This window comes from Protopterus annectens, chromosome 1.part1, assembly GCF_019279795.1.
Source record: "Protopterus annectens isolate FY-2018-M chromosome 1.part1, PAN1.0, whole genome shotgun sequence".
Classification (NCBI taxonomy): Eukaryota; Metazoa; Chordata; order Ceratodontiformes; family Protopteridae; genus Protopterus; species Protopterus annectens.
In genome coordinates, this window is record NC_056726.1 from 834,979,558 (window position 1) to 835,051,646 (window position 72,089).

The 72,089-nt window shown below is 38.5% G+C and overlaps 1 pseudogene; it reads right to left on the bottom strand.

The window, feature by feature from the left end:
* Positions 1–27,226: 27,226 nt before the first annotated feature.
* Positions 27,227–53,830, bottom strand: LOC122815125 (annotated as a pseudogene).
* Positions 53,831–72,089: the final 18,259 nt, after the last annotated feature.

Below are 72,089 nucleotides of genomic sequence, written 5' to 3' on the forward strand. Positions count from 1 at the left end.
ACTTTGGACTCTATTTTGTGGAGGTCAAAACCAATGTTAAAGGGCTCTGGCTGACCAAGTTCACAGATTATTTCAAATAGGGAGCAGTCATTTAATCCCCACAAGATGAGAATAACCTTCAGGAAGGTCTAACAGAGACAAACGCGTAGTGCCAAAGCCATGGCTTAAATCTCATTACCAAGAAATGCATTATAGTACCTTTTGGAAAGTTGTCCACCCTGGATAACTAAGTCATCAATAAAACACCCTTAAAAGTTGATTCACTAGTCAGGGATCTGGAAAGTCATGTAGATAGTAACCTAGCATTTGACCAACATGTGTCCACCGTAGTAAGAAAATCCTTCTGTGTTGCTGAACTTATAAGTAAGGGCATGGCATCCAGGTCAGAGAGGTCATCATACCACTGTACTCAGCCTTCATCAGACCCATCATAGAGTATAATGCCTCCTTTTGTATGTACCTGATCAGACACATGCAGCAACTGCAATGTCCAGAAAGTAAACATAATTCCCTATGCTGATCACCTCAAAGCTCTCTCTTTACTCGATGCAATGTCTTTTCGTCTTTTCCCGGTTAGGGGTCGCCACAGCGGATCACCAGTCCGCTAATGATTGGCAGTTGATTTTTACGGTGCTGAAATGCCAGCCCGACACCCAACCTTCATGGAAGGCACACCCACATGCACCTACCTGCATGTCTTTATCGTTTACGCAGCCGCAGGGAGGACATGCAGACTCCGCACAGAAGGAACTCCGGGTGAGAATCGAACCAAAGAACCTCTTGCTGTGAGGCAGCAACACTAACCTCTGCACCACTATGGCCTCTCTCTTTACTCGATATCATGCAGATTTCTGAGAGGTGATCTTTGCCTAGTGTACCCTTTTGCACATCCACAAAACAGATAGCATTAGACCTACCAGATCAAAGGATGTAAATTTTGCTTACAACATAAACAGGATATGTTGGAGAGACAGATATGTTTCTCAGAGAATTCCCATTCAATGGTACAAATTCCCCATCCATGTAAAGCAGAGTTTCTCCCTAACCCTTTTTAAGTGCAACCTGGACCATTTCATGTGTAGTCAGAAATTTTCCCCTGGTCTGGCACCCATGTGTCTGATGGACAGGGGCAATCAGTAACTCACCTCCTATATAACTCATATTTGAAGGTCACATTTGTGTTGCATGGCTAGGCTTATAAGGGCCTTACCCAACACACCCAATGAATCTCCATCTTTATAGGTTCATAGGTTCATAGGTAGGTACTAGGCTATCTGCCCAAAGGCATTTATAAGCCTAGCCAGAATGTGTTGGCCTTCGCCGCCCAATTAGATTAGTTGCCTGTGCCTCTGTCCAGCAGAGCCATTGAAGTGATCCCCAAGGTAAATTTTCTGTTTCCCATCCACTCGTCAAGGTTTCTTTTGAAGAGTGTTAGCGAGGAGCTCTGCCTAATGTAGATTGGGATCTTGTTCCAAAGCATGGGAAGTCTCTGTGACAGGAATCTATCCCTCCAGCACGTCCTATTTATTGTTGTGGTGAGGTTTAGATCCCTAGAGCATGTGGCTCGAGGGGAAAAGCTTTTCTTTAGGTGGAGCATATCCATCAGTTCTGGGTTGGACATGGCCTTGCATGTCAGGCAGAGATCACCTCTGAGTAGGCAGTATGCAACTGAGTACAGCTGGAGTTTCTTCAATCGACCTGCATAGGGCATCTGTTTGAGGCCAGTGATCCTCTTGGTGAGGTACTTCTGTGATCTTTCCAGCTGTTGCAGGTGTCTTGTAAGATACATCCCAAATGGGGTACTGTACTCTATGATGGGTCTGATGAGCAATGAGTAGATGGGCACAGTGACCTCTTTTGATCTGGATGCGAACCCTTTTGTGATAAAGGTGGGCCACGTAGAAGGATTTTCTAACCACTTTGGCAATGTGATTATCAAAGGAAAGTTTACTATCTACTTGGGTCCCCAGATCCCTTATTACATCTTCCGTATTTAGGGGACTACCACCTATGTGGCAGTTTGTGGGTACTTTGTTTTTTCCAAGGGGGATGACTATGCACTTTTTGGCATTTAGCTTGAGGCCATGATTTTGACACCAGGTATCCGTCTCAGTGAGACCCTTTTGGAGGATGACTGTGTTAGCCGGAGAGTCAATTATAGACCCTAGTTTGCAGTCATCTGTGAACTTGGTCAGCCATAGTCCTCCTGTGCTTGCCTGTACCTCTGAGAAGTATATGCCAAACAGGAGGGGTCCTAGGACTGAGCCCTGGGGAACGCCACTTGTAACCGGTTTAGAGTCAGACCTAGATCCCGCAACTCTTACCATGTGGGTTCTGTCCATGAGCCAGTTGGCAACCCAGCTTGTGACGTAGGGGTTTATGTTCAGGCTGGTGAGCTTGTCTATAATACCAGAATGGGGAAGGGTGTCAAAGGCATTTGCGAGGTCTAGGTAGGCTGTGTGTACCACCTTTCCCTCGTCTATAGCCTTGGTAACTGTCTCAAAGAAGTCCACCAAGTTTAGGAGGCATGATCTGCCCTTAAAAAAGCCGAACTGGGTAGGGTCCAGTGTCTAACGTTTCCCAATGTCTCTGTTAATGAGTTCCATGATGATGCACTCCATAGCCTTGCAGACCAAGCTAGTCAGGCTTATAGGCGATAGTTCCCGGGGTCTGTTGTGGCTCCACCTTTGTGGAGAGGAATAACCGTTGCTGTGCACCACTCTATGGGTACATAACCTGTGGAGAGGCTGGGTTTGAGCAGTGTGTTTAGGTGAGGTGTAAGTTCGTCTTTGAGCTCATGTAGGACGCAACCTGGGACAACGTCCAGTCCCATTGATGCTGTGTTTTTGACTTTGGAGAGGGCTGTTTTAACCTGAGTATCTGCGATTTTAGGAGCTCTACATTCTTCTGGTATGGTTATGGGCCCTTTTGGGGGTTAGAGGGGGATGACGTTTGCGCTAAACCTGTCTGCCAGGATGTTGGCAATATCAGTTGGTTCAGTGTATTTTGTACTATTCTGCACTAACTCTGAGCAGATCTGAGCATTGCTCCTTAGATTCTTGACATAGCTAAAGTATGCCTTGTGGTTATCTTTGGAGTCCTTGGCAATTTTTCTTTTGAAACTCGCCTTGGATGATTTTATGAGGGATCGTAGTTTCTTGCTGATACTGATCAGGGATGTCTTTCCTTCTTGGGATTTGACTGTTTTCTGTACTAGTTTACTCCTTCTGTTGTATAGCTTGTTTATGGCAGGAGTCCACCAGACTGGTTTCCTTTTCTTGGAGGAGTGAGTCTTCATTTTGCTTGGGATAGCACAATCCATGCATTCTTGTAGGTGCCCATAGAATGCATTAGTAAAGGATTTTGCAGCTTGGATAATGTTATCCTTTAGCATGGGGGCTTTGAAACTTTCCACCTCGGTCTTAAGTAACGTGAAGTTTGCTTTTGAAATGTTTTTCACGGTGGTTTCCTTGTCCGGGGGTGTGGGTGGAATGTGGATATCCAAAGTGATTTTTTATGGTCAGATCTAACCAGTGAGGGGTTGACCTCCGGTGTGGAGGACCGGTCGCCCATGTTGGTGATGACCAGGTCCAATAAGTTGTCACCTCTGGTGAGAGTGTTGACCAGTTGATCCAGGGCATTCGAGTTTATAAATTCTAGGAAATGTTGGGCAAAGGAGTTAGTACTTGAGTAGTTCTCCCAATTAATGTTTGGGTAATTGAAATCACCCAATATTAGGGTGTTTGGTAGGACCTTTATATTTTCCCAGTGTTTCCAGAAATGCGGAATGGGGGTCCTGGGACATGGTGGGTGATCTGTAGCAAGCTACAATTTGAATTGCAGTTTTGCCCATTGTTAGTTGTACGTGGATGATCTCTGAAGCATCATGCTGTGTCACTAACCTGGAGGTGTGAGTATCCTTAATGAATATGGATACACCCCCACCTTTTGTATTTCGGTCTAGGTTCTGTGGCCGAAATGTATGGTATGAGTTGTAGCCTGGTAGTGCTGGGGTACTCTGTGGAGCCTTAAACCAGGTTTCTGTTACTGAACATATATCGATTTTCTCCATACTGAGGAGTGCCTCGAGTGCATGCATTTTGAGGTTTAGACTTCTGGCATTGAGTAGCATTACCCTCAGTTTATTGTTACTTGTGCTATTTATGGTGGTGGGTTTGTCTTTTGAGCTTTGCCTAAAAAAGGCACTATGGGGGTGGCAAGAGCCTTGGCCAGTATTCGAAAGCCTAAGGGTGACAAGTGCAAGCCATCTCTAGCGAAGCAGCATGGCTTGTCAAGCATGTCATCCCAGGTGGACAGACACTGGATCCCCTTTGAATGACACCAGAAGCTTAGCCAATTGTTGAAATTGATAATTTTTTCTTTATACTGTGGTATCATTCTTGGTGAGGGCAGGATGCTACTCAGGGTCAGGGTCATACCGGCCTGGGCTACAAGATCAGAGAGCTGTTCCATGTCTCTTTTCATGTAGTCCAGGGAGGTACAGCTCAGGTCATTCACACCAACATGGACAATGACAGAGTCGTATTTCTACTTGTTCTGGAATGACCTGAGTGCTTGTGTTATGTGGTGGATCCTGGCACACAACAGGCAGCTATTAGTAACCTTCTCTTTATTCAGCCTAGTGAGTGGGACATCAAATGTCCCACTGATATCACATCAAACTATGAATTGTGAGTGAATCTCACTAGCCTTTTGAGTTTTTGAAAAGATTCATTTTAAATAAATGTAATCAACAATTAGCATGTCGAATAAGATATTCATTTCCTGCATTCCAGAAAGAGTAAAGTGTCATACATATTGCATAACTGTTGCACAGAGAAGATAGACAATGTGTTTGATGGTACTACAAAACATATTCCATATGCAGTTCCTATCCTAAGCCTGATTTTTGCAGCATTGTTTCCTAATATCGATCACATAGTAAAAGAAGGTCTCCAGTGTTGAAACTGGGTTAAACAGTAATGGCTGAGCTGAGTAATCTGAGGGTGAATAAATGGGTCTATATTAGATGAACAAAAGTTCATCTTAGCGAACGCTCACATGAGCGAAAAACCAGGAACTCGAAACTGCAATTGTGGGGGCTGCGCCACCCACACCCTCCGCTAAATATATATTCCTACTTCGAGATCGTACTACAGTGAGGAAAGGGCAAATATTCCCATCCTCACTGTACTGCGATCTCACAATTGCGGTTTTGAGTTCTGCAATTTTCTCTCATGTGAGCATCCATTAAGATGAACTTTCGTTCATCTAATATAGACACGAATAAACTTATTATTTTATTTAATATCCCTGGCATTTGTGAAAACATCCTGTGAGATGTGCCATTTGGCCATCTGTTTAGACTGCTTTGTTAAAGCAAGGACAAAAAAATTAAGGACAATTGGCTGTCTTTCTGTTGCTATTCTGTACTGCTTTTAGTTTAGTTACCACTAAGTGCAGACATTTGGATACATCTAGAAATATGGGCTTTTGTCCCACTGTTGTGGCTACTGCTTACTTAATTTATGAATTTGTTTTGTTTCTCTTTTGACTGCTGTTTTGCTTGCTGTTTTAAATACATTACCTGTAATACATTACCTGGAATAGATATCCCTGATTTGTATAGTTTCTGTCATGGTTGATTGCTTCACAAATTTCTTTCTGTCTGCGCTGATGCATTCTATATTTGCTTGTAAGATTTATGATACTTATGACATCTTTTTCCACTTGTGTTTAACTCACCTTGTGCATGTATTTGTGTATGTAACTATTTTTGTTAAACAATTGATTACTGGGAAGTTCCAGAAGAATCTATTTTCAGTGGAAGCCTGAGAGAATAATCCGTGTATAGAAAAGCAAAAAGCAGAAATCCAGACGTGTGAGTCTCTAACAGCAAGGGTATCATTAACATAACATAAATATAACATAAATATATGCAGTTTAAACATTTAAACAAATTCAGTTAACACAGATTATTTTAGTTTTAGAACAATAAATATACACAGGCAACACTTTAGTAATGTAAGTACAAGAGAAAATAAAAGCAAGTTGTGATGTTCAACGTGTCACAATCACTAGACTGCCATTGTATATACAGTATTTGTAAGAAGCTTAAGAGAGAAAGGAGTAGAGTGAGAAGAAGAGGGTAACAAGGTATAAACAGAACAGGAATAATTAAAGTAGAAGAAGTGATAGGGAAGATTGTGAGGGTAAGGGAGAAGCATGAAGAAAATATCAGGGATGGCGGCAGGAGTGATAAGGTAGGTAAGGAAGGATAAGGCATACAAGGATAAGGGTGTACACAAGAAGAGTGTATCTCAGTGAGGATATTTACTTGCTGATTAGGGATCATGAGATATATGGGGAGTTTATAAGCACCTAGCATGTCTAAAAACAGGGAAGCAGGATAGTAGTAAAGATAAACTATAATTTGGTGATTGATCTGGAAAAGGATCATTTATATAGTCAAAGAGAATGTCACAGAGAATGTTGCAGAGAACTTTTACAGGGATAGAGGACTAGGGGATGTATAGGGGATGTAAATGTCTGGAGAATGTTGAAGGGTTGTAGCAAACAGTATACTTTCTCAATGCTGCAGTGTAAATAGAGAAGTATAATGGATTGGTTATGGTAGATAGGCTATTGGTGGGGTGTAGAGAGGGAAGACATTGAAAATATGTGTATTTTGGGTCATGACAATGTTTAGAGGAATAGGGCAGAAGGGAGACAGGAGAATTGAGATGGATGTGGAACCCACACAAATGGAGTAGGCTTGGAGAGGGCAATTGACTAACAGTTTGGCTGGGGATGTAGGGCAGCAGACTGTACTCATTATGCTGACAGGGTGTCAGTGGGATGTAGAGAAGAAAGGCATCAAAAAGATGTGTATATTGAATTATGATAATGTTTAGATGAGATGGGTAGAGGTGAAACAGAAGAAATGAGATGGATATGGAACCCATGGAAATAGAGTAGGCTTGGAGAGGGGAATTGACTAAGGGTTTTGTTGAGGGATGTATATAAGATTATATGTGTGGAGGAAAGATAAACCCTACAGTAGTGATGTCAATGCTATTTTTTTCTGCTTCAATTTTCCATGCACTCTCAGGGAAATAGGCTTATGTTACTAGAGTTGGAAGCTACTATAAGCTGCATGGGGGAACACATTAAAAAAAAGATTATGGGGCTAACCACCTGGTGATGTAAACCTTTGCTCTAGTTGATTGTCACTGTTGAAGTGACACTGCCTCCATGCACAAAAATGGGAAAAAGGAAATGTGGATGGATGGATGGATGGATGCTGCAAAGATAAGTTAAACACTTTTTAAAGTAAAAATGTTTTTAGCAAAGGCCAAGCAGGTAAACTGGCAGCAGCTCAGCAGCTCCAAATCCCCAGCTGGGGTTGAGTAGTTGGCAAAATCCCCCAGGTGACCCAAGTTTGATTAATGTCTCAGGTGCTTAATGGAGCTGACAGAAGAGGATGCATATACCCGTCCTATGGGGGAAGGATGGGAGTAAAGCATACTGCCATAGTCCAGGAGATGGGCAACATTGCATAGGCATCAGGGGGTGGTAGTCCTCATTAACAAAAGCCTAGCTGCATTTGATCATGCAGTGATGTTGTTTTGGGTCCCCACAGTAATAAGAGTAGCTCATCTTCCACCCAGGAGATGGAGTTAAACTATTCAAAAAATTTCTCATAGCCAGAATGCCAGCAATGACACAAGCAATCCTTATCGCTACCTAAATGATAACCCTGCCATACAGCTCTCACCTATGTGGTTCTGGGAAGTACTAGCACAGGCGAAAGAATGGGTTGAGTCCGGTTAAACGGACATTAGTCACACAAGAAAAAGGATATAAAAGGACCACTAACCACTTCTGGCTACATCTCTCCTTAAACTATGAGAGCTGACAAACCACCCTCTTGATAACCAAAAACTGAACAACTTAGCATTCTTGCCTCTTCCAAATAGATTTACTGTAACCTTACAAATGCAGTTAAAAACGTTTTAATGTATGCTATAATTTGAGGCTGCTTCATCTGGTTTGTCAATCCATTTGCACTCTAAAATAAGATGAATATTACTATCCTTTGTGTGATGCCTGTTTACTAGCCCAGTAATCAAGAAGCCTCAGTCCTCACCACTAGCACCAGTGAGGGGCGTCCACACTGGGAGGATAACAAGTACACACACAGTAAAGTACAATTTCCCTTAAGAGCACACAGAGATCACAGTCAGTCTGAGGCTGATTTCTCCCTTTCTCTCCAGATTCCCAATAAGAGTCCCCACTGGCACAACTATATGGTTCAGATCTCATCCGAGTGGTCAAACCAAAACCTCCAGCACTGTCTCTGTCCAACCAGTGCTTTGTGTCCCTGCCAAAGTAGCTGACACACACACACATTGAGATTTGAGTTATATACAAACACACAGTCACTCCTGGGGAAGGCTGGCACAGGTTCACTAGATGTGCCCCCTTCAGCCCAGACTATAAGGTAGTACTGACTGCCAACCACTACTTATCAGCTGCTATAAAGGCCCTTACCAAAGTGTGTCCAGTTCTACTGTGTAATGTTACTGTTGTCCAAATAGTAAGTGTAACCCAGGGCTAAGGCTATTGGAGTGGCTTATACAGTATTCCCAAATATTTGCAAGTACACTAAGAGCTTAAATTATCTCTACACAAAACAGCCACAGTTGAAAGGTTTAAAATATTTAGGGACAGCACCCCACAGTACTTTCACAGACAAGCCAGCAGGTCTGACATGAAATTGGCACCTCTGTCAGTCAGTATTTTGTTTGGGAAACCTACCCTGCTGAAAATCTCTAACAAAGCATTTGCCACCTTTTCTACCTCAATGGAGGACAAAGCCACGGTGCCAGGATATCTCATAGCATAATCTACTACCACTAGGATATACTTTTTCCTTGTGGAGCTTGGGGTACTCAGAGGTCCCACAATATCCATAGCTACCCTCTGAAATGGCTCATCAATCACAGGCAAAGGCATCAAAGGAGCTTTCCCCTTGTCCCCTGCTTTGCCTACCTTTTGGCACTGCTCACAGGTCCTGTAGTTCCCTGTTACATCTCTGAAAATCCCAGGCCAATAAATGTTATGCATAATACATCTCTTTGTACATGTTATGGGCATATGACTTGCAAAGGGAATATCATGGGCTATGGCTAGAAATGACAGATGGTAGGCTCTAGGCACTATCAACTGCTGTATCCTCTCACCTTCTAGCCCTCCCTCTGGGGTCCACTCTCTATACAGTAACCCTTTGTCCCAGTATACAGATTCCCCCTTCCCTTGAGAATCAGGTCCCTCATTAGCTACCTGTCTCAGGCTTTGTAATGTAGGGTCTGAGAGCTGAGCCTGTCTCAACTCCCTCTTTGTAACCCTTCCCAGCTCCCCTTCCACAGGATGTCTGGCATCCTCTGACAGCAGTGCCTCACTGTCAGCCTGGTTACTACTACTCACCTCTACCTTTGCAGTCACTCTGTCCAAGGGAACATCAGTACCCACAAGCAGCTGGGGCTCACCTTCAGTCTCACTGCTACAGGGTAGCTCCCTTTCTGAAGTAACCACCTCACCAGTCCTGGCTGCAAGTATGCGGTCTGTCTGGGTCTCCCCCTGGCTACCAGACCCATATGCTTGTCTCCAAGCCTGACTGAGTGTAACTGCATAAACACATGGTACTGCCTCAATAAAATCCTTCCCTATCAGGACATCTGTAGGATGGTAGTCTGGTACCCTGTTGTCTCAAGACAACCTACTACTGGCATTTTGTTTTTCCTACATACTGGCTCTCCCACCTTTTGTTCCCCATCTTGCCTCCATGGACATCTATATGCCACATGGCCCTACTGGTTGCATTCAAAACACTTAACCCTAGGTCCTGGATGTGTACCTGGACTAGTGTCTTCCCCTGCTACTGGCAGATTCTGTTGGGGCAGTCTTGGCTGCCCACCATGGGTTCCCTTAGACCCATGAGCAGCACTGGGGGTCCCTTTCCTGTGCAGGGATGTCCTGCTTGCTAAGTATAGTCTCCTTTCTTTTCCAAATCATCTACAGTAGAGCATGTTCTATCAGCTAACCAGATCCTCATGTCCACAGGCAAAGTGCTTAGGGCTTGTTCCCTCATCAAAAGTCTGCCAGCCCTTCAAAAGTGGTGATCTGACTTCCACTCACCCACCTATGAAAATAAGTGCTCAGTTCAAGAACATATTCACACACACTTTCATCTGCCTTGTGTCTATAGTCACAAAGCTTTTTCCTATAAGCTTCAGGTGTTAGCTTAAAAAATTCTAGCAAACAATTCTTGACAGCATTATCATTTTAAGAAATCATGGTCAGACAGTTTGGATAGAATATTTACAGCTTTACCATGGGGGTCAGAAACCATACCCAGAGCCCTTGGTCAACATCATACTGTTACATATCCTTTCAAACATATGAATGAAACTGTCAAGATTATCCCCCTCTGTAAACTGTGGAAGGACTTTACTGACCTTTTGTGCTTCTGGAGTCCAGTTACTCCTTTCCCCATTACCTCCATGACTCTGATGAAGAGTCAGCATCTCCTTTTCATACTGCCTCTGCCTCTCCTTAGCTTACAGGTGTAGCAGTTTCTCATTCTCCTCAGCCTGCAGACATCGCAGTTTCAAATTTTCCTCACTCTCTAGATGCCTCAGATTCTCTGCTGCTTCTATTTCCAAACGCTTGGCCACCAGCTCAAGTCTCTTTAGCTCCAGATGGATTTTTAAGTCCTCTGTAGAAAGGTTGAGCTGTCCATTCTCTGAGTGTTGTACATCTCCATGGCCAGTCTGATCGTACTCCTGGTTGCTATTTTCTGATGCAGCTGTGACCAAAGTTGCAATTGTGTCTGCCTTAGTCAGGTTTCCATGCACCAGTCCTTTAGCCTGGCACATCTCAGCCAACTGGCTCCTTGTGAGCTTGCCATACTCCTCTGCTGACATGCTGGGTTCCTTTCACGTTGTCAAACATTTAGATCGTGGAACGCCTAAATGTCAACACCTAAATGTTGACCGCTGAAAACCATGAATGGCCAATTATGCAAATTTTTTCCCAAGGAAAAAAATTATCTTGGCCATCATTGGGGATTTGCCCTTTTCCCCAAAGCAGAGTGATCTCAGAGTTGGTATATTTAGTTAGGGGGAATGTGGGGACACAGCCTCCCATGTCGGGGGTATGGGGTGTGAAGCCCCTCACTTGGTTAGGGTTTTAAAGGGTTTTTTTTTGCCAGGCAAATTTTTTCATGAGGAAAAAATTTGCATAATTGGCCATTCGCGGTTTTCAGCATTCGACATTTAGGTGTCGACGTTTAGGCGTTTGACAATCTAAATGTTCAACGCTGTAATATAGACACAACATGCTTGCCTGCTCTCCCTGACTAACTAAGCTAACAAAAGAAATAAAACAATTGTGATCGGAACTCTGAATGTTCACTGCATGGCTGATTTATAGTAAAAAAACACCTTCAGTGATCACTGTACACAAGCTACAGAAATACACTCTCCATACCACTACAAGTCAATTAGTATGTGGTGTGGCTAACTCACCACTATCAAACAATTAGTATTTGGTGTGGATATCTCACCACTGCCAAACAATTAATATGTGACACATGTGCACTGGCCCCGTAATCAAGGAGCCTCAATCATCACCACTAGCACCAGTGAGGGGTGTCCACACTGGGAGGATAACAAGTACACACACACAGTAAAGTACAATTTCCCTTAAGAGCACACAGAGATCACAGTCAGCCTGGGGCTGGTTTCTCTCTTTCTCTCCAGATTCCCAATAAGACTCCCCACTGGCACAGCTATAGGGTTCAGATATCAGCTGAGTGGTCAAACCAAAACCTCCAGCATCCTCTCTGTCCAACCAGTGCTTCTTGTCCCTGCCCAAGTAGCTGACACACACACACACACACACACATACACACACACACACACACACACACACACACACACACACACACACACACACACACACACACACACACACACACACTTTGAGATTTGAGTTATATACAAACACACAGACACTCCTGGGGACGGGTGGGACATGTTCACTAGCTATGCCCCCTTTGGCCCAGACTATAAGGTAGTACTGATTGCCACCAAAAACTACTTATCAGCTACTATAAAGGACCTTACCAAAGGGTGTCCAATTCTACTGTGTAATGATACTGTTGTCCAAATAGTAAGTGTAACCCAGGGCTAAGGCTATTGGAATGGCTCATAGAGTATCCCCAAATACATGAAAATACTTTAAGAGCTTAAATTATCTCTACACAAAACAGCCACAGTTAAAAGGTTTAAAATATTTAATAATAAATAATAAAAACACAAGACAATACTCATCAATTCACCACAGTGATAAGAGAAAGTTCAGAAATCACAGGAAAATACTTTAAAACAATATTGTAAGATAGTCTGACATAAATATAGAAAAAAGCTAGACTAATCTTATTATTTCTATCTACCTCTAAGAGAAATCACTGTTCTAACTATCTTACTTACAGAGCAAGCAAATGTAGATGAGAAGTGCTGGTGAGTTGTTGTCAGCTCCAGGACAAAATACAAAATGCTAAATCTTTCTCTCTGAGAAAGTCTTAAATTGTTAATACACATTACTGCTGAGTCATTTCGGATTACATCATTTTTGACACTTCTCTGATTTACTTCCCATGCTAACAGAACTCAAAATTTTAACATTTATTTTGTAATCTCCACCTGCCAGGAAGCCACAGAAATAAAAAAAACACTTTACATGTAAAATCTAGTAATTATCTCTGTCTTAGAAAAATGTAAAGAATTTTCTAGCCCAGATATTCTGTCTCCTAGCTTAAGATTAAACAGTCATAAAATCGTTTGCTTATCAGCTTTCTTCCAGCAGGGTGCACCGTGGTTACATTTTTGGAAGCTCAGAACATAACACAGTTTTCTTACATTAGTTACACAAGCCTGTGGATCATATTAATATTCACAATGACATAGAATTATGTACAAAATTCTATCTAGATGGGTTGGCAACCCCTCAGTTTTTCACACTTTGCTTGACCTAGAAATGCAGAGTAAAGCAACTAACAATAATCAAGTTACCCTTCAAGGCTCTCCAAGTGACCAAACATAGACCAAATTTAAAGTATCAAAGAACTAAAAACTTGCTGTCAAAACACACAAAGAATTTGCCAGACAGTGATGTAACATTGCTGCAAAGATAGGAAAAAGAGGCAAGCTGTTTAAAACACATTTGCTTGTTTTCTATGGGAATCACTCAGAGAAGCATATTACACATGCTTGTTTTATTTACAGATCACAAAGAAATTTGATTGAACTAAGTATGTGGACTTTAGCTGCTTTGAAAAAGACAAAAGCCTTGTGATGGTCATCCTAGTTATCGAAAGACACAGTATTAATTTTATTTTGTATGAATTAGCACACTTTAAGACACAACCAGAATAAGCTGTTTGATGCATTAAGTGTTTTATGGCATAAAGAACTAACGGATATTCATATATTAGTTATGGCAGGAGTTCTGCAGTCAGTCTCAGCCATCAGGTGATAAGTAATAATCCTAATTTCACTCCTACAGCTCAGATGTTGGCTGTTTGGCAGGCTGAATGATCAAATTGTAGTGGCAAAGTAGAGATACTAATATATAGTGCTAGCAGATTATTTTCCAGGAGTAGGCAACAGTGTATAGATAGGAAATTTGGATGAACCTGAACTTTGAGGGCTATGTGATAAGTACATCTGCATGCCTTAACCACTAAAAGTATGGACAGTGGAAAAATATTTCAGGAAGCTAAGATCCTTCCAGAAAGTGACATGATTTAACACAGTAAATGCATTATTACAAATAATTATTTAGGTACATTTCAGAACAAGGGATGACAAAGGGGTGACCTGTGGCTAACACTAATTTCTGTAAAAAGTAAACAGCAATACCACTAGCACACAAATGAACTTGAGCAAAAGAACAAATAAAGTCAGCATAAAATCAATAAAACATCAGCTCAAGTTCAAACCAGGCACAATACTGATTTACAAGTTCACTCGCTGGATCGCTGGTAGGCAATGCTAGTGTGTAAAAGAAGCAGCCAAAGCTATAAATCCAAAGCAAAGTTCCACATTGAGTAAGATGTTTAAAGTCTTTGCAGACCAAAGAATAGTTTATAAATGTAAAATGCTGACAGTCTCTTCAAGCAAACTGGAAACAGACTTGGAAGTTAGAAGCTTTCAATAATTCCAAAACCTTTATTCAAGTATAAAGGGGTAAGCGCTTTAAGCCAAGCGGCTTTTTCAAACCATCAAAACCATTGCATTGAACTGACACACCTTATATACAGAGCTCTTAATTAATGGGTGTTCCTTACAGAGTCAAACATTTAAAGGTGTATGCCACATAAAATCAAAACAACATCAACTAAGAATACAAATAAATATTTACACATAAATATATAAAAAACTTATATATAATAAAAACTATTTATATATATATATATATATATATATATATATATATATATATATATATATATATCAACTTACATAGCATAGCAGCGTACAACTGTGCAATAGTTAAATAAGATAAAATAAATATGAGATAAAAAACTGAAATAAAAATGCATGAATTCATTAAACATTAAATCTTCTACTTTTAAGTGCTGGTTTGAGGGGGATCCTGTCATTAAGTCCAGGATAGACATGCGCTTGTAATCTAATAATCCACCCATTTTCCATTTGTTCAGTGTAATTTTTGATGTCCCCACCTCTAATATTGGGTACATTAGTATGTATGACAAAAAACTTAAATGCATGTGCAATATCATTCTCTAAAACATGTTTCGATAGAGCATTAATTGTGGATCTAATGCGTATCTGATAAATATGCTCCCTTATTCTATCCTTCAATTTTCTGTCGGTCTTGCCGACATAGAAGGCAGTGCAGGAAGTGCACTTCGCAATATAGACCACATGTTCAGTCTCACAATTCGCATTAACTTTAAAATTAAAAACTCTTGTGGTAATTGGATGTATAAACATGCTGGTAGTACTAATACTAGAACAAAAATTACATCTATTGCACGGTTGTGTACCTGTGTAGCTCATAGAAGTAGGATGACATTCATGGCTTGGAAAGCACAAAAGTCTGTGCAGATTCTTTTTATTTCTGAAAAGGAATTGTGGGTGATCCCCAACAATTTCCTTAATAGCTGGGTCCAGAGTTAAGATGTCCCAGTGTTTGTGAAGAATCTGCTTAGTTTGGTGGACATTTTGCGTAAAGTGCAATGATACTTTCTGCTTTTTATTATGACTTACAGATGCTCTCAATCCATCCTCATTATGAAATGCACTGCCTTCTTCGGAGAAAATGGGACAGGCCCTACCTGTTCTAAGCCTTTCAGTATGTTGAAAGGCTTCATGGATTTCTTTCATTCTGTATCTCCTATTTATTAGTCTATTATGCAATTCATCTAATTCGGTCATATAATTGATCTGTAGAGGATTCAACCTCGAAGCACGTATAGCTTGCCCTTTTACTATATTGGTAAAAATATAACTAGGGTGCATACTATCCCTGTGCAAAAGGGTATTTTTAAAGCATGCTTTCCTATGCACTCCTGTATTGAGTTTGCCATTTCTTAAACATTGGATAGAAACATCCAAGAATGTTATACTTTCAGGAGAGACTGTCACAGTAAATTTTAAAAAAGATGATAGTAAATTAACTTGCTGAAAAAATATATCTAATTCTATTGCATTACCAGCCCAGAGAAAAACAAGTCATCAACAAAACGTCTGTAAAAGAAGACATGCTTTTTATACAGATCCATTTGGAATAGTTTATGTTCTTCCCAATGAGCCATCACTAGGTTGGCGTAACTATTGGAACATGGTGTGCCCATAGCCACCAAAAAATACACGTAAATCTGGAGAAACCACTTTATAAGAACACAGCAAAGCTTTCAGGCATTAAAAACCCTTCCTCAGTGCATTACAATATAAATGTACAAAACATACTGAATTTATACAGCATCATAGTCACATGACCAGCAGCCCAATGGTCATGTGACACACAAATAACTATAAAAAAGTTTTTACCATATAGAAAATATTCCAATATAAAACATTCTAAAAATTAATACAATGACAATATCATTTCAATTGAATATATATTTTTAAAAAAACAATATTTAAATAATGTGATTATGAGAACCTCAAATTTATTCTGCTGTTAACCTACAACAATATCAGTGTTATTTCAGTTTAGTATGTTGTAGATATTTTAGGACAGGTTTTAAAGTGATGAAGTCATTAAGTCCTGGTGCATGGTCTGCTGCTAGCCTAGTTATCCATTCGTATTCCTTTAGTTCAAGTAAATTGTTAATATCACCTCCACGTGGTGTGGGTTTGACCATATGGATAACCCTAAATAGAAATCTATGATGAGCACCATTTTCGGCTATGTGTTTATCTAGTGCATTTGTCGCCACTGCTCTCCTTATTTCTGACTTGTGCTCTACTATTCTATCTTTTAATTTTCTTATAGTTTTTCCTATATAGAACGATGAGCATTGGGAGCATGTGGCCATATAAACAACAGATATAGTGGTACAAAAAGCTTTTAAATTAAAGGAGTACAACTTATTAGTTACTGGGTGTCTAAAACTATCACTATCTTGGTCTATAATATCTGGGCAGCATGAACAATTAAAACATTTATACGTACCAGGATTAGCAATTACAGCAGTAGGATGAAAATTAAAATCTTTATAGCAAAGTTTTTGTTTTATGGTTTTCATATTTCTATATGAGAAATATGGTCTATCATCTAGAACTTTCTTGACATTCATACAAGCCATAAGAATCAGCCAGTTCTTATGTATAACTTGTTTAATCAAATGTGTTTTAGCACTAAAAGATGTAACAAATCTAACTTTGGTGTTCTGTCGCTTATTCTCAATCCTACTAGTTCCTTCTAAGTAGATAGGTTTTAGGGTAGTATCCCTTTCAGCTATAATCTTATTTTTTGCATCTATTAGCAACCTGTTATCATAACCACTAGATTTAAAGTCCATATACATATTTTCAAGCTGTAAATTAAAATTTGAATTCTCTGTATTTAACTTACTCACTCTAGAGAACTGAGAAGTAACTATGCTCCTAAAAACATGTGGTGCATGCATGCTATTGTAGTGCAAATAACATCCCGAGTGGACTTGCTTCTGGTGAATAGTAGTATGAAACAAACTTTCTGACCTATATAGCATTAGATCTAAAAACACTATTTTCTCTTCTGAATAGTTTATGTTCTCCCCAATGAGCCATCACTAGGTTGGCATAGCTATTGGCACATGGTGTGCCCATAGCCACGCCATCCCTTTGTAAAAATAGGCTCTGGTTGAACACAAACAAGTTGTTTTCCAATACTACCTCTAGTAGAAGACAAAATCTATCCTGCTTGGTAGCATATCTGTGTGCTCCATCAAATAATGTTGTATGCTGTTAATACCTACTAAGTTGGGAATGTTAGTAAAAAGGGACTTAACATCCATGGTCACCATTAAAAAAGGGTGATTATCTGGTAGTATCCTTATTCCCTCATATAGGTCCAAGAGAAATTGCTTGGAATGTCTCAGAATAAATGGATTTATATCTACAACTGGTCGTAACGTTTTTTCTATTAAAATAGATAAGGGTTCTGTGACCCACCCTCGTCCCGAAACTATTGGTCTCATTGGTGGGTTTAATGGATCCTTATGTACTTTTGGTAAACCCTGTATAACAGGAATGGTTGGGTTCTCCACAAATAGAAAATTATAGAGTTCCTCTGTTACTAGACCTATTTTAAGTAAGTCTTCTAAACTATTATATACTTGTGCTATATGTATTCCAATGTCTGGGAGAGTAATAGAGACATAAAAGTTATTATCACCTAACATTTCTTCCATATTAATATTGTAACTGGTCTTATCTAGGACTACAATTGGGCTGCCCTTGTCAGCTGGTCTAATTGAAATATTTCTATCATTTTTCAAATTGTTCAATGCCTTTCTTTGTCTAAACATCAAGTTATCCCTCTTCCTTATCTCAGTGGCTCCATCGGCCATTGTGTAAAAATCTTTTTCATCAATTTTGCTGTAAGCATCCAACAATGGATGCAACATAGGTACATAGGTACTAGGTTTTCGATATACTGGCTTCTGAGTCTCAGTAGAGGCATCATTGAAAAGCAATTTTAGTTGTATGTTCCTCACAAATAATTTAATATCTAAAACAGTGTCTACTATGTCACTTTTCTTAGAAGGTATGAAAGACAAGACTTCAGTTTCATACCTATCTAAAGGTCTATGTGAGAGATTCCAAACTAAGTCATTCTTTCCCACATCTTCTTCAGTGTGGGTTCCCTCATTTCCCCCCCTGCAGCCTTCCTTTTCTGCCTCCCCCTGCTCATGGAGCGACTTCTGCCCCTGTTGTAAGCACCTGAAATGGGGAAAGGGCTGCATGTCTCGTTTGAATTAAACCCATTGTTCATTAAATGTGTTTTTCTGCGAACCACTAAATCATTTGTTGTCAAAATGCCAGTGTTAACATGATTTGGACTGTTGTTACTAATAGTAGCAGAATCAGTTGACTGCTGTTCTTGTCTAGTAACAACATTGCTATGATGTATAACAGGTTGTATATCATTATTGCTATTACTAACGTTAATTCCAGAAGTAACATCATTATTATGTATTAGTTGCACATCACCCACAGTATGATCATGTTCTGAACTGTTAGTCCCAATCACTGAGGACACTAACTTCAGGAATGGTGGCATTAAAAGAAGCAGTTAACACATCACTGTTGGCTTTCCCAGAAACTTTGTTGTTAGTAAAAATGTTCTGATTAACTTGTGTAACATTCTGTCTATTGGAACTACCATTGCTGTTCCTGGGCCAAGTAAAGACTATTGGAGCAAAAGAAGCATAAACTGTCTAGGGACACCTACGATTTTTTACACGGCCAAGTCTTTACTTGGCCCAGGAACAGCAATGGTAGTTCCAATAGATAGAATGTTACACAAGTTAATCAGAACATTTTTACTAACAACAAAGTTTCTGGGAAAGCCAACAGTGATGTGTTAACTGCTTCTTTTAATGCCACCATTCCTGAAGTTAGTGTCCCCAGTGATTGGGACTAACAGTTCAGAACATGATCATACTGTGGGTGATGTGCAACTAATACATAATAATGATGTTACTTCTGGAATTAACGTTAGTAATAGTAATAATGATATACAACCTGTTATACATCATAGCAATGTTGTTACTAGACAAGAACAGCAGTCAACTGATTCTGCTACTATTAGTAACAACAGTCCAAATCATGTTAACACTGGCATTTTGACAACAAATGATTTAGTGGTTCGCAGAAAAACACATTTAATGAACAATGGGTTTAATTCAAACGAGACATGCAGCCCTTTCCCCATTTCAGGCACTTACAACAGGGGCAGAAGTCGCTCCATGAGCAGGGGGAGGCAGAAAAGGAAGGCTGCAGGGGGGGAAATGAGGGAACCCACACTGAAGAAGATGTGGGAAAGAATGACTTAGTTTGGAATCTCTCACATAGACCTTTAGATAGGTATGAAACTGAAGTCTTGTCTTTCATACCTTCTAAGAAAAGTGACATAGTAGACACTGTTTTAGATATTAAATTATTTGTGAGGAATATACAACTAAAATTGCTTTTCAATGATGCCTCTACTGAGACTCAGAAGCCAGTATATCGAAAACCTAGTACCTATGTACCTATGTTGCATCCATTGTTGGATGCTTACAGCAAAATTGTGGAAAAAGATTTATACACAATGGCCGATGGAGCCACTGAGATAAGGAAGAGGGATAACTTGATGTTTAGACAAAGAAAGGCATTGAACAATTTGAAAAATGATAGAAATATTTCAATTAGACCAGCTGACAAGGGCAGCCCAATTGTAGTCCTAGATAAGACCAGTTACAATATTAATATGGAAGAAATGTTAGGTGATAATAACTTTTATGTCTCTATTACTCTCCCAGACATTGGAATACATATAGCACAAGTATATAATAGTTTAGAAGACTTACTTAAAATAGGTCTAGTAACAGATGAACTCTATAATTTTCTATTTGTGGAGAACCCAACCATTCCTGTTATACAGGGTTTACCAAAAGTACATAAGGATCCATTAAACCCGCCAATGAGACCAATAGTTTCGGGACGAGGGTGGGTCACAGAACCCTTATCTATTTTAATAGAAAAAATGTTACGACCAGTTGTAGATATAAATCCATTTATTCTGAGACATTCCAAGCAATTTCTCTTGGACCTATATGAGGGAATAAGGATACTACCAGATAATCACCCTTTTTTAATGGTGACCATGGATGTCAAGTCCCTTTTTACTAACATTCCCAACTTAGTAGGTATTGAGAGCATACAACATTATTTGATGGAGCACACAGATATTCTAACAAGCAGGATAGACTTTGTCTTCTACTAGAGGTAGTATTGGAAAACAACTTGTTTGTGTTCAACCAGAGCCTATTTTTACAAAGGGATGGCGTGGCTATGGGCACACCATGTGCCAATAGCTATGCCAACCTAGTGATGGCTCATTGGGGAGAACATAAACTATTCCAAATGGATCTGTATAAAAAGCATGTCTTCTTTTACAGACGTTTTGTTGATGACTTGTTTTTTCTCTGGGCTGGTAATGCAATAGAATTAGATATATTTTTTCAGCAAGTTAATTTACTATCATCTTTTGTAAAATTTACTTTGACAGTCTCTCCTGAAAGTATAACATTCTTGGATGTTTCTATCCATCGTTTAAGAAATGACAAACTCAATACAGGAGTGCATAGGAAAGCATGCTTTAAAAATACCCCTTTGTACAGGGATAGTATGGACCCTAGTTATATTTTTACCAATATAGTAAAAGGGCAAGCTATACGTGCTTCGAGGTTGAATCCTCTACAGATCAATTATATGACCGAATTAGATGAATTGCGTAATAGACTAATAAGTAGGAGATACAGACTGAAAGAAATCCATGAAGCCTTTCAACATACTGAAAAGCTTAGAACAGTTAGGGCCTGTCCCATTTTCTCCGAAGAAGGCAGTGCATTTTATAATGAGGATGGATTGAGAGCATCTGTAAGTCATAATAAAAAGCAGAAAGTATCATTGTACTTTACGCAAAATGCCCACCAAACTAAGCAGATTCTTCACAAACACTGGGACATCTTAACTCTGGACCCAGCTATTAAGGAAATTGTTGGGGATCACCCACAATTCCTTTTCAGAAATAAAAAGAATCTGCACAGACTTTTGTGCTTTCCAAGCCATGAATGTCATCCTACTTCTATGAACTACACAGGTACACAATCGTGCAATAGATGTAATTTTTGTTCTAGTATTAGTACTACCAGCATGTTTATACATCCAATTACCACAAGAGTTTTTAATTTTAAAGTTAATGCGAATTGTGAGACTGAACATGTGGTCTATATTGCGAAGTGCACTTCCTGCACTGCCTTCTATGTCGGCAAGACAGACAGAAAATTGAAGGATAGAATAAGGGAGCATATTTATCAGATACGCATTAGATCCATAATTAATGCTCTATCGAAACATGATTTAGAGAATGATATTACACATGCATTTAAGTTTTTTGTCATATATATTAATGTACCCAATATCAGAGGTGGGGACATCAAAAATTACACCGAACAAATGGAAACTGGGTGGATTATTAGATTACAAGCGCATGTCTATCCTGGACTTAATGACAGGATCCCCCTCAAACCAGCACTTAAAAGTAGAAGATTTAATGTTTAATGAATTCATGCATTTTTATTTCAGTTTTTTATCTCATATTTATTTTATCTTATTTAACTATTGCACAGTTGTATGCTGCTATGCTATGTAAGTTGATATATATATATATATATATATATATATATATATATATATATATAGATAAATAGTTTTTATTATATATGTTTTTTATATATTTATGTGTAAATATTTATTTGTATTCTTAGTTGATGTTGTTTTGATTTTATGTGGCATACACCTTTAAATGTTTGACTCTGTAAGGAACACCCATTAATTAAGAGCTCTGTATATAAGGTGTGTCAGTTCAATGCAATGGTTTTGATGGTTTGAAAAAGCTGCTTGGCGAAAGCGCTTACCCCTTTTATACTTGAATAAAGGTTTTGGAATTATTGAAAGCTTCTAACTTATAAGTCTGTTTCCAGTTTGCTTGAAGAGACTGTCAGCATTTTACATTTATAAACTGTTCTTTGGTCTGCAAAGACTTTAAACATCTTACTCAATGTGGAACTTCGCTTTGGATTTATAGCTTTGGCTGCTTCTTTTACACACTAGCATTGCCTATCAGCGATCCAGCGAGTGAACTTGTAAGTCAGTATTGTGCCTGGTTTGAACTTGAGCTGATGTTTTATTGATTTCATGCTAACACTAATTTCTGTCCTCTCATGACATGGTTGCCATAAATAAAATGCAATAGCTGTCATCACTGTCATCCTGACCCCAGTATGTCATCTGCTGCACTTTTGCTTTTTTCACAAGCACTCTTGGTACTCACCCCTGATGGGCAGATTCACTTGTATGCATGGCTGAAGGAGAACTTTAGTGGTCACTGTTGCATGTCTCGTGTATTCAAATGAGACACCGAGACTGGGTATTTGTTCAAGTCATTTATTGTACATAAACACATCAGAAGTTGTAACTGGAACATATGCTTTGAACTTCATAAGTTAACTAACTGACTTGTTACTTCAAGCACTCTCACATATGCATCTCCATTTATGCCTCCACTCACTCTGGTTGACATTACAAAATGGCACTGATCTTGCATGTGCTCAGTAACTTCTATGCACGTGCTATCTAGCTACAGTGGCTGACTAGGTTTAAGATACACACTGATCTACATCCTCCCTCTTTAATTTGTTATACTTGCAATAAGAAAAAAAGACATTTTACAAGTTAGATATCACATCAACATTTCAACAACAAATTTTAACTCAAGCCCAAGTCACTGTGTATTTCAGATTGGGTATGGAAATTTTACCCAGTCTGGTCTCGTAAAAACTTTGACTGGATTTAGCAACAGGGACAGTCTCTGGGGATTCCTTCACAACTGGAACTTTGGGGATTGCATCAGGATTATTTGAAGAAAGTACACTGTCTTTTGGAATTTGAACCGGTGCAGACTAACTCTGAGAAATAAGAGTCATTGGCACAAGCAATCTGCTGAGTCACTGGTTTGGAGACTGGTAATATATGTCTTCAATTCCTTCTGAAATCCATTCCTTCAGATTGTATGATGTAAGATCTCGGTTCTTCACAAATGTTCTTGACAATTCCCACTTAGTCGTATCCTTTAGATGTTTGCATTCTCACAACTTCTCATTGTCTTAATAATCTAAGAGGTTTACTGGACTTATCGTAGTATGACTTTTGTGAGTGATGTTTTTCTCAAAAGTTGAGTTTTGACCATTCTGTTCTTTGCATTTAGTACTAACAATTTTTTACTGACTGGAACAGTTGTTCTAGTTTGTCTGGACATAAGTCTCTGAGCAGAAGAGCCAAGCAATTTATCTTGAAGAATGTTTCTGAGATTAAGTTAAAGAAAACATCAGTATCATCTCTCTTGGATTTCTCCAACAAACGTTTTGCACTCTGAACTGCATGCGCAGCTAATCCTTTAGATTGTGAATACTCAGGACGACTAGTAATATGAACAAAGTCCCAAGACACAGCAAATTTCTTAACTCATTCACTCCGAAGCAGCTCTGAAAATGCTACCTGCTTACTTCCACCATAGGAACAACAATGCTGCCTGAGCTCATTTTCAGAAAATCCATTTGTAAAACTATACAGAAAACAAATGTTCATAACTCTCTAACTATAAGAGCTAGACTAAAAATGTAAATGCAAAAGTTGTTCAGCAGACAATGACCTTTCCAACAGTATAAATGTTGATCGTGCGTATTGAAGTAGTTATTAAATATTTGGCAAGGAATGCTGATATTGTGCATATTTTTTACCTTTTCGGAAAAGCAAAGCACAATATCTTGGTCAATGTACCATGTAGACCCATACAATTTGTATTTAATTTGTTTGTATGAATGTCAGCTTTAAAATTATACCTTAACCATTACTATGTGATGCTCCTTTACAGAGACATTTACAGAAATATGATTAATATAATATTTCTCTTAATTGATAAATAAAGCATAATATCTCATCACCTGTAACAGAGAGAGGCTACATATCAGTGTACAAATTTTGTGGTTCAGTGTCAGCTTCAAAATGATGCATCATTTGTGCCCTCACCATGCTCCCTTGTAAAGATATGGGCATAACAATGAGAGATATTAGAAATGGCTAATTTTCATAATCCTACAAGTCTAATCAAACTGTGATATCTGCACATGTGTACAATACACAGACACAGTTACTTTACCATGTTGTAAGGAATAACACTGTCTTCAAAATTAGGTATTACTTGGCACACTGACATTTTCCCTTGCAAAGTTATTTATCAAAATATGAAAAAAATCATAATTTCCATAACCTAAGTCCTAAACAAACGTTGATATCTGTACATGTGTACAACATACAGACACAGTTTGTTTACCATGTTTAAACTATTAATACTGTCTTCAAAGTGATGCATTACTTAGCACACTGAGATGCTCCCTTGCAAAGTTATTTACCAAAATATGAAAAAAATCATAACTTCCATAACTTAAGTCCTAAACAAACTTTGATATCTGTACATGGGTATGACATACAGACACAGTTCTTTTACCGTGTTGGAACTGTTAATACTGTCTTCAAAACAAGGTATTACTTAGCACACTGAGATGCTCCCTTGTGGAGTTATTTACCAAAATATGAAAAAAATCATACTTTTCATAACCTAAATTCATAGGATCATAGGTTAGTACTAGGCTAACTGCCCTTGCAAGCCATTTAACCCTAGCTAATTATCCCCTGTGAGATTCAAATCCTGTACCTTGTGTTTGTAAGGCAAACACCTTAACCATTAGGCCACCCTCCCAACCCATTCCTAAACAAACTTTGATATCTGTACATGTGTACGACATACAGGCATAGCTATTTTACCATGTTGGAAATATTAATACTGTCTTCAAAGTGAGGTATTACTTAGCATATTGAGATTCTCCCTTGCAAAGTTATTTACCAAAATATGAAAAAAAATCATAATTTTCATAACATAAGCCCTAAACAAACTGATATATGTACATGTGTACAGCACAAGGCTACATTTCTTTTACCACTTTGTAAGGACTAATACTATCTTCAAAGTGAGGTATTACTTAGCATGTTGACATCTTCCGTTAGCTAAGTCATTCACTAAAGTATGAAAAAATAGCATAATTTTCATAACCTGAGTCCTAAGCAGATATCTGTACATGTGTACAGGATTCATACCCAGTTGTTTTACTATGTAGACACATATCATGGTAAATATACACATTCTTGATGTAGCCAACTTACTGCTGAATGGGTACATGTAAACAGAAAAAGCAAGGTAAGGACCGCCAATCCACTAATGCACCCAGGACAGGCATGCAAGGCCATCTGATCTGTCTGATAACTATGATGGCTACCCACTCAGACAGCTGATACCACTACAGTCTCACAACCTCCATCAGTGTCAGCAGTCTGCCTTACCTATGTCTTTTCTCTTTACATGTGTCCATTTGGCAATGGACCTATGGGATCAAGTTCTGTATTACTAAGCCCTTCCTGTCATCTAAACTCTACACATGACTGATAAAAGCAGAAGGAAAAAAAAGTATTGCAGGATGGTTACTGACATATTCGATTGTACATGGTAGCACTCTCCTGAAACAGTTCTTTCTCAGCATCTTCACCAACTCATAAATATAACAATAGAGTTTCACTTACCATACTGGTCCTTCTTGGTCATGGGTGTTTTCCATTCTTCTCACAAGCTGCATGTTACCAATGTATCATGCATAGCTCTCCTCATGCCATTGTGGAGGTCAGTCAAGAACAACGCAAAGTTAGGTGAACACCATCCCTTCTGTTAAGGTGAACATCTTCTGTGGTGATGCTTTTATGGCAGATTGTAGATCCACTGAGCCTGCGTATCAAGCCATGCATGAACCAATTCTGTAAATGTCTGGCCTTGTGCACTGCCCGTTGACTGTTTGCTGTTTTCCATATCTGGCGAGAAATTATGTCAGACCACACAAAATGACAATGTGGCCACCACGACTGCAGATGTTCAAAAATTAGTCTGTTTTGAAACTGTAGTCTTCCAAGTGAGTGATTGATGACATCATTCCCTCTAATGTGCAGCACAAGAATGTTGGGCTCAGGGTAGATGGAACATTTCTCTTCCAACAACTGCAATACTCCGCTCCAATGCATAGCTCATCTTCCAATCCAGTATACCTTCACACTAGATGTGGGGAAGCTCAAGTTGTAGTGGTTTTCACTTACGGAGGCATGGCTGGCAGCCCAGTGAATGTAGGAATGGCCACATACCCACACTCTCACTTGTCATTCTACTGCTTGTGAAGCCATGTCAGTGTCAGAAGGTGGACGAACCTGCACAGGAAAGAAAATGCAAACAGATTACTACTGATGTTTGAGAGATGTAGTGGAAGACTACATATATATGTATGTATATCATATGCATCACCTGGTTAGCCCATCCAAATCTTCACTTCTATCTACATGGGCATTATTCTTTTCATAAGGTACATGAGTGGTGATGACACTGCAGAGGTACATTTGGGACTACAATACACAATACAGTTTACATGCAAATTAGAGCAAATAAAGTCTCCCAATTAGAATGTATTGATTAAAAAAAACATGGTTCTCAATTTATGGTCAGTTATAAAAGGTATCATTCTTATAAGCAGTCTCATGTAAACACAAGGTTAAAACTAACACAATTAAAAATGTAAAACCTAATTGCAATTAGGCAAGCATGATTTGGAACTGGGTTTCATTATAACAGTTAAAAAGTATGTCCTTAAATGTAAAATTAAAGCAGTGATTTTCAGTAATGTTTTCTCTCTGACTGTGTTGCTGCAAAACACTTCTTGTACTTTTCAAAAGAGGATGTTGTTAGAAAGCTCTGCTGAATTTTTTGGAATTCCAGCCTGAATCTCAGACTCAATACCACAATGATCCTGCTCACGGAGGATTTTGAAGTAGCCATTATCACCCCAGTCTGTATTCCATGAGTTAGCAGCCAGCCAGTAAGGAGTGTTGTTTTCTATGCCCCAGCCCAAGATCTTAATAGCATGACCCCTGACTGCTTCTCCAGTGTGATGCTGGCACACACCTTTTTTTTTATTAGCAGAAAGTCCTCATACACAGTGAAGGCCCCCTCCATGGGTCCATTATTATAAATTTCTTCCATTATGCATTCAGGATAGGAAGGGACACTATAGGCAGATTCACCGTAAATCTTGTCCTTTTCATATGAAGAAGTATAACCAGCATCACACTTTTTCACACAGGGTGGTCTGTCACCTCCTTCTCCAGAACATGGTGGCCATGAGCCATTCATGGGATGTTCACAGGGAGGAATAGTGTATGGCCTGCAACCTATACCAGAACTATACAGCCCCCCAGACACCAAGCCACTATCAGTCCAGTACTGCCACGCTCCCAATGGATAGCCACCATTGCATCCCATTCCACACTCAAAGCCGCAGCATGAAAGCAGATCTTCAGCAGATACTGCCACATTTTGCTTTCTCCCAGAGTGGATGCAGACACAGTCAGGCATAGACTCTACAGCACCAAATGCCCAACATGAGCCACAAGATCCCTGATCCCGGATCTGTCGGATTGTTGGACAATTGGGCCACTGAGTTAGTGAATCAAAGTTATCAGGCAGCTTCACTTTTCCAGAATAGGAAGTCTTTAAATGCAATTTTGGACCATGCAGAATTGTACCACACAGACGCTTCAAATAACTCTGATCCACATTGTAAAAGTTTTGTCCAGCCTTCCATGTAGTATTAATTTGTTAATGTGGTTGATTATATCCTGTGACAAGGTGGCGGAAGATGACAAGCTTCAAGAGATGGCAAAACCCAGGAGGAGACAAATTGTAACTAATGAATGCCACATGATGGATGCTGGCACAACTTAAATGCAAAACAACAAATGCAGCTAATCATCACGACCTTGTCTGCATTCCTCCCAAGCCCATCTGCCATGGTAAGGACCGACACTCCACTAATATGCAGAGGACTGGCATGGGGCTTCAGCTCATGGGTGTCTGAAGCATTCCATACCTGTGCTGGCTACCCACTCAGACTGCTGATAGCACCAATGACTCACGATTGCATGCAATGCCAGTCTGCCTTACCTCTACCCTTTCCATTTACGTGTCCTTTCGGTAATGGCCGTAAGGAGTCAAAGGAGGGAGCTAATATAAAGCCTCTTGACCTGACCTACATACATTTACTACACCAGAAGGGAGGGGGACTGAGTGGAGAGCAAAACCAAGACAACATGTGAAAGGACTAAGGCTGACCCAGGCTTTGTCTTTTTGCATGTGTCCTTTCCTGGAGGGAAACATTGCATCACAACGCCACCCCTGAGGCCATGCTTACCTAGAACAGCAGCACTATCGGAATGAGCTCAAGAGTCTCCAAGTTCCCAACTGCAATCCCAGTTAATCATAAGATCCATGGTGGCTGGGTATGCCCCTCGTGATGCACCCACTAACACAAGACCAGTTGGGAAAAAAATATCTGAAGAGGAACCTTCCTGACCTTGGTGCATAAGGACTTGCCCAGTAACTGACAAGGGGGCACAGAAAAGGGACATGAAAGAGAAAAAGCAGGGTAAGGACCGCCACTCCACTAAAAAAAGTAGTAATTCCAGTTATCTCATCTAACCATCACTCTGGTTACACTAAGACACAGCACTGTTTGTTATCCATCTTTCCAACATTTCTTCAATGTATTTATCATCCATTTTCCTCAATACAGTATGTACATATTGTTAACAGATAATACATTATTCTTGAAAGCTGGGTACATAAAAAAAAATTATAATAGATTATATATATATATATATATATATATATATATATATATATATATATATATATATATACATACATATATATATATATATATATATATATATATATATATATATACACACATACATATATATCTATATAAAATAAACACTGTGCACTAGAAAAATCTTAATTATATAAATTCAGATTTCTTTTAGGTGTAGTACTTAATACTGAGCTAGTAGAAAGGAAATAAAAGCTCAGACACTGAACAGATGATTAAGCTTTCGCTCTTATTCAGGTGGAAGAGCTTCATCAGAATAACCTATAGTCAACAATACTTACATTATATGTAACTAGAGTCACATGTAAACAAAAAAACAATGAACTAGTAACCAATAGTACAACCAGACAATATTTAAAGTGTGCCAATCATCTAAACACAATAACCATGAACATACATATGAATGACAGGGGCATGAATATTAAATAAACACTCCCTTGTGTTAGCTTATCATTGAAGAAATATACAGTATGCCCACTAAATATGCATGTAGGAGACATGATTATTCATATGACTGTACAAGTGGTGACTAACAAGTGTGTCAAAGGTCATGGATGGATGCAAACACATTTTGTAGAAAGAGAACAACTGTCAAAATAGAACAACTGTCAAAATAGAATTAAATCTTCCATTTTAAAGCGCATTTAATATTAACACTTTCATTCAGACCAGGGTATGTTTCTGAATTAAGCAGTAATTGCCATTTAAGTTCTCTTAGTTCTAAATATAATTCCCAATCTCCAAAAAAACAGTTAACTTGTTCTAAAACTACTAAAAGAAGTACAAAAAATGCTATGTTAAGCAAGGGCATTATTTAAGTTCTTTGCCCTGATGGCTCGCAGATGCTCCTTAATTCTATCTGAAAGTTTTCTTGTAGTTTTACCTACATAAAATGCTTTACAAGATGCACAAATACCTGCATATACTACTGCTGTAGAATGGCAGAAGAAATATTTTGAAAACTTAATAGTATAATTACAATGTGTGAACGTGTATTGAGATCCTGTGAAAATGTTAGGGCATACCACACATTTATTACATGACTGCATCCCATTTTGAGAGTTGGAAGTAGAAGTAGAATTAATAAGAAAAGCTAAATCTCTGTTTTCTAAACTCATTCTTATGGTTTTGGTTCTTTTAAATGAAAAGGTAGGTGCAGTGCCAATAGCAGCTGACATAAATTGTGATTCAGTTAATAAATCCCAGTTATTCGAGATGACATTTCTAATTTGTGACATGTCCCTAGAGATAGGTAATGGGAAACTAAGGGTTCTGTTAATGTTACTTCGTTTTTAAGTATTAGGTGTAAAACCATGTAGTAAAATTGGTAAATATTTAGTGCGTCTGTCATTAGAAATCTCGTTACATATATTGTTAATAAGAGATGGATGGTAATTCCTTCGAAGAAACGTGTTTTAACAAAACAGCATTCGTTTGAAGTCATAATCTTGACTGATAATTCTAGAGATGCGAATAAATTGACTTCTGACAAGGTTCCTTTTCATAAAAAAATGGATGGGAGCTAGTAAACTCAAGCAGATTATTTGTATAGGTCTCTTTTCTATATATAGTGGAACATACTGTATTAGGAGGTAGTAAGTATATCTGTGTATCTAAAAAGGAAATAGAAGACCCTATTCCAGACAAAATCAAGTTCAAAAAACCTAAACTGTCTCTCAAATCAGAAATAAAATGGTCTAAAGAAGATTGGTCACCCTTCCATGCAAAAAAAAACATCATCAATAAATCATTTGTAAATGTGTACTAGATTAAAGTTATTCAAAGTATTTAATTTTTCTAATTCCCATGTGCTCGTGACAATATTAGCAAAAGCAGGTGCTATCTTAGAACCCATAGCTATTCCCTTGGTTTGTTTGTATATATGTCCATTAAAGAAGAAAAAGTTATTATTCAGTACCATTTCAACTAAAATACATAGTGCATTCATTTTAATTTTTGAGAAGGTGGTGTATTTGTTAAGAAATAATCTGAAAAGTTGCATACTTTCTTTGTGAGGTATATTAGAGTATAACCCTTATACATCCATAGTTACTAAAATACATTTAGATAACCCTTCTTTTTTGTGGAATAGTTCTGCTAAGAAAGCCCATGAATCTCTTAAATAGTGTTAGTCTTACATCATTTCTAAAAAAAAAAAAACAAAACTGAAAAAATTGCGGAGTACTTAGATGCAGTTTTAAACCCTTTAGTACAAAAGACTAACAACTATTTAATAGATTCCCCAGTTGCCATACACTGGTCAAAACTCTCAGCGTGAATACTTTCTGCTTTACCTCTACAATGATTACAGATACTTGGATTTAATTTAGAAGTTTTATTTAAAATTTTGTAGCACAAACGCTGATAGACATTTGCTAAACAAAGTAATGCAGTCTCAGAATGAACAGACTTGGCATTACAATTTCTCTGCTTTTGAAACTTACATTCACTAAAACAACATTGAAACTCACATTCAAAGAAAATGCACGTGGCCCCTGGCAGATTAAGTTTAACTTTGGGCTGTTTTCAAACCATCAACCCCTTGCACATATTTTAGGACCATGCAAAACTTCTTTATTTCACCTTGCTGATTGTAATAAATTATAATCTATCTATCTATCTATATATATATATATATATATATATATATATTTATATAAAAATATCCCTTGTATAATACAGCATCACTTGTTAGAGCTTGTTTTAAATTTAAAGTTTTTAACATTTTTCCAGTAAGCAATGAAACAAAACAAATGAACCAATCATGACAAAACTGCCCAAGTAAAGTAATTTCAACTATAAAAGGACATTAAAACTTCTGTCATTGCACTTCAGCAATATGAGGCAGCTATGCTCAATCTCTGCAGAAGGAAAAGACATCTGAATAATTCTACAGAGATCTGTAACTAATGAAAAGGTTTCTGCTAGCAAATAACTACGTCTACAAATTCAGTGCCTGCTGCCCTTGAAGAATAAATAGCCTATGTTACAGTAAAATAGATGGTAAGATGGTAAGCTGGTAATACTGCAATAGGGAATGGATGGAAAACTGAAAACAGGTTCATAGTTACTAGGTAACTTATCCAAAGGAAGACAAACTCAGGATTGCAGCACCCGTGTTACGAAGAAAACAGTAATGACATTGCTACAATATCCAGTATAGGTCAGTACCAATAAAAGCAACATTCACAACATCAACAATCCAATTAGCAGAGATTTGCCTAAATTCAAAGTAATAACAAAAATACCAACAAAGACCCATTAACGGATGAATGGCAAAATTCAGTTCACTTCACCACCCACCCAAAAAAGGAAGAAATTTCTTGGGGTACAAAATCAAATCAGCTAATGACTTTGACTTAGAATTGCCACATTTACATTTACAGAATGTTAAGTAAAACTGGCAGAACTTCCTTTATGTTGATATATAACTTTCATAATTAGCATTAAAGAAAACATGCTTTCTATTGCCTAATTAGACCTGTTACATTCCTGAGCAGCATGATATGAGACTCATTAGCTTCTGCATTTCTTTGCATGCACAGTTTGTTCCCATCAGATTTCTGACTGCTGTTGTCAGCAAGAAAATCATTGCCAGCATAATAAGCTAACTAGCAAAACACAATACAGTGCATATACTATGATGTAATGGTATGTGAATCCCCTATTCTGTCTCTGTATCCAGACATCTTTGCTCCCCTTGACACCCACATAGCCGGCCTTAGGCATAGGCCAAATAGGCGGTCGCCTAGGGCGCTGGTCTCACAGGGGTGCTTTTCCAGTATTTATTTGGTGTAGATAGACCAGGATGGGGGCACCAAGTGGTGTGGTGGGGTGTGCCGTGGAGCCCTTTTGCCTAGGGCACCAGTTGACCTAAGGCCGCTCCTGGACACCCACAGCTTATTACATAACTCGTACACTACAGCAGCATTCTAGTGATCAAAGGATTTTCTGTGACTCCACCATGATTGGTGTTTCTCATGTATGACCTTTCCAATCTCTATAGGTGCTATATTAGACAGTTTTAAGAAAATGGACTGTACAAATATCCCAGTAACATACCACTCACAGTGTAAGATCTCTTAATGATCTACATTCCTTGTCAAGACCTTATCACATCCAGAATGTCAATCAGTGGCCTGTCATTAAACCTCATCAAAAGGAAGAGAGATGACTGCTGTAAGAAGGAAACATACTGACCCAGTAATGTTACTTTAATTTTATATGATTATATATGCAGCTAGTAAATGCAACTGTACCATGTCATAAATCGAGATAATGTCTTGCCTGTATGTCGCCATGTCACTCTCTCAGGCAATAGTAATTTATCATGAATGGCTGTTATTAGACATCAGCACCTGATATTATATTATTTTGCAACATGCTGTCGCATTGGCCAAAATAATGCAGAACTGCATACTGCCCATGAACAAATGAAGTTTGAACCAGATTTCTGTATAGTTGACATGGTAGTTTTAATACAAATGGGGGGGGCTGAGTAATTCTGTGATTTAATCTGAGTTGTCCATATTTGAGCCAATAGATGAAAATCATCACAGAATAAATTTATCAGAATCAAAATTACAATTAAAATATAATACAATAAAATTACTCTTTGCATTATCAGTTTTCCTTCCTCCCTGACCTGACATTATTGTATAGCGCCAAATGTTTTGCACAAAATACATTCTATTCTAAAAGCACGCCGTGACGCCACCAGATATCGCTCTTCACGATTGGTTAGTAGGTAACTGAAGGCTGAGGAACTGAGGGAGCAAAGACATAAAATCACGGACAGTTATAGTGGTCTTATAAAGTTAACACAGTTGGTAGAGCAATACGTTCTGCAATTAAAACACATCTGTCACATTTCTGACTGCTGCTGTCAGCCAGATATAAGTTACACATAACAGACCATCGGAACGCACAAATAAAAGCAGTAAATGTAGCTACAACAACAAGCTTTACACTGCAACTTAGCCTAGCAATCCAGAGCTGTCATAATTCACAGCACCACAGAAAAATGATAGCCAACTTTACGGTTTTCAAGAATGGGACAGTGTTATTGCTCTTATAAAATTAAGACACTTGGTACACTACTACATTTTGCATTAAAACACATTTAGCATCTTTAGACCCCTAGAGGCACGGTGAGCTAAGTAGCTCCACAACAAAAATGATCACAACACCGGAAATGTCCATATAGATTTATTGAAAGGTATTACAGGGGGCAATTTTCTGCAATGAACTGCAACACAAAAATTCAAGTAGTATGGTGTTTTTAGTTGTTATCTCATTAACAGGTACCAGTGAAGGGGGTCGCCAATACCATCACACACCAATAGCAGTTGGGGGAATGAAAGCTCATTGTCCCCGTCCAGTACAACTGCTAAAACGGAGTAATGTGCACCAAAACATAATCAAAAAGTGGTGCTTGCCCACACACCATGCAAATGATTAAGGTAAACCAGAGATTCTGCAGACGAATAAAATCACTAAATAAATGCATATGAACTTAACAGTGTACCTGCTTGACAGAATGTTTTCTCCCTCCATATTACACAAAGATTAACTTTTAAAATCATTGCCTGTTGCAAAGATTCAAAAAAAAAAACAACTCACCTGAAGATAAAACACTTGTGAAACCGGTGGGTTGGCTGGAATAGTTCACTGCTTCACGGTCCTCTTCTAAGAGCAGATCGGTATAGGAACTGGAGGGATCCTGCAGCAAAACAAGTAAATTCTTCAATTGCTAGGAACAAAAGGGGTGATATTAGCTTCTAGACCCCTGTATTTATTCGAAAAGAACAATGGCAACAGGTCTTGGGGATGGAGGTGTTATGCAAGTGGTGGCTTGGATTTCGCTAACCTGATTGTCTGCCACCACTTGCTTCAAGGAATCCAAGCAGAATCGGCTTAGTGTGAAAAAAGCGATTTACTCAAAAATATTAAATGTAAAAATATGGTTAATGCAATGTGAAAGCTAAGTTGAGAACAACATGGGGCTGAAATTGGACTGGGAAGTAAGTTGCGCCTGTACAAGGCACTTGGGGGTAATATCATAAAATTCCACACGTCTCATAGCGCGCTCGGATGTAACCAAAGAGGTGCTAGGAGACAGTAGTCGGGGTTAATGTGTTAAACTGGTAACTTGTAAACTGTGCACCATTGTCAGAAATTACTTTTTGCAGACTACCATGGACAGAAAAATGTCTTTTCAATTTTGTAATGACTGTAGTGGACATTAAGCTAGGAAAGTAGGTCAATTTCATAGGTTCATAGGTTGGTACTAAGCTATCGGCCCAAGGGCCTATGCAAGCCTAGACATAACAAGCCAATATGAGCAAGAATATACTAACACTAAGTAATTCTGACCATTTCATTTGAAAGTATCAGTAGCAGCCATCAACCATGGTAATTCAGGAATCTGATTTAGCTGAAGTGGTTTTTTGTTGGTGCATTTTGGTGCTGTTGCAAATTGAACATGCTAGAGTTTCCTTCTATATATTTTTTGACATACAAGGCCAAAATGCTCTGCCTCTTGCACTTCTTTTGGTTGAATCACTACCCAGGTGACCACGTTGAAAATTTTGATATATTCCCATTATAATGCTTTAGGATTTACCACTTTAGGACCTTTCATGATGATTCCATCTTCCAACATGAGCTCGTCCCAGTAAGGAAAATACTGCTGTATGTATAGTGGTGAGCTGATTTGCTGTGTTGGCCATCCTTGACTGATAATGTTTTTCAACTTCTGGAGAATTGGGTCTGAAACTCTGTGATTTCTGAGCTCATCAAGATGTGCTGATGAACAATATCTGACTTCCATGACTTTATAGTCTGCTTTCTTGTTTTCATGCTGTTCTGTTATTCATCTGGGTGCTCATGACAAAGCATCAGCAAGGTATAGATATTTGTCTTTTGCATAGACAATGTTGAAATTGTACTTTTGCAATTTTAACATTATGTATTGCAAGTGTGCAAAGACGTCCATCCAAGTCATAGCCAGCTATAGACCCCCCCCTTCATGACTCAGGACACCCACTCCTCCTACGTGGATCTACTTGCCTCCATCAAGGTACCCCCCCTAACACCCTGATCCTTGGTGATGTCAACTACCCCACCATAGACTGGGTGAACTATTCCTGCACTAATATACTCACCCAACGATTCCTTGACTTCATCAGTTCTGACACACTAGACCGACTCGTCTCTTTCCCCACAAGGGGAGATAACATTCGGGACTTGGTTCTCACCAACATGGGCAACCACTGTAACACTCCCATAGTATATTCTTCCATGGTGCGATCAGATCATTGGTCTGTCTCATTCAAAGTCTCTATCCCACCCCACCCAGCTGTAATCAAGATAAAAAACTTCTCAAAAGCTGACTACAGCCTGCTGAGAGAGGGTGTCAGTTGCTTCACACCACCAACCCCCTCAGAGGATGCAAACAACTATGCTGAATAGTATGCCAATGCAGTATAGAAGGACCTGTACAACTGCATGGACTCAGCCATACCCCACATAACTAAAACCTGCTCTTCAAGGAAATACAAACCTGTCTGGTGGACATCGTCTATCAACAGGCTTTACAACAAAAGGAAGAAACCGTTGTCCAAGGGTAAAAAGGAACAAATTACTAACTGGAAAAACTCCTTCCTTAGCCTCAACAAGCAAATTAGATCACTAGCAAAAACCTCCAAAGCCAATTATGAATTAAAACTAGCCTCCGAAACACAGGAAAACCATAAAGCCTTCTTCAGTTATATTAGGAACCTCCATGGAAAAGCCTAGGTTTGTTCCAAATTAATACTTAACAGTATCACTTACCTTTTTGACTTAGCCAACCTGGTAGCAGATAGGTTCAGTGCAAACTTCAACCCCTTGTCCCCTCCAAAGGCCCTTTCAAAATCCCCAATACTTGTCACGTATCTCACATCTCTGTAGATCAAGTGTTAAAGGTCATATCCAAGGCAAAGAACACAGCTTCCATGGGACCTAATAGTATCCCATCTCCACGAAGAACTGACTTCGCCATTGTTCAACCACAGCCTAAGTACTGGCTTCATTCCAGCAGAGTGGAGAACTGCCATTGTCATCCCCTTGCACAAAGGTGGTGCTACTACTGACCCTGGAAACTATCACCCCATTAGCTTGACAGGTCTGATCTGTAAAGCCATGGAGCATATTATTATTGATTACATAAACAAGGACATAGGCAGACTACAAGCACTTGACCCCATCCAGTTCAGATTCGTCAAGGGCAGAACTTGCCTGTTGAACCTGGTTGACTTTTTTGAGACTGTCACCAAGACTCTGGATGAGGGGAAGTCAGTACATACAGTTTACTTTGACTTGGTCAAGACCTTTGACACAATCCCCCACTCGGGCATCATCAAAAAGCTAACACAACTTGGCATAAATCCCTATCTCATCAGGTGGGTGACTAACTGGCTCACCTACAGGACCCTTAAGGTCAAAATAGGTGCCTCCACCTCCGATAGCAGACCTGTCACAAGTGGAGTTCCCCAGGGATCTGTCCTGGGACCCCTACTGTTTGGCATATTCTTCTCCAGAGGTCCAGGTAAAGACAAAAGACCTGTGGCTAACCATGTTTGCAGACAACTGTAAGTTGGGTGCTGTCATTGCATCCCAAATTATGTTAATATACTGTAAGAGGGTCTCACAGCAACTAATGACTGGTGCCAAAGTCATGGCCTCAAATTAAACACAAAAAATGTATCATTATACCATTTGGCAAAAACACAGCCCTTGCTGATTACCACATCAACGGCAACCCTCTAAGCACAAAACCTGTGGTGAGAATCAGGTTGACAACAGTTTTACATTCAACCATCATGTAACGGCAATGGTCAGAAAAGCCTTTTACTTAGTTCATAAGTAATGGGATTGCATCCAGAAAAAGGAGGTTAATACTTCTCTATACTCCTCCCTCATTAGACCAATAACTGAGTATAACACCCTGTTTGGTATGTACATCTCCAAACATTTGCACCAACTGGAAAGGCCACAGAAATACCTGACAAAAAGAATTCATGGCCTCCAACACCTGTCCTATGTGGATAGGCTCAAATCACTATCTGCTTGGTATCATACAGATTGATCAGAGGTGATCTGTGTCTCGCCTACAAGGCTCTCTTAGACCCTGCCCACTACAGATTCTCCATATCTGTAAGTCTAACTCCTCACGCAATACCCTCTCAAAAGGCTTGAATCTAATATGTGGCATCAACAAAACCTGCTGGAGAACAGGTTTGTCTCTCAGAGGCTGCCCTGTCTCTGGAATAGACTTCCCATACACGTCAAATAGAGTACCTCACTGACCCTGTTCAAGCGCAGCCTCGATGAGTGGATGGGAAACCACAAATTTGTCCCAGGGGTTCCACCTGTGTCCCTCATTGACATGGGCAACAGGTGCTGACTGAGGTTTCTTTTTGGGGATAAACTCTTGGATAGGCTTGTAAGAGCACAAGGACCATTAGCCTAGTAACCTTGTATGATCCTATGAGCCTAATTGTCAATAGAGGTTGGATAGATCTTCCATAATTATAATAACTGAACTTCGAACATGCAAACACTACTGACAAAAGCTCATTTTCTCTTTGTGCATACTGCATCTCTGTTTGGATTAAAGTTCTGAATGCATAGGCTACTGGTATGCTTTCCTGAAGACATGCTGCACCAAGGCAGTACTTTGAAGCATCACAAGAAAAAGTTACAGGTTTATGAACATCGTAATATGTCAATGTGGGTGGACTGGCAATTTTCTTCTTCAGAATGGAAAATGCTGTTTGGTGTTGTTCCAAGCAGGATCAGTTTACATTTTTGCATGTCAACTCACGTAATGGCGCAGAAAGCTCACTCAAGTCTTGGATGAACTTTCCTAAATAGTTGCCCATACCAAGAAAACATTGTAAAATGTGACATTCTCTGGAAATGGCATCTCAAGAATTGCTGCTTGTTTAGATGGATCTGGATGCAAGCCAGAACTGGTAAACAAATGTCCCACATAAGTACTTCTTTAAGCTTGAATTTGCATTTCTGAGGATTCAGTTTAAAAATGACTTCATGTGCATGGTCTAGAGGTTTCCTGAGATTTCTATCATGTTTGTCTTCACCATTGCCCCATACAATAATGTCGTCTACTATAATAGCACACAGATAACCAGAAAAAATTTGCTCCAAAGCACATTGAAAGACTTCACTGGCAGAATTGATTCCAAACGACATTCTCAAAAATCTGTATCTACCAAATGGTGTACTGAAACAATGAAGACTTGCGATCCAGCAATAAAACTGAAAAAACAGTAGGATTTGACATGAGAGTGGCTACCTCTTCTTCTGTACACATTGGATGATGAGGATGCTTAAGTGCTTTGTTTAAGTCTCTTGGATCAATGCATATTTGAATATCATCTGAGCTTTTCTTATGAGCTACGACCATGGATGATACCCATTCGGTCAGTTCTTCTACTGGAGTAAGGACACCTAAATTCACCATTTTGTTTAGTTCTGCATTTCCTTTACTCTGCATTGCTAATGGAATCTTCCTTGTTGGTCTGACAACTCGGCTTAATTCATGGTTTAACTTCATGGAATATGTGACTGGAAGTTTGCCAAGCTCATCTTTGAAAATATCAGCATATTCACTAAAAATATTCTGTGTAAAACTATCATTGTTGTTCATACTTGTATGGTGAACCTCTTTATTAAATGAAATCAATCCCATTATCAAACTGTCTTTGAGGCCTATCAGTGATTGCACATGTCTTTGACTATGTAAAACTGCAAGTCATAGCTGTTTCCAAAAGAATGGCATGAAAGAACTACAGCACCATTAGTTTGAATCTCTTCACCACCATAAGTAACTAGTTTTACACACTGTTGTGAATCAAGTTTCTCACCAGCTTTTACTTTAGCAAACATTTGTGCTGATAAAAGATACCACTTGGATCCAATATCTACTTTAAGCTCTTCAGATTTCTCATTAATTTATGCAATAGAAACTATTTTACACTTTGCTGACTGATAATCTACTGTATTAACTGTTTCATCAGTCACAGAGACGCCATCAACATAGAAAGTTTGCTCACAGCCCTTAGAGTTTGCTACAGTCTCTGTCTGATCTATTTGTTTCTTCGGATACTCTCTTTGAACATATGTTTGTGACACTTTATAAGTTCATAGGTTGGTACTAGGCTATCAGCCCTAGGGCCTCTACAAGCCTAGCCATAACAATTCCCTGGCTGTTTCTTCCTACACTATTTACTTCCCTGACATGCAAAGCCTTTTGAAATGATTCCACTTTTTCTGATCAAAAGCTAAATACTTTTCTCATTTAGGTTCATAACTACCTCCAAAATTGCAAAAGTTAACAATGAGGTTGGGGTGGCCCCCTTCTGCTTACATTCCTTTTTCATCTTAATTTTCTGTTGTACACTATCAATATTCACAATAGCAGATACTGCAAATATGCTTTTCTCATTCGTAAGTATATTCATGGGCTTTTCTGTAAGATCATGTATTTGACAAATCTTTATGGCTTTGCTCAAAGTTAATTCACTGTCTCGAAGCAAAATCTTTCTCACTGCATCATTATTAACTCCATACACAAGACGGTCTTTTACCAGCTCATCTCTTAAATCACCAGATCTGCATGCATGTTTTTACTTTATTTCTCAAGTCAGTATAGTTTCACCAGGCTTTTGATTTCTTGTGTAAAATATGTGCCTTTCCATTGTAATATTCATTTGAGGGTTACACATTTTTCCAAATTTAAGTTTTAAGCACCCAGGGTCTTCCCGCGTTTCAGCCTATATCACAAAATGGCAGTTCTCCCCCTCCCTGCATACACAGCAGGTGCATACACAAATGACCGTTCCACTCAATGGCTTATGAGCTGGCTAAATTGAGGAGTATAAATACTTTTGTATGTGCATCTTTATCAGAAAATGCAACCTGTATGAAAATGTCATATTCTTGCTCAAACACTTGCCAATTGTTAGCAATATTATTATCAGTCACCAGCGGTCCAGGTCTGTGAAAACCCTGTGCCATAACAATAAAATTCGCTCAAATATAAGCATAGCCCAGGTACTTGTAATTATGCCCAACTATACAATAATCTCTCTGAAATGTCTTTATTTTAACACTGCAACACTACGAACACTCCTGACACTTTGGATACTTTGAAAAGTTTTAGTTAATGTGAAAAATTTGTACATTGCAAAAAAATTGGTCATTTTAGCCTTTCTGAACATTTTAAACATTTCAGAAATAATTTCGAACACTTTTATCAATATGTCACTATTTCGGACATTTTATCTCGGTAATTATTTTGAATATTTTGAATGGTTGCCACAATTCGGCAATTGAAAAATAATTTAAACGAGTTTAAGTACCTTTGAATAACCACTGACCAGTTTGTGAGTTCACCAGGGGTGGCTCATGCTATTGGGCTGCAGGACTGCAGCCCCCCAGCTGTAAAACAGAAAAGAAAGAAAATAAAAAAACAGAAAACTAAAAACAAACGCAAGTCCTGGAACATCACGCATGCTCACTTGCAGCATTTCCGGACTGCTGGTGAACCAGTCTGGAGCTTGCACACAGAATCCAGACTGTCTCATCAGCAGTCTGGAACATCACGTATGCACACTCGTGGGATTTCCGGACTGCTGGTGAACCAGTCTGGAGCATCCGCACAGGATCCAGACTGTCTCACCAGCAGTCCAGATTAGGAAGACAGCATTCAGCAGCAGATATCCCAGAAGTCTATGCAGTTACAACTGCATAGACTGGACTGGATGGGGATTGGACTGCAACATCTGCAGGCTGGGTAGCACCCAGCTTGCTCTCAGCAGGAAAAGGACTTGGACGAGCCTCACAGGAAGGACTAGGACTTGCTCTCTCGTCGTGTGCTTTTGTACTGCAGGAATGTGGCATTTACACAATGGAGTTTGGAATGGATTACTGCAGGAAGGTGGCAACTGACTCGTGTGTGTGTGTGTGTGTGTGTGTGTGTGTGTGTGTGTGTGTGTGTGTGTGTGTGCGTGTGTGCGTGTGTGCATGTGTGTGTGTGTGCAGTGTGTAAAATGCTCCAGTTAAATATACCTGGTGGCTAGACTCAAACCCTGTATCTTGGGAGGTGATAGCAAGAGCTTGAATTCCCTACCCACCACCACTTGTGAAAATGTTTTTGCCTCATATTTTTGTTCATGTTGAACATTGTGGTCAGACTTGATATTCTTCAGAAAGTACATGGTAACAAAACCTTTTATTCTAGCAATTTTCTGTTTATAAGATCAATATTTGAAATTTGTCCCAATTTTTGGGGCTGTATTCCTCCATTATTGGCTTTGTCTAGGTGTTTTGTGCTAACAGGTTGTAACCTATGGTGAGAACTGAAGTCAGTAAATGATAGCCATTTAAGTTTTAGTTTATCTATTGTTCAAGAAACAACTGATTTTGCAGAGCCAGGGTTCAAGACTTGGCAGTGAAATGCATGGTGGTAACACAGCATGTTATTCTAGCAACTTTACAAGATTTTACAAGCAATGTTTAAAATGTGTCCCTAGTTTTGGGCTTTTGTCCCCCCCCCCAATAAATTTTGGCCTTTTCCAGATTTCTTGTGCTTCAAAGTTGAGAGATACAGTTGAGTGCTGAATGGATTTTACAAGGAGCTGAGAGCTTGAAGAGAAGTTTAATGCTGCTTATGCTGAATCTGTTTGTATTGTTAATAGCACAACAGGTGATTTGCTTGCTTTTGATGCAGAAGCTGTGGGTTCTGCCCCCACAATATATAGATGCATTGCTGATACTGTACTGTGCTGACTTGTAAAGGGGGTGGATGCTGCAGTCCTGAAACTGTCCTCTTTGGCAGAGATACTTAGTAACAATGAACCTGTTATCAGTTTGCTATCCATTCCCTATTGCAATGTTACTAGCTTATCATTTTTTAATATGACATGGGCAATTTATTCCTCAATGTCAACAGGCACTTTATCTGTAGATGAAACAATGAAATATAACGTTGTTTGCTGTCAGCAACCTCTTCATTAGTTACAGATCTCTAATGTGGAATTATTTAGATGACTTTTACTTCTGCAGAGATTGTGCATATTTACTGATACTGGTGGATTGTAGAAGTTTGAGTAGACTTTTATGATGGAAATGTTCTGAACTGGGCAGTTTTGTCATTATTGGTGCATGCATTTTGTTTCCTTGTTTACTGCAAAAATGTTCAAAACAATAAATTTAAAATGCCCTCTAACAGCTGTACTGTATTATATGAGGAATATAATTTAATACATTCAGGAAGGTGTATCAAAGAACACATGTATGTATCCTGTGCAAGGAGCCTATGATTTGTAAACAGCCCAAAGTTAATCTTTATCTGCCACTGGTCAGATGTATTTTCTTTGAATGTGGGTTTCAATGCTGTTTCAATGAATGTGAGTTTCAAGGGCAGAGAAGTTTTAATGCTAAGTTTATTTTCATTGTGAGACTACATTGCTTTGTTTAGCAGATGTCTATTAGTGTTTGCACTGTAAAATAAAACTTTTAAATGCAATCCAAATCATCATAGAAGCAAACCAGTATACACATTACAGTGTTTATGGTAAATGGGTTGAAATAGCCAAGTAATGGGATATTGGAATAGCTGCAGGGGGGAGGCCCCATTCAACCATGATTTTGTGAGGGGAGAAGGGCGGCAAACTCAGACAGCCCTGGCTGATCTATACCTCTTAACTGTCCAGATTTTTGCAGAATTAATAGATTTTTGCTTCTTATTTTTGGTTTGTTTCTCATACAATTTGTGGTTTTCTGGCAAATCATTGAGGAATGAAGTCACTAAATAATGACAGACATTGAGTTTCAGACTTCATATTCTTCAGAAAAATGCATACTAAAGCAAGACCTGTTGTTCTGTCAACTGACTATGTTTATACAAGAGCAATGTTTAGTACTGTTTCTATGTTCCCCCGATATATTTGGCGTTGTCCAGATTTCCTGTGTTAAGAGGATGAGAGGTACGCACAAATAAATCACTTTATAGAATTAGGTATATCCAAACCTCTCAACTGTCCCTGATTTTGGCTCAAAATGTTGCTCTCCCCCTAATAATCCCTCCTCAAAATGAGAAATTTGGAAGAAAACGTGGAGTGTTTACAATTAATAAATAATTGTAATGATCATAGTTGTAGATTACTTTTAATTTCAGAAATGCATGTAGATTCTCTTATTTTGTCAGTTGCTCAAGTTAACAGTACTAATATTTAAAAAGTGTCCCTTTTTTGACAGGTTCCCTGCTGTATTGTGTGGCTATTATATTTTTGCATCATATTTTTGGTCATCTTTTCATAAAATTGCGTTTTTCCTGTCAAATTAGTAGCAAATCATTAAAGATTGAAGTTAGAAAATAATGACAGACATTTGAGTTTCAGATTTCATACCCTTCAGAAAATTCATACTAATGCAAGACCTGTTATTCTATTATATTTTTAAGTTTATAAGAGCAATATTTAAAAATTGTCCTTATTTTTAGGCCTTTGTCCCACTTCTGTTTATGGCTTTGTCCAGATTTCTTGCTCTGAGGCTGAGAGGTATGACAAATGTATCAGTGCCATCACCATCAGCCAGAGACATATCAAATTGAGACATATGTGTTGCTCCCCACTCCCCCATGTAATGACTCTGGATGTGTCCAAGCAAGGCAAGGAGCAGTTATGCAGTGTAAGTGTGCAGAGTATCCCCCCATCCAAGGTAGACACAAGTACTACAGTGGTTTTTCATCTGTGCTTCATTTTGCAGAATGTTCTGATTTTCTTTCATATTTTTATACTGTTGATTTATGCTTCTTCTTATTCAGAAAATGCATGTCGTTGCAGTGCCTATTGCTCTGTGTTTAAGTAGCAATGCTTTAATGATCATCAAGTAAGCTTGTCTGAGACTGTAAGATGCAAGTAAGCTTTAATAAGCATACTGTTAAAAAATTACCAACATTGAAAGCCTTTTTGTCGTTGCCATGCAGAGAATATTTACATAACTAGATAGCGTATAATCCTTGGGTATTGAAAAGCATATGACAGTATTTATAATAAAGGACAGGATTACAGTATTTTCAGAAGCTCGTTACATTTGTTGAAGACTTGCAGTCATCTTTGCAGACTTTACCCATAAACTAAACAGAATGCCAATCTGTCATATGTGGTCCATAACCTGTGCGGTAATCCTTTAAGCAATTTATTTTGAGCTTGTTTCTTGTTTGCTGCTCATTTTTTACTTTGATCATGTTTTCCCCATGAAACAAGTAGATAGTTGTTGTCAAGCAGCAGGTTTTTTTGGATAAGAAACATTTTTACAAGTGGGGTTATTGCTACTTTCAGCATGTTACTTTGTACTTTTATAAAGCTGAATATAAATTATAATTAGAACTGCAGTGCAAGAAGAAGTGGTTTGAGTTGAGTGCTGCTTGTTTTTTATACTTGATTTTGACTGGCATTCCAGTACTGTATTTAAAAAGTAATTTATTTTTTCATGCCTCACAATCTTTTTGTTTCCATTTAGATATTAAGTAATCTGTCATGTAACCAATGCATTGAAATATTTTTTTCTTATACAATTAATTTTGTCTTGATTAGACTCTCATAATGGTGGCACCCAGGGCAGTGTATTTAATTAAAGTCCCAGTTTTTGCAGTTTTTAGCATAGCTCCACCCCTTTCTGGTTGATCACACCCTTTCCCCATTGGCCACACCCACTCAGCTGTCTCCTGCAGCCCCCCTTTGATCTGAAGTCAACAGCTGCCACTGGGGTTCACTCCTGTATTTTTCTCCACTTTCTAACTTCCTGCCTTATGGTTTGTAAGCTGCTTCAACTTCGGATCCCATTCTGACACCATGTCACATGCCTTGTGTATTCAAATGAGACATGGAGGCACATATCAGGAGTTGTAACTGGAACATATACTTCAAACTTCATAAACTAACTAACTGACTTGTTACTTCAAACACTCTCATATGTGCATCTCCATTCATGCCTGCACTCACCCTGGCTGACTGTACAAAATGGCACTGTTCTCACACATGCTTAGTACTTATATGCATGTGTTATCTAGCTACAGTGGTTGACTAGGTTCAAGATAGACACTGATCTACAGTCATCTTAAGATGTCACTTCTATGGCTGATTGTTGCAGTAGGAAGGCTCAGTTTCTTGCCACAGACTACAGTTGAATAGGTCCGCAACTCTTTTGTCTCTTCCTTATCTTTCATCCATCTTATGGATTCTTTTAAATTCATTGCAGACTCTCTCTTCAACTTGTACAGGTCGATAAAATACAACTTCCATGTGAACAACAACATATTTACTTTATACAAGGTAATCACAGCAGTTATGATTATCTAGCACCCTCCCTTCATTTTCTATGTTATGTTATTTCTTAATTAAATATCTAGTTCTCCTCTCTTCATTCTTATATAGGTGCATACGTTCATAGGTAGGTACTAGGCTATCTGCCTGAAGGCATTTATAAGCCTAGCCAGAATGTGTTGGCTTTTGCCATCCCCTTAGATTAGTTCCCTGTGCCTCTGTCCAACAGAATCATTGAAGTGATTCCCCGGGGTAAACTTTCTGTTTCCCATCCACTCATCAAGGTTTCTATTGAAGAGTGTTAGCGAGGAGCTCTGCCTAATGTAGACTGGAATCTTGTTCCAAAGCATGGGAAGTCTCTGTGACAGGAATCTATCCCTCCAGCACATCCTATTTATTGTTGTGGTGAGGTTTAGATCCCTAGAGCGTGTGGCTCGAGGGGAAAAGCTTTTCTTTAGGTGGAGCTTGTCCATCAGTTCTGGGTTGGACATGGCCTTGTATGTCAGGCAGAGATCACCTCTGAGTAGGCAGTATGCAACCGAGTACAGCTGGAGTTTCTTCAGTCGAGCTGCATAGGGCATCTGTTTGAGGCCAGTGATCCTCTTGGTGAGGTACTTCTGTGGTCTTTCCAGCTGTTGCAGGTGTCTTGTAAGATACATCCCAAATGGGGCATTGTACTCTATAATGGGTCTAATGAGCAATGAGTAGAGGGGCACAATGACCTCTTTTGATCTGGATGCAAACCCCTTTTTTGATAAGGTGTGCCACATAGAAGGATTTTCTAACCACTTTGGCAATGTGATTATCAAAGGAGTGTTTACTATCTACTTGGGTCCCCAGATCCCTTATTACATCTTCCATATTTAGGGGACTACCACATATGTGGTACTTTGTGGGTACTTTGCTTTTTCCAAAGGGGATGACTATGCACTTTTTGGCATTTAGCTTGAGGCCAGGATTTTCACACCAGGTGTCCGTCTCAGTGAGAATCTTTCGGAGGATATCTGTGTCAGCCGGAGAGTCAATTATAGCCCCTAGTTTGCAGTCTTCTGCAAACCTGGCTAGCCATAATCCTCCTGTGCTTGCCTGTACCTCTGAGAAGTATATGCCGGACAGGAGGGGTCCTAGGGCTGAGCCCTGGGGAATGCCACTTGTAACCGGTTTAGAGTCAGACCTAGCTCCCACAACTCTTACCATGTGGGTTCTGTCCATGAGCCAGTTGGCAGCCCATCTTGTGACGTAGGGGTTTATGTTCAGGCTGATGAGCTTGCCTATAATACCAGAATGGGGAATGGTGTCAAAGACCTTTGTGAGGTCTAGGTAGGCTGTGTGTACCCCCTTTCCCTCATCTATCACCTTGGTAACTGTCTCAAAGAAGTCCACCAGGTTTAGGAGGCATGATCTGCCCTTAACAAAGCCGAACTGGGTCGGGTCCAGTGTTTGGAAGTTCCCAATGTCTCTGTTAATGAGTTCCATGATGATGAACTCCATAGCCTTGCAGACCAAGCTAGTCAGGCTTATAGGGCGATAGTTCCCGGGGTCTGTTGTGGCTCCACCTTTTTGGAGCGAAATAACCATTGCTGTGCACCACTCTATGGGTACAGAACCTGTGGAAAGGCTGAGTTTGAACAGTGTGTTTAGGTGAGGGGTTAGTTCATCTTTGAGCTCATGTAGGATGCAGTCTGGGACACCATCCAGTCCCACTGATGCTGTGTTTTTGGCTTTGGAGAGGGCTGTTTTAACCTGAGTGTCTGTGATTTCAGGGGCTCTACATTCTTCTGGTATGGTTATGGGCCCTTTTGGGGGTGAGAGGGGGGTGAAGTTTGCTCTGAACCTGTCTGCCAAGATGTTGGCAATATCAGTCGGTTCAGTGCATTTTGTACCATTCTGCACTAACTCCGAGCAGATCTGAGCATTGCCACTTAGATTCTTGACATAGGTAAAGAATGCTTTGTGGTTATCTTTGGAGTCCTTGGCAATTTTTCTTTCGAAACTCGCCTTGGATGATTTTATGAGGGATCGTAGTTTCTTGCTTATACTGATCAGAGATGTCTTCCCTTCTTGGGATTTTACTCTTTTCTCTACTAGTTTCCTCCTTTTGTTGTATAGCTTGTTTATGGCAGAAGTCACCAGACTGGTTTTCTTTTCTTGGAGGAGTGAGTCTTGGTTTTGTTTGGGATAGCACGATCCATGCATTCTTGTAGGTGCCCATAGAATGCATTAGTAAAGGACAATGTTATCCTTTAGCATGGGGGCTTTGAAACATTCCACCTCGGTCTTAAGTAACGTAAAGTTTGCTTTTGAATAGTTTTTCACAGTGGTTTCCTTGTCCAGGGGTGGGGGCGGAATGTGGATATCCAAAGTGATTTGTTTATGGTCAGATCTAACCAGTGAGGGGTTGACCTCCGGTGTGGAGCACCGGTTGCCAATGTTGGTGATGACCAGGTCCAATATGTTATCACCTCTGGTGGGAGTGTTGACCAGTTGATCCAGAGTGTTTGAGTTTATAAATTCTAGGAAATGTTGGGCAAGGGAGTTCGTACTTGACTAGTTCTCCCAATTAATGTTTGGGTAATTGAAATCACCCAATATTAGGGTGTTTGGTAGGACCTTTATATTTCCCAGTGTTTCCAGAAATGCGGAATGGTGGTCCTGGGACATAGTGGGTGATCTGTAGCAAGCTACAATTTGAATTGCAGTTTTGCCCATTGTTAGTTGCATGTGGATGATCTCTGAAGCATCGTGCTGTACCACTAACCTAGAGGTGTGGGTGTCCTTGATGAATATGGATACGCCCCCGCCTTTTGTATTTCGGTCCAGGTTCTGTGGCCGAAATGTATGGTAGAAGTTGTAGCCTGGTAGGGCTGGGGTGCTCTCTGGAGCCTTAAACTAGGTTTCTGTTACTGCACATATATCGATTTTCTCCATACTGAGGAGTGCCTCAAGTGTATGCATTTTGAGGTTTAGACTTCTGGCATTGAGTAGCATTACCCTCAGTTTTTTTGTTACTTGTGCTATTTATGGTGGTGGGTTTGTCTTTTGAGCCTTGCCTAAAAAAGGCACTATGGGGGTGGCAAGAGCCTTGGCCAGTATTTGAAAGCCTAAGGGTGACAGGTGCATGCCATCTTTGGCGAAGCAGTGTAGCTTGTCGAGCATGTCATCCCAGGTGGACAGACACTGGATCCCCTTTGAATGACACCAGAAACTTAGCCAATTGTTGAAAGTGATAATTTTTTCTTTATACTGTGGTATCATTCTTGGTGAGGGCAGGATGTTACTCAGGGTCAGGGTCATACTGGCCTGGGCTACAAGATCAGAGAGTTCTTCCTTGTCTCTTTTCATGTAGTCCAGGGAGGTATGGCTCAGGTCATTCACACCAACATAGACAAAGACAGAGTCATATTTGTACTTGTTCTAGAGTGACCTGAGCTCTTGTGTTATGTGGTGGATCCTGGCACCAGACAGGCAGCTAACAGTATCCTTCTCCTTATTCAGCCTAGTGAGTGGGACGTCAGTGTGCCTTACTATAGAGTCACCTATTACTAGTATGTTGGGTATGTTATTTTGCCTTAAGGGCTGTGATTGCATGGCACACTGGTTTTATGAAGTATGTGTTTCATGATTTGTGTTGGGGGATGGAGGTTGCTTGGATGTCTGCTTTGGAGGTCTCTGTTGCTTTTGCAGATTTTTATTTAGAGCCTCCGAGTATGTTTTCATGTATTTGTGTGTTTTTTGCCGGTGCTGGTTTAATGGGTCTATGTGAGACTGGTGGTGTGATGCAAGTATTTCCGTTCTCCTCTTGACGGTCTGATCCAGCCTTGGGTTGAGAGAGCTTAGCCTCCAGTTTGGCTGTATAATTGCATCTCTCACATGTATTAGTGTTTGGTGGTAGGAGGAGAGGGTTGTCTGTGTATATGAGGCAGTTGTAACATTGCCTCAAAATGCCCAGATTCACCAGTTGGACTGGAGAGTATGCCTAAAACTACCCTTTGGACATGCCTGGATAGGTACAGTGAACTGTTTAACTGAATGGCTGGTAAGATTGAATAGAGAGCCTTGTCCTTCTGTACAGTATAGGAGGGTCTAGTGCTAGGGTTTATAAGTGCTTGCTATGAGTTTTGAGCAAGTGCTGGGCTGAGAAATGAATGGCTTGAGTGCTTAAGTTGAAAGTTTGTCTAGTTCCAAGGGAAAATTTGAAGAGAAGACTTTGTGGAGCCAGGAATAGTTATACTCTAGCTAACCGGCGCTGCCTGGCATGCAAAATTGGGCAAATGCAGTATTTATAGCAGGGAAAATGAAAGAGATAGAAATTAGCCAAAAATTGCTAATAATCCACTAATTTCTGGCTGAAACCACTCCTTTAGGGACAGATGGGCTGCTCAAAGATCCCCTCTCTCACAGGTGAACAGAGAAACTTCCTTCTATCCAAGTAAGGTATGGGCAAACACAGAGATTTGTAACACAGCCCTGAATTCAGCACTTAACCTGAAAACTGGACTATATTAGCTTAGAAAGGCGGGAAACAAGTATATATATTTTTTCAGAAAATAAAGCAGATACAATAAAAAAATGATTTAAATGCACATAAAATGATACTTATTGTTATATATCTCAGATCAGAGTTGTAGTCAATGCCCCTAGTAATAATGTAGGAAGAAACACAAATACAGTAAAAGCAGATGCATAGAATGCAATTTTTTATATGTATAAAACAATAGAAAATGGGAAACTGATTTAAACAAGTTACCCAATTAACCAGAAAAAAACTCAAAACTGAGCCCTGCTCCAGCAGTCTTCAATCAGACAAGTTCGAACTGCACACTCCTGCTGCTAGGGTGCAGGGGAGCCTTCTCCAAAAATAGATGGCCTGGTCAGTGCTCAAGTTATGCAAACAAAGCTAGATTCAGAAGGCCTGAATCTGGTCTATGCTGCAGCAACAAGGCACACCAATTTCAGAAAGAAACAGTTCAAATAAGCAGGCACAATAAGCCTGTGACCAGAAATTCTGAGCTCAAAAGGGTAGAATCCAACCTCCCACAAGAGTAAAAACTAAATGAAAACTCCAGCCAAGCTAGAACTTCCAATGAGTGACCTCCCAAACCTCCTGTAATCTAAATGAAAACTCCAGCCAAGCTAGAACTTCCAATGAGTGACCTCCCAAACCTCCTGTAACAGAGGCACATGGGATATATGCAAATGACCCTTATGAACATCAGGTGTTTCAGCTATATGGCGATTCTGATTGCCCATGACTCTTAAGTTTGAAGTCTTTTTAATGGACAATTTCAGGCCAATAAAGCCAAACCCCACTAGCTATGGATATGCATATTTCGGCCTTGTTATGACCTCATCAGCATACAAAAATGCAATTTTTATATATATATAAAAGAATAGAAAACAAACAACTGATTTAAACAAGTTACCCAATTAACCAGAAAAAAGCTCAAAACTGAGCCCTGCTCCAGCAGTCTTCAAACAGACAAGTTCTAACTGAACACTCCTGCTGCTAGGGTGCAGGGGAACCTTCTCCAAAAAAAGATGGCCTGGATCAGTGCTCAAGTTATACAAACAAAGCTAGATTCAGCAGGCCTGAATCTGGTCTATGCTGCAGCAACAAGGCGCACCATTTTTAGAAAGAAACAGTTCAAATAAGCAGGCACAATAAATAAGAAAATCCACGGAGTCTGGAGCTCAACCACCACAGTACTTTATTGCACAAGCTTCACCAACTGGAAAGACAAAAATGAGAAAACTGGTTCTCCACAACTGACCTAGGTTTCGTCAAATGACTTCTTCAGAGTGTGTTGAACCAGTATATAACCACAATCAATAATGACTCACTAATTACAAAAATTATTACTTCAAATAAATTGACAATTAATGTATTGTTAAAAATATTCATAGTTAAAAAATACTTTGTTAAAATCACATAAGTATCACAAAAAACTACCCCACATAAAATAGTAACTAACTGGTGTTGTGTATAATCAAATAACTTATTATAATTAACTATGTATATACATAACATATCAAATACATTAAATACTTAAATAAAATATATTTGTTAAAATTAAAATGTATTTGTATTGTAGTTATGGTACTGATAATGTACAAATATTAAAAAATGTTTAATTTAATAATATACCATATAGTATATTGATTGATTTTATTTGTATTATCCTTATAGGTGTGTTTATCCCAAAATATGCCTTAATCTCAAGAATGGCTTGATTGACACAAACTCATTTAACCCTGGATGTGAGTGTGCATTTAGTTTAAATTGCCATTTAAAAAAAGATGTTTGAAACATGTACATTAAACAATGGTTCCAACAATAATAAGACTAAAGGAAATTTTAAATGTGGAAGATGCTTGACGTGTAGGCATATTATGATGACTGGCAAGAGATTGGTTATTAACAACATACCTATTAACATTATGGGACACTTTGATTGTTATTCTGTCAATGTGGTATATATTGCCGTATGTCAGTCATGCACTGCCTTTTATGATGGAAAGACATGTAGGGCTTTTAGAGAAAGAATAAAGGAACACATATTGGATATCCAACATAAAAAACCTTCAAATGCCTTGGCAAGGCATATTATAATGCATAATGATCATCATTTTAAGTTTTGTATTATACAACAACTAGAAAAAGATCCACAAGGTAGAGTCACTGAATTTCATTTAGATGTTTGTGAAATTAAAATGGCAATTTAAACTAAATGCACACTCACATCCAGGGTTAAATGAGTTTGTGTCAATCAAGCCATTCAAGGCATATATTGGGATAAATACATATATATAAATATAAAAAAAATAAATAATCAAAATATAATATAATATATATTATTAAATTAAAAATTTTTTAAATTTTATTCATTATTTGTACATTATCAGTAAATACAAATACATTTTAATTTTTTTTATTTTTTTTTATTTATATTTTTTATTTATTATATTATGTGTATATATATATTATTATAAGTAATTAATAGTTATTATTTGACACAACACAACACCAGTTTATATTATTTTATGTGTAGTTTTTTTTGTACTTATTATTTTTTAACAAGTTTTTTTTACTATAATATTTTTTAAATATACATTAATTGTCAATTTATTTGAAGTGATAATTGTTGTAATTAGTGAGTCATTATTGATTGTGGTTATATACTGGTTCAACACACTCTGAAGAAGTCATTTGACGAAACCTAGGTCAGTTGTGGAGAACCAGTTTTCTCATTTTTGTCTTTCCAGTTGGTGAAGCTTGTGCAATAAAGTACTGTGGTGGTTGAGCTCCAGACTCTGTGGATTTTCTTATTGGTCGTGTCGTGGTTTGGTTCCTGGTTCGAGATTGTTTGTCTAAACCATGGAGGAAGATAGCTCCCCTGACAACATCAAGGTACTTTTGCATCAGATTCGTGAGCAACTTCGTGAACACGCAGTGCAGATCAAAACCTTGACTGAGAATATTGCTCTTGTTCCTGTTTCCTCTATGGACAATAGCCTGGGTTTGCCTCTTACTCAAGCTACCGAAGTTGAAAATAATTCAAACAGCTCTAATAAAGAGGTTACCTTGGTTAACACACATGGGAGACCAAATAACGAAAGTAATGTGATATCTACAGTAAGTAAGACTTCTTTTACTAATTACAGAGAACGTTGGGCTACCAATAATTACAATTTTCAACAGAATGGTAGCCCTAAACTTACCTCCAAGTGAGAAATAACAAATAAATCCATGGCTGATTCATTGATAGAATTTGAGAAAAAATTATTCAATTTAAAAAAAACCCAGTTAGAAAACAGTTATTTGGATCGGAATATGAGTTGGGCTTAGTCCCAAAAGGATTGCGTTTATGGAGGTACCCGAATGGGTCAGAAAACAACAAAGATATGCTTAAAGAACTACACCAACTTTTTGACAAAACTAGTGTTTGTATTATGGAACTGATGGTTAAATACAACAATGTTAAGATTGATACTTTATTAAATGAACTGGACTCTATTAATTCTCACATTACACAGGATCTCATATTTGAACAGTATTACACCAATTATGTTAACATCATCCAAGATGTGGACAATTGTTGTGATATAATTTTCCAAAAAAAACTAGTCAAGTTGCAACGAGACATTCATATGTATGAAAAAGGTCATGTGTATCCCTTTAATGAGAAACGTAGAACGAATTCTGAGACTAACACTGAATATAATGCTGGCAACGTTGTAACAACCAATGAACATAGCCACATTACTGAAGAGGAAGTGACATATAATGAGAGTACCATAAATTCTTCTGATGTTCAAGGCGTGGACCCCCTAAGTGATGAACTTCGTCGGTCCGAAAGAATAAGGCAGCAGGGTCCAGCATGAGATGACAGTGAGGTTTTTCGTCTGGGAGCGAGAGCCAAAACCAAATTTCAATCCTTAAATCAAGACCGGAATTGGCCAAGAGCAACGCGAAGGTAAACAAAAAGGTTTACAGCTTACATAGCGCTGCCTGCACTGACCTCGACTGTTTCATTTGTTTAAATATTAGAGAAGTCTTACACCCGCAATACACTTTCAGCTGTTGTACGTGTAATATTCAAGACAAAGCGACTCATAGTGCGGATACTAATGTCGAAATTATGGTCAGTAGACAGCGACAGATAAATGACACTTCTATTTCTGTTAGAAATGATGACAATTATGTTGAACGTTTAGTGGACTTAAATGAAACGTTTTTTACTCATGAAGAAACTGTCTTAATATCAAGTAATGTTTTTGATAATACTACCAACGAACATACATTGGTGCCAGTTACTGCTAATGTTAACAATATGGATGAGAGTATGAGTGAATTTTTAAGGTGGTTGGAAGGTCAAGACAGCATTAATGTATGTGATTATAGTAACAATGCTAGCTCAAGTTTCAATGAACACTTTCCTCCCCAAAATGATTTTGGGACCGATGTAGCTTGTTATACATCTAATATACATGACACTGACACTTTGTTAGATATTACAACACACAGCATTATGGATTTGAATAACAGTAATGAGGGTAATTTTATAGATTTGGATACACATAATATATTCTTAAATGGTTGTAACATATTAAGAGGATGTGGTTCTCATTTAAACAGTGTTACCGATACAGACTTCTGTATGAGACCAAATGAATTGACATTTATTGACCCAATGACAACAGACAGCCATAATGTGAGTGTGAATAATTCATCATTGTCTTGTTCTAATATTATTACATCTGAGTTGGGTCCTATTAGTAAACCTAAGATTATTTGCAACAAAGCTAATGATTACAAACTATATAACTATTCTGGTTTGGTTCTTGAGACACAACATGTCGAAACATTATCTAAGGGTTTTAATTTTGTACCCTGTAGAAATGCTAACATAGTAGACATCATGTTTGACCTCAAACTCTTTGTTCGTAAGCTAAATCTGGTGGCTTATTTTGGTTTTAGTGACAACAGAAATGGCACTATTCAATTGCAAAGACCTAGTATATTTAATCCACCTTATATTAAAATCACTGAATTATTTGAAAATATGTGCGAATTTGACATTAGGGATTTTTTTCTAAATAAACAGTACAGTCATTTTGTAATATGACACATGAAGACATCAAGAATATAGAATTTCTATGTAATATCAAAACAATTAGATTCATGAAGCCCGATAAGGGCAATGGAGTGGTTATAGTGGATAAATGTGATTATGTGTCCGAAATGTTTAATATGCTTAATGAAGATAATTACATTGAGGTCAGTAAACATGAAATTAATATGGCTTATCAAAAGATAGATTTGATGTTAGAAGACATGTTATTTCAGGGTAATATTAGTGAAACTGACTTTGATTATATGAATAACAATTTTCCTTTGGTCAGTGGAATATTTGGGATACCTAAAATCCATAAAGGCCTTGATAACGTTCAGTTTAGACCAATAGTTGACGGAAAAAGAAGTAAGGTGGCTTTTATAAGCAAATATGTGGACAACAAAATGAAGCTAGAATTGAAAAGCTTTTCTTATATTACGAAAGACTCTTGGCACTTTTTGGAGAAAGTAAAGAAAGTTGATTTCCAAGAGAATTGTTACTTTGTGACGATTGATGTAGTTAATTTATTTACATCTATTCCCCATGATGTTGGTTTAACATGGTTGGGAGAACAATTAACACCACAGGGAAGTTCGATCAGGATGATATTAATACTTGGGTGATGTTAATGGAATTGGTCTTACATAATAACTTTTTGTTTTTTGAAGAACGTTATTTCAAACAAAATACAGGTGTTGCTATGGGGGCCGCTTGTGCCCCCACTTATGCCAATTACGTAATGGCCTTTTGGGAGAACAATTATGTTTTCAACAGTGAATATTGTCCATTTATTAAATTTTACACACGGTTTTTGGACGATATTTTTATAATTTGGCAAGGTGAAAGGTTAGCATTAGAGGCCTTTATGGATTATATTAATCAAACTGCTTGGTTTTTAAAATTTACTTACAATATACAAAAAGACAAAGTAACATATTTGGATGTGAGTTTAGCATTTGTTCAAGAAAAGGGATGCCTGGTTTCAAACATATATAGAAAATCCACATTTTCCAATTCATATCTTCATTATGATAGTTGGCACCCCAAACACCAAAAAAGAGCTATTGTCAAGGGACAAATGGTGAGAGCGGCCCCATGGTGAGCGAAATGTCTGATATTGTAAATGAATTGGAATTTATAGCACAATTATTTTTTAATAGGGGTTACCCCAGAATTTTATGTGATGAAATCATGAATGAAATACTCTTTAAAAGAGATAAGGGCATTATTCTACCGATTCTTAAAAATAATGTGGAACTTTTTAGTGGCACAATGGAACAAAACAGTGATGATTTTATATCAAAAGGAATTTTTGTTTGTTTTGACCTACAATGCAGACGCAAATTTGTTAGAAGTATTATAGAAAAGAATTGGGAATCCTTTTGTAGGATAAAGGATTTTCAGGAATTTGCTGCTCGTCAAATTAAATTCATTTTTCGTAGAGATATAACATTTAAAAAGATGTTTAAAACATGTACATTAAACAATGGTTCCAACAATAATAAGACTAAAGGAAATTTTAAATGTGGAAGATGCTTGACGTGTAGGCATATTATGACGACTGGCAAGAGATTGGTTATTAACAACATACCTATTAACATTATGGGACACTTTGATTGTTATTCTGTCAATGTGGTATATATTGTCAGATGTCAGTCATGCACTGCCTTTTATGTTGGAAAGACATGTAGGGCTTTTAGAGAAAGAATAAAGGAACACATATTGGATATCCAACATAAAAAACCTTCAAATGCCTTGGCAAGGCATATTATAACGCATAATGATCATCATTTTAAGTTTTGTATTATACAACAACTAGAAAAAGATCCACAAGGTAGAGTCACTGAATTTCATTTAGATGTTTGTGAAATTAAATGGCAATTTAAACGAAATGCACACTCATATCCAGGGTTAAATGAGTTTGTGTCAATCAAGCCATTCTTGAGATTAAGGCATATTTTGGGATAAACACACCTATAAGGATAATACAAATAAAATCAATCAATATACTATATGGTATATTATTAAATTAAACATTTTTTAATATTTGTACATTATCAGTACCATAACTACAATACAAATACATTTTAATTTTAACAAATATATTTTATTTAAGTATTTAATGTATTTGATATGTTATGTATATACATAGTTAATTATAATAAGTTATTTGATTATACACAACACCAGTTAGTTACTATTTTATGTGGGGTAGTTTTTTGTGATACTTATGTGATTTTAACAAAGTATTTTTTAACTATGAATATTTTTAACAATACATTAATTGTCAATTTATTTGAAGTGATAATTGTTGTAATTAGTGAGTCATTATTGATTGTGGTTATATACTGGTTCAACACACTCTGAAGAAGTCATTTGACGAAACCTAGGTCAGTTGTGGAGAACCAGTTTTCTCATTTTTGTCTTTCCAGTTGGTGAAGCTTGTGCAATAAAGTACTGTGGTGGTTGAGCTCCAGACTCCGTGGATTTTCTTATTGGTCGTGTCGTGGTTTGGTTCCTGGTTCGAAGCAGGCACAATAAGCCTGTGACCAGAAATTTCCAGCTCAGAAGGGCAGAATCCAGCCTCCCACAAGAGTGCAGACCACACCTTCTTAATGTAAAAAAACTGGTCCAAAGCCCAAGTGCTTAAACCAGAACTAATACACTTTAGAACAGACAGTAAGCCTTCAATCAGCAACTCCCAACTCAGAAGGATGTAAGCTTCTGGTCCTGAAACAACAGGGCAGACCACAAACCTTCCTAATGTGAAACAACTGGTCTAAAGCCCAAGTGAGTAATCAAAAGGCTTAAAATAACAGTTACAATTTAATCAGCTACTTACAAACAGTAATAAACGCAGCTGAATAAATGCAATTAAGCACTTTTAAGAACAGACAGCAAGAGCAAAATAAGTAATAAAGTAGGAAGAAACACAAACACAGTAAGCAGATGAATATTGCCCTTTTTTATATGTAGCACATTCTGTAGTGAAAATAGTTCTGTAATTTTCTTTTTGTTTTGCGCATGCCAGCAGTAATTTTGTTCCCAAGGAAACTGTATAAAAAAGATTTGTGTCATGATGCAGTATATGGCACACTCTGAAATATTTGTGTATAAGGGATGCACAAGACAAACTGCCTCACTGTGACTGAGTGCACAGTCTGGAGAATTGTGAAACATTTGTGTATAGAGGATGCACAATAGAAACTGACTCATTGTGACTGTGAGTGTATACAGTGGAGAACTGTGAAACATTTGTGTATAAGGAATGCACAAGACAAACTGCCTCATTGTGACTGTGAGTGCACTGTCTGGAGAATTGTGAAACATCTGTGTATAGGCGGATGCACAAGACAAACTGCCTCATTGTGTCTGTGAGTGTACAATCTGGAGAATTGTGAAACATTTGTGTATAAGGGATGCACAAGACAAATAGCCTCTCTGTGACTGTAGTAGTGTGAGTTGAGGTAGCAAACATGCATAAATGCATTGGAACAGGCAGATGTAAATTTTAATGCTAAAAAGGATGTATTAATGCAGAGAAAAAGTTAAATATGACACATTTCTACTTTGCTGTTGCCAACTTGGTAGTGTTTACTAGTTGGAAAATGCCCAACTTTACATGTCACTTGAATGCCTTTAGAAGATGAGTGGTTTACTTAACTGTACAATACACTGTATGAAACACTGGGAAGGAAACATAAGGTTTAAACAGTTGTACCAAGTGTTTTCTTTAAGCATTTTGATTAATGTATCTAGCACAATGCATCAAGTTGTTAGTCCTTATTCCTCTGTCAGTCTGTTACAGAAGGTAGCTGTCACACCCCATCAAGTAATGTTTATCTCTCATCCACTTCTGTACTTTTGTATTGTTTTCCTACCTAAAATTCATTTTTGAACCATTATCACAATACAGATAGGAACAATTTCCTGAAATTAAGCCATTATTGGCTGAACAGACAATGGGTATTACTCATATCTGAATATAAAAACTATTACTCTGCTAATGATATAAGTATCTCAGTAAAATTATTTCAGTGATGTATCTATTCCTGCTTTGATACCTTAAGCACCATTAATCATAGGTTCATAGGAAGTTATTAGGCTGATGGTCATAGGGCCTTTACAAGCCTAGCCGTGTAAAAACCCATGTACTCTAATTTGCCATAGTTAGATGGTCATTGTTAACAGCAATTTTATGATCAGCACTGACTACCCCTGTCCATGAGGGACATGGGTACCACCCCCAGGGTGAACTAAAGGTCACCTATCCAATTGTCAAGGTTGAGCTTAAATAAGGTCATTGAGGAGCTCTGCTTCACATGAAGTGGGAGCTTATTCCAGAGGAGTGGCAATCCCTGGGAGATGTCCTGCTAGGGCGTGAGGATTGGTCCCTTGCAGTTGTTTTGCATTGAAGATTTATTTGAGAGCATTTCCAGGAACAGGTCAAGTAGACCAGGCACAGGCAGCCTCTCAGCTGTATCAGTCAGGGCTTTCAGTCTTTACAGTATAGTCATCAGTCTTTTTCAGGAAAGTTTTCAAGTCACGCTTTTGGCTGTCCTTTTTCTTGGTTAGTCTGGCTGGAGTCTCTGGGTGTGGACATTACTGGTACAGGACATACAGAATAATTACAAAAGGGTCCTTTTTAGGTAAAGTACAGTACCTGTATGTTTTCCTTAAGTTTTTAGTTTTTGCCGTTTTTTATTTGAGGTGCAATGGGAATGCTTTATGCTACATTATGACTGAATGAGTATTGTATTGAGTTCCCATGTTATATTCCAGGTTCACTGGGTTAGAGGTAGAGAGCCTGGATCATAATTAATCTAGTCTACTCTACCTCAACTTTTGCCAAATGGGATAATTTTTTTAGGGCATTTTTTTTAGTCCATGTAGTCAGAGTTTTCATTTGTCATCATTTTGTCTATCATTATTTCTGTACGGCATTATTGCTTGGGGTAATGATCAGTCATCTGCAATGTCAGTAATAACCGGTTCTAGTAATCCACAGATCATCTTCGACTTCAGAGAAATAGAGTCCAAACAGTGCCCAGCACAGATCCAATCTAGATCCTACTGTAACTGGGTAACTGGTGGTGGTGGGCTACCCCCAACTGACGTGTGCATTCTGCTGGTGCTGCTGACTACCTGCGTTGACTAGTGATGAATGGATGAATAATCCAATCTTGAAGAATTCCTGAGATCCCCTGAGTAGGAAAAGGGAAGTAAGAGAGCCAAACCCTCCTACAAGTGCACAAATCCTCTCACCCCCTGGCCAACTACTACTACTATCCTGCACCATAGCTAAACTGTGGAACTCTCTTCCCTCTCCACTATGCAGTATGTCAAACAACAATAACTTCAAATCCCACCTGCACTCTTATCTATCCTCCAAATGGGAATGCGCTCCTCATGCTCCTACCTAAGCACTCCCTGCAACTCTTAAATCCTATACCCCTCTTATAAGGATATCTAATTAGTTCACTATATCCTACTGTACAACTTTTGATTTTCTACTCTTATCCCTTACTCTCTAATATACTCATGTTACACATAAGCTTTTTGCTTCAAATGCTTTTAAAAATGGAACTTTCTAAGTCATTAAGTGACCTCTGTGCTAGCTTTACTAGCAATGTTTAAATGCTTTAAATTAAATCTTCAAAAGATAAATTCCTATTTAAAATGTACTATCTTAGCCAGGATTATTTAATGTTTAAAAACAGTTTTTTTCATAAGATAATTTTTCCCATCTAATATGTAACCTCCATATATTTTGTAATGAATGTTATGCATGAAACCCTCTGGCTTATTATTATTATTTTTACAAAATATGTAATCTCTCTCGCTATGAATGTAACTGCTTGCGGAGCTTTTTTCCCTGGGCCTCCACTGAAAATGGGTTGCTCCAACCCAGTGGACTCTCCCAGTCAACAAATGCAAATAAATAAACAATAAATGTACTGCTTTGCCATTATCCAGGGCTTTGATCATTCTGAAAGAAGTCCACCAAGTTTAATAAGCAAGATCTACTCTTGACGAAAGCAAACTGGGTCGGGACAAGAGTTTGAAGGTCGCCTGTGTCTGCGTTGTTAAGCTCCATGATTATTCTTTCCATGGTTTTTCAGATAAGGCTGGTTAGGCTTATGGGTCGATAGTTTCCTGGGTCAGCTGATGGACTCCCTTTGTGCAAAAGGATTACTGTTGCTGCTCTCCACTCTGCCAGAACAAAGTCAGTGCTCAGGCTATGTTTAAAGTGAGGGCCAAGTGGTTTCACTAGGTCTTGTTTTAGATTTTTTTGCTAAGCAACCTGGGATGTTATCTGGTCCCATAGAGGCCGTGTGTTTGGCCTTGAAGAGTGCTTGTATGACCTGTTGTTTGGAGATACTCGGTAGTGGAATGGTGTCAGGAATGCTTTGGGGTATGGCTGGTGGGGCTAGGGGGTGAAGTTATTGCCAAATCTGTCAGCCAGTAGGTTAGCATTTTCCTCAAGTTCACTGTGAGTGGTAAAGTCCACTATACGTTCGGCACACAACTGGGCATTCACATTTAGGTTTTGGATATAGCTTAAGAATGCTTTATGGTTGTCTTTAGCTAGGGATGCTAATTTAGTCTTGTAACTAGCCTTAGAGGACTTTACAAGATAAAAATTAGAAATAGGAAACACACAGGCCACAGACAATCCAGACGGGTACAACAGATCAGATCTGAAGAAGTTTATATTTAATAAAGGAAAGCACTAATCCCACCATTTTTGTACTGTTTTTCATTTTCCTGCACATTTACTGGCTGTTGTACCTGTTGGAGTCTCTGTAGCCTGCAGATTTCTTATTTCTAATTTTTATCTTTTTTGCTTTTTGGTTTTAAGATTTTACAAGATATTTGATTTGCTTGTTCAAGCTGTGGAGGGTATTCTTCCTCTGTTGAGTAAGTTCCCTCTTGTTTTTAAATATGAGTTTCTTTCTTTTATTATATAACTTATTTATACATACTCTCCACCAGGGTGGCTTGTTTTTTTGGGGGGAGGACCTGGTTTTAGTAGTGTCAGGTATAGCTGAGTCTTTACATTTGTTTAAGTGGCTATATAGGACATTTGTGTACCCTTCTACATAGGAGTCATTGCTGGCTGTGATAGCACGGGCTTTGAAACTTTTATACCACTGCTTAGTAGGCTATAGTTTGCTATGGAGAAATTTTTCAGTTTTATGCTCCTCTGGGGGTGTCAGGTCTGATCTTTATGTTAAACAAGACTACTTTATGGTCTGAACTTACCAAGAAGGGCATCACACAGGGGGTAGTGCAGTGACCCCCCCATGTTGGTGAGCACTAGGTCTAGGACATTTGAGTCCATTGTGGGGGTACAGACCAACTGTTCCAGGGCCGATAGCCTAGTACCTACCTATGAACCTAAGTCCAGGTAGGTGGAGTGCTTCTCCTGGTTCAAGATGGGGGACCTGTAGCTAGTGATGATATGGTAGGGTAGTTTACCTATAGTTATTTGGACCTGGAGTAGCTCACGAGAGTTGTCCTGTTTTATCACTCTCGAGGTGTATTTGGATTTAATGACTATGGATACACCTCCACCTTTGATTATTTCACCCTCATTTTGAGGTCTGCAAAGTCAGCAAAATGTGGTCAGATGGTTTCTTCTGCATTTACTCACCCTCTGTAAAGTAGCGCATGTTTGTATTACCCTTATTCAATGCCATCATCCTTATAATATTTGAGGACATCTCTTTATTTTTCTCTCCCTCTCTCTCATTCATTCTTTGGCAACCAATCTTTATTACATATTCTGTTTAGTTATAGTTTCAAATGTACAACAAATTCAGCTAGAAGGGCTATGTTAGATACTAAAATAATAATGTGACATATCACCTCTTCATTTTTGTTACTGCTAGGCCATTTAGTGACATGCCTTTATTTATGTCATTAATGTTATTGATGAAAGACTACACAGCTTAATCCTGCCTCATTTGGCACCTATTTTGACTTTTCAGTTTTTAAATACTTGTTTACTTCTTTTGCAGTGCATCAAAAGGAAGATGTTTGTTTCTTCTCAAACAACCAACAGTGTACCATTGCATATCATTTTCCTTACTCTGGCTTTATTAACAGGTAAGATATTTGGCCAGAATTCATTTACTAATATTTATTAGTGTTTATTTCTTATCTGAGTAGACTCATTATACCCCTTTTTTCAAGGGTGTGCCAGCCCAGAAAGTGTAATACAGACAGCAGTTTCCATATTTGTAATTAAGGAAAACATTACAGGCCAGCAGATATGCTATTGTCATGAGAAGTTTCAGATCTCCTTCTACTTTCAGCATTTCTCAAAGATTACACCAAAGACGTAGTTAGATTTTCATAAGCAAATATATTTATTAACTGGAAAACTAACATATGTGGAGTATCAATACTATACACAAATCAGTTTTAATGCTGCAAAACCTAAGGTTTACAGCAGAAACATTATTGTAAAATACAACTAATATCTACAGAAAAAAAAGTTTATTTATCTGAGAAAAAATATAATTTTCTTTGCGAAAAAGTGTCTTCTATTGCTGTTATAAGTTATTTTCCAAGCTCAGCTTCTAATAATTCATAACCTCACCCATCAGCAGCATCATTCGGCCCTACACTCCAAACAGATCACTATGTTCCACTGACAAACTCCTACTATTCATAACTAAATAAAAATTTTCTGCATGTGACTCCATTTTGTCTACCCATGTTTCCAAAAGATGGGACACCATTCCTCTTGCGTCTTTGAAGCAAGATCATTCTCAGACTTCTTCCAAAGCACATCTAAAGTCTTATCTTATAAATAAATGGCTATATGCCTGTGTTCCTCCCCTGAATAACCATCATGGACAGAATACTAAACAAACATGTTTGTGACATTCAACCATGTCTTCAATCTACTCTCTTCTATAACTTCCTTATTTCACTCATGCTTCTAATTCCTACATAGCATCACGTCATTCTATGTCCCTCTTCCTACTTTTGGCTTAATTTTCTCTGTCCATCCTTCCTCTATCTCCTCAGAACTTTCTTCCTTACCCATTGCTAATTTCTGACTACCATCTCTTTAATATTCTCTAGCAGCTATATTCCAGATATTTTCAATGGCTCCACTCATCTTCTGTCCTCCTCTATTATTCTAAGCTATCATCTTGCTATATTATTTTGCTGTGTGTCCCCCTCTCCAGTATCATCAGTTATATTCTAAGCTGCACATTTCACACCTAAACAATTTCTTTATAGCATACAGCATAATACATTTTCTCATACTACTCTATAACTTTAAACCTTTCAAAAAATTGTACCACACAGGCAGTCCTACATTCTGCACTCCATTGAACTTTTTCAACTACATCTATTTTAAGTGTCACACTGCCAGCCCAGCTATCTGTAATTTTGTAAATAATTCTGTCATTTGTGAATATTGATATGATTTATAAAGAACCATATGTTATGTACTGAGCTATAATGTAACCACAGCATGCCCTGATGGCTTAGAATAGACATGGATATAAACTATTGCAATTGTGTAACTGTATATGTTTTAACAGTAGTATCTGGGACATAAAAGGTTAACTTGCAAAACTAAAAGAAAATAAGTTGAAATTAAATTGTTTTACAATTGTGCTATAAATGTTAGTTTCAGTGCAGCAAGGAGACAGGATGTCTAGAACTATGGTGCCTTCTGCATTGTTTTGTAATTGTTTTATTGTTTTATGTCTTCTAGCAACTGCAAACATCTGAAAGCTATGTATTTTTCACAAGGAGATGTCAAATGCTACAATTTAGTTTGGGAACTTTAGTCAGGGGACAAAAAGTGATGTCATTCAAGCTAACCCAGCAATAATATTTGATATTAATTTAAGAACTCTCTCAGAGACAGACTGGGCATATTGTATTTTGTCTTTGACCTAACAAGAACATCCACTCATCATCACCATCTGCACTTGCCTTGTTTTGTAAGTTGTTTTAGGGCATAGTAACTCTTTTAGATATAGTGAGGAATATAGTGAAGATTAGTTTAGATGTTTTCTGCATTTATCTGAGACTGTCCTGCATTGTTGTTTTAAATAAATAAAATAAAACCATGCTCTCCCTCCACTGATAAACTCCCCCCTCAATTTCTGAAAATTGCTGCTGACTCTACTGCATATTTTGTATCTATCTTAATCAACCACTCCATTCAGGAATCTACTGTACCAGAAATATAGAAATCCTTCTATACCATTCCTCTGCACAAAGGTGGCAACTCTGTTGAATCCTCTAACTATAGACCAATCAGTATTCTCTCACCGCTCTCTAAGATCCTTGAAAAATGGGGTTCCTGTTATGTTGTCGAATTACAACAATGTCGAATGCTCAGAAGAGCGAAACCGCAGCATATCTAAGTTCGGATTGTGGGATTGCAGTACAGTGAAGACTGGAATATTTGCCCTTTCCTCATTGTAGTGCGATCTTGGAGTTGGTATATATATCTAGCGGGGGATGTGGGGGGTGCAACCCCCCCACAATAAAAGTTTTGATATTTGGCAGTTTTGCTCTTCTGAATGTTTGACATTGTTGTCATTCGACAATGTGATATAGACCCGAAAATGGTATACATACTCAACTACTGTCCTGTCTCATTCACGAAAATCTCCTTACCCCCTCGCAACATAGTTTCTGCCCTAAACACAGTACCTCAACTGCCTTACTATCCTTTACTCAAAAGATTGCAGAAACTAGGGACAACGTCCTCATCATCCACTGTGATGATGAGTGGATGTTCTTGCCTATTCCCTGTTTTCTCTAAAGCCTTCGACACTGTGTCTCATCCCATCCTTCTTAACAAACTCTCAGACCTAAACCTCTCTCCTTCTACTCTTGGCTGGTTCCAATCCTGCCTTACTGGCAGAAAACAAGCTGTGAGATGGCAGCAGGCTTTCTCACCATTCCTTGCTGTTCAAACAGGAGTACCCCAAGACTTCATACTTGGACCACGTCTTTTCATCATTTTTACAAACAACCTACATTCATCCTGCAGTCTCTCATCTGTAATACAATAAGCAGATGACTCTACTCTCTTATCTATCTCCAATACTATCTCTGAACTACACACACTAACACAAATTTCTTTTATCTCTGTTGAAAAATGCCTCAGAAACAATCAACTAATCCTTAACCCTAAGAAAACTCAACTCCTTCTCTTCCTACCTCAGACACTCTCTCACCTTTAATCTAACTTTTCTCTTTCCTCCCTAGATGGTACCACTATCTCCCCTGCCTCACACACCAAATTCCTTGGGGTAATAATTGATGACCAACTAAAATTTGACTTGCACATACAACAGGCCATAAATAAAACCACCAAAAACTTGGACTACTTTATAGGAACAAAATATTCCACACTACTGCCACTAAAAGCAGTCTTGCGCAGGCATTTCTCTTATCCAGTCTTCCATACGCTTCCCCCATCCTTAACAATATCCAAACTACCTCAATGCAGAAACTGGAACAAACATACAACAAAATTGCCAGATTTATTCTAAACCAACCAGTCTCTTCACATCACTGCCTCTCACTAAACAGACTTCAGTGGCTGGAATTTCCACACCTTCTTCTACAATTGCAACTCCACACTACCTTTTCCATACTCAACAACCCATCTGCCTCCTGCTCCCACTTCCCACGTTACTCTCTACTCCCCCCTAACCTCTCCGGAATGCTGATTAGCATCTTCTCTCAGTTTATAAACCCAAAAGGAATATTGGCAAACTACTTTACAAACACTCTGTCTCACTAAATTGGAACAAACTCCCTCTCCATATTAGATCCAACCTTTCCTTTCCCTGTTTTAAAAAGGAGCTTAAATCCCACCTACTAAACTTGAAATTATGCCTTTGCATTGACCACACATAGTCTTATTCTCTCCCACTGTATAACCTGTTGTATCTCTTAACTTTCTTTCTTTGTTAGTAACTTCTGCTTAAACTCATCTCCTAAACCCTCAGCTCTACTACTATAGCCCCCTCCCATTCTCCACACTATTTATCTTCCCCCTACTTCCTGTCAATGTCTATACATTGTCCTTCTTTTGAACAATGATTATCTTTTTGTTTTTACTCTCATATGTAGTAAATTTTAGTCCATTACTATCAATGCATCCCTTAATGTTTATAATTTTTCTTTTGTTTTTCTCTTTATAATTAATTTTGTATTTTCAGTGTTTTTAATAGTTTTTGTCCTATATGTTTATCTTTGCTTATGTTTGCTGGAGCTCTCTCCCCTTGGGTCTCCACTAAAAATAGGCTGCTTACTATCAATGCATGCAAATAGTTAATAACCTTTTCTTTTTTACAATTATTTTGTATTATGACTGTTATTTAATATTTGTATATTGTCACTTTATTTTTACTTATGTTTGCTGGGGCTTTTCCCCTCAGGTCTCCACTGAAAATGGGTTTGTTTGCAAACTCAGTTGGACTAATCCGGTTAACAAATGTGAAGTAAATAAATAAATAAACAAATAAATAAATAAATACTTCCTGTGATTTTGAACTCTGAAGTAACTGTGTTGATTTACTGAGCATTGTCTTGTTCTTTTATTATTTAAGTATATTTAAACCTATCTTTGTGGCTGATATTTTGAGACATATTTAAGCTCAGGTGTGTGTTTGTGCATAAATTAAATCTCAAAGTGTGTGTGTGTGTGTGTGTGTGTGTGTGTGTGTGTGTGTGTGTGTGTGTGTGTGTGTGTGTGTGTGTGTGTGTGTGTGTGTGTGTGTGTGTGTGTGTGTGTTACTTGGGCAGGGACACAAAGCACTGGTTGGACAGAGAGTGTTGGGAGGACTTGGCTTGGAACCCTGGCTAAGGACTCAGCTCTATAGCTGTGCCATTGGGGAGTCTTATTGGGGTTCTGGAGAGAGAGAGGGAGAAATCAGCCCACAGACTGACTGTGATCTCTGTATGCTTTTAAGGGAAATTGCACTTTACTTTGTGTGTACTTGTCATCCTCCCATTGTGTATGTCCCTTACTGTTGCCAGTGAGAATTGTTGCTCCTTGATTACTGGGCCGGTGTAGGCGTGTCATATTAAGGTATATCTACAATGCTCTAAACATTTTATCCTGATAGTGCAATTGCAATCTCTATTTTTATTTCTTCTTTTCTACTTATGTGTCTGGAAAATTAATATGTACACTCCCTGACACTGTTTTGTTTTTATGTTCTGTAACTGGAATATCTATTATATTGTGAGCTGCTGTTATTTGTATTTTGTATTGTCACTGCTGCGTTCTATACCCAACATATGAAGCCTTTCTCCTTGTGCTTCTGCTGAAAAAAATTTTTTTTGCACCCAGTTGAACTTTCCTGGTAAACAAAAGAAATAAATAAACAATCAAACAAGCAACTTAATAAATAAGTAAAATATTTCTTGGTTACTCACATTAAACCAATACAGAGGTGACATTTTATTTTAGTTGATTTTTCATGACTTTCCACCCAATAAAACATTAATGACCCTTGTCTCCTGTAAGTTACGAGGTAAGGTCATTATATTTCAGTCTGCCCTTTGTTGTGGACAGATAAAGTAACTTCACAGTATCCTGTACTATATATCAGGGAAAATAGGGCAGGGATCAGAAAATAATACTGCACAGTGTGCAAGGCATTTTGCATAGTGTGTGGAAAGGCTTGCACAGGTAGGCTTTGAATAATGTACCACATATGTAAACAAGAAGGTAATGATGCAAAGGAGTGAAAAAACAGAGCCATTTTGATTCAGAAATATCATAGATTTAGAATTCTCAGATGAAAGAAATAAGTGTAAATTGGCACAGCATCCAAAAAAAATATCAGAATGAACAGCAGAAATGTTGGGATATGGAAGGAGACGGATTCATTTGAACAACCTTCATGTAACCCAGGTAGTGCAAGGACCTATCCTACCAAGATGAGCTTCATAACAATGTCTCTAATGGTGACATCACTTTTCAGATCTTTGTTTAATGTACCAAGAGTTCACTGATCACAACCAAGGGGACTGTAAGTTACAATGGACCATCTGCAACCTGTGCTGGCCACATTTGGCACCTGAAGGAATGCATGGCTATTTGTACCCTTAACCCTTAGACAATGTGTTACCATGACTATTTTGGCAGTAGTTAATTCCAGTGTCTGACAACGGATGCACTGGGAATCTCCAGTTATTTGTCTCAAGAGTTCCTTCATATGTTGGTTCAACATATTGAAAATTATGTCTGGTTTACCAGGATCCAACAGGAGAGAGCCACCAGCATGGTTATCTTTGGTGACATTGCCATTCCTTAACCACATGCATGGTGCATTTAAGGTACCACCTGCACTCAGCATGGCTATCTTCATCTTTGAATTTCCAGCTGGTCTGAGATGCAGATGACTGCATAACTAATATGTTTTTTTAGTATGCTGGCAGTGTGCCTGTGGCCAACATATGGCAGGTGTTACTGCCACAGCTGTTTCCAACAAGGAGATTTTCTGCAGTAGCTTCTAAATGGCAAGTTTAGGAATCAATGTGCCTTTATTGCATAACTCATTTTATGTACACTTGAAATGTAGTTACATTTTCAAATACATTTATGTATTATAGATGATACAGAATACCATCGCATGATCCCTTGACGTATGCCTGATGGCACCAGTTTAGCATCCTCAAACCTTGAAAGAACATTGTTAGAATAGTGCCCATGGTCAAAATTTCAAATACCTGTTGTAATTGTACACTTGGGCTACTCAAAAAATGTTTCAGATGGCTTGACACCTAAGGAGGGGCACTGCAGTAATTCACCTACTTACTGTACATGGCAAGTGGCAGCATTTGATTGTTAGCAAGGCAGCTGCTCAGGTTATTCACAGATAATTAGTATCATTCTAGCCACCAGCAAAAGCTAACTTTGTCAGGGAGTAGGAATGAAAGCACTAACCAGGATAACAGCAGATATGGACCATTCCATCATGCAGTGGTGCAGAGACTAGTACAGGTTAGTAGTGGAAAAGTGGCAATGTCTGGTATAGGCCTATGTATCTTAACAACACACAAGTAGCAGAGTCACACACAGCACTTTGATATGTGCAGCACAGTAGTTGCCATTCTAAAACCACTACAAAATCTGTGTTGATCTAGTGATACTGTGCATCAGATGTTATTACAGAACAACATAAGCAGAAAAGAGCGACAAAGGTTAATTATAATCATTGACAAAGATGACAGGGAACACACACACATGCACACACACACACACACACACAATGGCAGGGAACATACTTTCATTAAAGAGCTCAGGACACATATACAAAGGAAGAGACCAAATTTCATTGTTGTCATAAGGGCTATTCTATACTATGTTCCATGGTATGTGCCATGGTGCTTTCCAGGTATCTCCCATGCTGTTCAAAGTTACACTTTATAATACAAGTATGCTGTTCCTTCATAGCACAGAGATGTGTTATTCATACCAGTTCAAATGTTTCAATAACTCAACAAAATAGGAATAGGTGTTGATATAGGGTCTATATTAGAACATGGAAAGTTTCACAACTTCGAATGTTTTAATATAGACCCCTATTCAGAAAATGCTGAAAATAACGAAGCTGCAGAACACCATATTTCTTCCAATGGAAGGGATTTGGTTGGTTGTTTCTGTGGCTTCACTATGTTCAACAGTGTGGTGGAAAGTTACGGGTCGGGATCAGGCAAGTGTGCGATTGTGTGGACGTGAGGGTTAGGGTGCGGGGTAGGTGAGTTAGGGTTAGGACGCGGGTCAGGTAAGTTTGCGATTGTGTGGATGTGAGGGTTAGGGCAGGGTAGGTGAGTTAG